Here is a 72,089-nt window from a genome sequence, read left to right on the forward strand (position 1 = left end):
CACTCTGTACACATACATACCATAATTATATTTGATAAACAATTTTTAAATCCTCTCCTACCATCATAAATGGCTTGTGATTCCCACATATTGAAAAATCTCTTTCCATCAATGAACCTACTATGTTGTGTGTTTTCTAGAGTGGACAACCCAAGGAGAAGCTCCTCAAGCATAATCTCTACACAAGGCTAGGATTTTAGGTTAACAACCATTGTTGCTATGCATAGGATCAATGTGTTATGTGTTGTACAAAGTGACTACCTTGACCAATAACTGCTTGCACATGGGCTAGGATTTCTAGCTTGACAAACATCATAAAGTATGCATAGGATCATTAGAAAAACTACTATGTTATGTGTTGTACAAAGTAACTACCCCAAGCATAACCTCTAGCACATTGACTAGGATTTTTAGCGTAACGACCATCATAAAGAATACATAGGATGTATCCTTTGGAAAGCTAAACAATATTTCCCTTCAAGATGGGGAAACTATTTAGGTGATTCCCTTCTGTGGTTGGCATCAAGTTCCAAATCTAGGTTCAAGCAAGAGTAGCTTTTTAGCACTACTTTTTTTCCATGGTAACACTCATTGGTTAAGCAAATTCCCTCATGTCAATTTGACTATCACTTGAGAGACCTACAACTTTGCACATTCCCTTTGTTGGGGACATTATTATGTCATATTTGAAACTTTGTGGAATCTTGCAACCTTGCACATTCCCATGCTTAAGAAATAGTCATTATGCATGTTGGGTATTCTATTATGTCATGTTTGAAACATTTGGGAACCTTGCAATCTTGCACATTCCATGACAAGATAGCACCCTTAGATGCTCTAAACTACTCAAAGGCATAACCTAGAACTTGAGGTATTATAAGTCCGGGTCTCAAGTGTTCCTCATCAAATGAGGTGTTCCACATCTTAGTATTTGTATTGTGATAGCCCTTCTACATGAGGGTGTCATTAACAACCATTAGGTACCTTTTTATCATGAGGACATTTTTGACTTGGCTTGCCCCTTGCTCAACAAATTCATCTTCTCCCACATAGTTGAAATCAAGCATCAGTCCTAAAGTGTCAATATGAATTCTCTTATTTCTTTTCAAATGCGATTCCAATCAATAAAATTCTCAACTTTCATATATGAATGAAAAGGAACAAAAAAAACACGTGCACATTCTAGGCTTGAGTACAAATCAAGTCAACATACTTTCATTATTGAATTGATAGGTTTGCATATACTATGGCCATAGCCTAGAGGAGGGCATGTGGCTCAAGTTGGGGGGAAAGTGACATATAGAGCTATAAGCTCATAAAGGATATTATAAGTGCTAAGTGTTTTGGAGATGAAAAATCCAAGCTTGCCAATGAAGAAACTCGATGAAATGGGAACCACTTGATAGATTACATAATCACATGTGATGGATGACTAAAGTAATCACCCAAGTAGATGCACCTACCATAACCACCATACTAAAGGTAATTGAGTCTTGAGGCAAAGTTCATCCCCTTGAACCTAATGTGAATGCCATGACATTCCAAAGAAGGACAACAAATCCACATGTGCTAGTTGAATCATGGACACTTACTTAGAGATATACAACAAGTGGTACCTTTTCTCAATAGTGAGAATGGCATGTATGACTGCCAAAACAAATGTGTATCATGACAAATATTCAACTTCTACAAAATGGGGTTCTCTCATCATGGGGACATGGTTCATGCATTATATGTTTCCTTATTATGTTCCTCTTAGTGGTGACATGTGTATCATGACACATATTCCACTTCTACAAAATGGGGTTTTCTCATCATGGGGACATGGTCCATGCATGATAGGTTTCCTTACTATGTTCCTCTTAATTGGTGACATGGTCCCTAATTGTGGAGAATTCAACTTGAGGAGAGGGATTTTCCCTGGAATTTTAGTGGCATTTTTTTCATCAAGAGAATTCATAGAAATTGCATAATGGATTCAAATTTTTGAATCTCTTCACTCCCTTTCTCTATTATGAAGAAGGACGTCTTTCTTCTTTCACATTAAATAGAGGATTTTTCTTATTTACATCCCTTGGAAATGATACTAGCTAATTATTTACTACCCTCGTGCATGCCATCTCCATTCTTGCATTGTGGAAGAGAAAAAAAATATTCTTCCTATGCCATTGTGGTCATGCATCTCCCTGCATCCATAACTCAACGAAAGAGCGTGATCCAATCATAGGTACAAGATCATTTGTGCTATGATTCCTTATGTTATGAGCTGGGGTTATAAATGCATGTAAATTCATCCCTATTTATGTTACAAGAACATTTGTAATTTGATTACTTATGTCACAAGCTAGGGTTGAACTGCATGTAAATTCATTGCCAGTTAGTAATCCTAAACTAAGACCATGCATTTATGTGAGGCTTCACATAATTATGTGAAATTACGTCATTCATGATCCTATCTTCTTCATATCCACAAAATCACATACATTGTTTATGTTATGCATGGCAGGTTCTCATAATGCAATTTTAAGCATGCCCCATTGCTTCTATTAATGAAACTTGAAGCACGAGCCCATCCATCATCATGAAAATTTTGGTATGATAAATACTTACTAATTCATAAGGAAAATCTCACACTTGAATTTATAATTTTCTAAAGGAGAATGGATCTCATAGAACATGAAACTATCTCAATTATACATGAAACTATCTCAATTAGACATCGCATAAGACATGGGGTCCAAATGGGGGGATATTTATTACCTTGCCAAGGGTACATTAGGGGTACATTCACTCAAACCCTTGATCAATAAATCACATCACAACTTGAAATCTTTAAACATGAATCCTAGCATGTCCATACTCCCAAGATCATCACATGATCTTGAGGATACAATCCTCCACATGTCATATCCATTATTCTTGCAACTAAAAGAGAACCAAAACAAGCTATCTCCACAATAGAATGTTCTAATATCATCTCATTCTCAATCCTACAAAGGAAAAGTTTCAACATGAAAACATAGAAAAATTAAATGAACATTCATCAAAACCCAATTTCTTGAGCTAGACCACTTCTAAGAGCTATTCTCCAACACCCAACCAAGCCATCACATGGAAATGATACAACTGCAGGCATCATGTGGGCAACTAAAATAGATAGGAAATCTATTTATGTAGCATCTAGGTACCTAGACAAAATAAGATATGGTGCTTAATCGGTGTCCACCGTTATATTGGAATCAAACACAACTAGGATGGAGCTAATTGAGCTAGTATTTTGATTGGGAGACTAAAATTTTGGAACATTTTTTTGTTCCAAATCTATGTGGGTGACATTGTTGCACATAGGGAGTTTCTAGGACATGGTTTTTGTGAAACCATGGTTTTAATGAACATGATTGGGAACCCAACTAGAGAGAAACTAAGAGTTATACGTGTTCAAATGAATGGTATATATCTAATCCATATACTTAATGGTCATCTTTCAATGAATCCTTTTTTAGTTCTCTTAGAAATTTGCATCAACAATTGTTTCCTAGGCTTATGATGCTCCTAGTCCTCTACTCTAGAATTTCTTTTCATGCTAGCTAGATGGAATTCTTGGCAATGACCCAATCCATCCATATGAGTTTTTGGTGATCACATAGGAACATAGAATATTTTCCCAATTTTGAGAAAATTTATCACCTATCATACAAAGTGTCCATCATTCAAGTAGCATGGTGTGGAGGTATTGTCCTTCTTGGGAATGTCATGACATACATATTATATTCATGGAGGATAAATGTCATGACACTTAATATTATGCTCATTATATCTTTTCAATTCCCTTTTTTGTGGTGGTTTATGATAGGTACAAATAATTGTGACATCACCTTATTCAACCATCACATGTGATTATGCCATTGATCAATTGGTTCATTTCTCGAAGTATGCCAATACACAAGCTTGGCTTTTTTGTCTCCCAAATCTTTATCACTCATCTGGTGCATCATTTTACAAAAGATTCTCCTATAACCCTTATGTTTTTGGTCAATATACTTTATGAGGCTATAGCTCTATATGTCAAATCTCTTCCCAAAATTGGGCCAGCCAGTCTGAGGCCATGACCATTACATGCCCTTCCCTAGTATCTAGCCCCTTCATGTCCCAACATGGATCATGCCTTATGAATTGTCATGAACTAAAGCTATATATCTCTATTCTCATTATCTAAATATATTTTAAATCAAATAGAATATTTGGAGGCCCAAGTGATGCATCTAGAAAGGCACCAGAGGCATGGAAGTTGCTAACCATCTAACGAGGGAGAATATCACGTCACCCTTTTTAATTTCAAGACACTATTGGCAAAACTAAAGATGTGGGATCGAGATTACATGATTAACCATTTCAATAAGATGAACGTCTTGAAAATTAGAAAGATGGAGAATGACTTGTATATGGAAGATGTGCAATATGTAGTTAAATGGCAAGAAACCTCAAAGACATTCAAAGCATGATGGTCCTTTGGATCAAGGACAATATCAATGCTATTAGCTTAATGCCAAGCAAAGAGCACCTTCCAAAATCAAGGTGAAATGTTGCATTGAGTAAGCTAAGCCACATTGTTAGGGAAGTGATGGGGCATAGCATGGGCAAGGTAATAAAAGGCAATAAAAAATATTATGAATGTAGTAAATGCAAAATAGCCTTTTTGAAGGGTCAAATGAAGGAGACATATCACACAGGATATATTGTTTCATGGCCAAAGAACCGATGGTTTGAGCAAGGCCATATGGAGACACAGGATGCATTAGTTCTAGTAGTAAGTAATGCTCGTTCTTACTTGTAGCCATTGAATTTGACAAAGACATTCGGATAGTGACTTTAGAGGATCACCATGTATAGAAGAATTGATTTGATAATCTTACTCTACTCAATTGGCCTCTAGAAAAGGGCAAAGAATCCATTCAAACTAGTGCAAAAATTAGGCCACAAGGGCAAAGAAGCCATTTGAATTGGTACATAGCAACCCAACAGGTTACAGGGTAGTAGCCATGCCATCACTTATGAATAGTAAGTGCTTTGTTAACTTAATAAATCATTGCACACCCAAGGTATTTTTTTACATTATGAAGAAGGGCCCAAAAACCATACTAGATCTTAAGTGATGCAAGCACCATGCTATTGTACCACTAGAATTACCATAGTCACCCATTGGGGAAGCATTAATCAAAAGACAGGTTGCAAGAAAAGCTCATTCCAAGGAACATGTAAGGAAGCAGAGTATGTACATGACTATGAGGGTACAAAATTATGAAGGATATGGGAGGGGGAGAGACTTACTACAACAAAAAGTAGGATTAAGAGTATTATACAAAGGAGATAGGGTGAAATTCAAAATTCCATGTAAGAAAAGAAGGTACAAATTTCACTTTTAAGCCCTTAGCTACTAACATCTATAAGTTTTAGTAATCCATATCCTTCTACTATGTTGTCTTTAATCAGTTATCAAGCTAAAATTATAGAAGAAATTACAAGTGAGCTTGTTGAGTCAATTTAAATTATTATCAATCCAAATTTGGCAACTAACGTCATTTTGTAGAACAATGCATGAACAAAAGAATTGGAGTGAATTAATTGAATAGTTGGAGTATGGAAAGGAGAATCATGCAATGGAGGGGATTGGTTGGAGTATGTACAAGAGAGTCGTGTAATGCAAGGCATTGATTATAGTATGTAAAGCAAAGTCCTTTGATGGAGGGTTTTGACTAGAAATTATTCTTGAATTTTATTGTCAGTTCTCTATAAAACATAAAGGAAACTTTTTAGGGGACTTAAAGGTTTTCCTTTTCAAAGCACCTTCTTTTATATCACTTAGTTTTTAGACTTAGGATAAGCCATCCTAGATTTTGCAAATGTTGCATCTATGTTTAATAATGTCTTTTTAATGGCCTTTTCTTTTCGTGAAAAGGCCATGGATGATTTTTTATACATGTTGATGCTACATCCTGTGATTCTTCATACATGTTAATGTTGCATTCATGAAACTTTTAGTCCAATGCATGACTTTATTTTTCCAATTAGGACTTTCTTGAAGTTCTATCCTCTTCTATGGAATCTCTTGGATCTGTACCTATAATCTTATTTTTAAGGGATGCACATTTGCAAAGATTTTATTATTTCCTCCATTTGTGACTCATTGACTGACCCAATATCCCTAAGAACCACCCTAGAAAATATGCACAAAATCCATATGGGTGATGGGAAATATTTTTTCAACCATGACACATAATAGTACAACTAGTTTTTTCTATGCCTTTATACAGAATAGCTCATACATATCTTTGATACTTCTCATAGAGTTTATCAAGCATAGTTGTGTGCACTGACTTATAAGGTGGCATTAAAACCCTAGTCCAACTTTCACAATTATAGAAAATGCTCTTGTCCAATGTGGGTTATTTACAATGCTTAAAGGAAATATTGTTTGGAATATTGCATCCACAACTTCCTCTTTTTCTTGCTTAATTAGTTGACCTTTCAATTATTTCTCAATCGATTGTTGTTGATACATAGGCCCTTGTGTTTCTTGTCCTTGTGATGCCAAATGTTCGATGGATTAGCATGTTTCATCTCGTGTAATTGTAGAGGAAAGGCCTTTCCCTAATAAGAGAAACAATGGCTGATTGGACATTAAGACCATCACATTTTCCAATATTTACACTCTTTTGACTAAGGAGGTGTGCTCACATCCTAGTCTCTAAGCCATGAAATATACCCTGGCAAAAGTTGCACTTCCATTTGATGATGATAACATCAGGACATATCTTTGACTATCATCACTTTTGTGACATTGTGTCTGAAGAGCCATGATATGTAATAATAGCAAAATATAACATACATTAAGAAAAACATATTTAGCCATTCATTCAATCATTGTAACTCTGAAATCACAAGAAGAACCATGTGAAAGAGCATTTCTTTGAGTTACTATGGATGATCCTAGGTTGAACATGATCCACAATTCATAGCTCATTGAAAATTGTAGCCTAGACTTGATGCTCACAACTTAAAACTTATGATATGAATCTCGTTCAAGCATTTGTAGCTTGTCCTTATGTCACAACTAATAGCTCATGATCCAGAAGTCGAGAATAAATGTCAAGCTATAATCCACATGGACAGACTATAGCAAGATGATGCCCCAAATCTCCTAGATCACTGATGAGCTAGAAGTCAATCTTAAAGGCCAAGCCATAATCCCTAAGAAAATTGCATTTATGTAAGACATAGATATGTTGACTTGCTTGAAGTGATTGTGACTTGGACTTGATGACGTGAACACATAGCTCATTCATAAACTAGAAGAATCCATAAAAACCAAACCATAATCCCCATGGAAAGATTGCATCATGTAAGAAAAAAATAATTTAAATACTTGAAGGGATTGCAACTTGGCCCTAATGCATCACAACTCGTGACTCACCACCACTGAGCTGAAAGTCAAGCATAAAGCCCATGCCATAAACTCCATGATTCCCCACAAACTCCTTGCTCATTGATGATAAGCTACAAGTCAAGAACAAATGCCAAGCCATAATCCCTAAGGAAGTTGAAATATGTAACAAAAAGATATTGTAACTTGCTTGAATTGTACCTTGGCCCTAATCCCTGTAACGCTTAGCTCATTTGCAAGCTAGAAGTCAAGCATAAAAACCAAGCCATAACCCCCATGGAAAGATTGCATTGTGTAGGACATATATATTTTAGCTACTTGAATCTTGCAAAACAAGCTTGATTCCCTACATTCCCTAGAGCTAGAAGTCAAGCATAGAATGCAAGCCATAACCCTGACGGAAAGATTGCTTCATGTACGTCATAACCCTACTATTTCTATTTCTATTTCTATTTCTTTTCCTTTTCATCTAATCCTCCATTCTAACTTCACTTCTCTTTTCTTTACGATACAATGCACCCAGCTCCCTCCTTTTTTGCATTTCTTGTCCCTATCATGCTTTTTGTATTACTCTACATACTCCAACCCTTGGTTCCCCTTCTAGTTTCATGCAGTGTGAGAGACTACCTTGACTATATTGACTTGGATGCTAAGGATGATGGCCACATCTCCTAACACAAAGTTCTTGAACATATCCCTACGTCGGAGTATTGTCATTATATGCTCGGCTTTTCCTCAGTTTTCTCCTTGTTACGAGATATCATTCAGTGCTACTGCATGTCACACTCTTTACATGTCGTGGTAATTATATTATTGTATCGTATACTATGTCATAGCTCCCATTACAGTCGTTTAAGTAGGCGTCTATTGCCCTACCATGTTAACGTAAGGATCATGAAGATAGGAGAACCTCCAAACATAGCCTAATCTGATCTTAGACAAGCTCTCTAGGAGGAAGGCTTGTTAGGGCCATGCTGTAGTGTCTTGCTTCACTACATCCTTCTGTGCTCTATCAGCAATCAGTGCAAGAGCTAAAGCTCTCAAAAATGGAAAGCTTCTAGTAAAATTTATCTTCTCCACGGTAATCTTTTCCAATGCGCACCAACCCAATGGGGTCTCATCATTGGTCTACTGCTATATAGTGTATACTTTTATTTTGTATTGGTCTCCCTCATTGCTAGGATGGGTACATATCCCTCAAGTGGGTTATGCCCCTTTGGGAAGCAAATGTGTGTGTGTGCGCGTGCGTGTGTAGCCCGCTAATCCTTAAGTCCATAGCACTGTCTAACCTTATGATGTAAGTGTGGGCAGCTGTTTGCCCATCATCATAGATCGGGTCAGATCGCTGCCCCACTAAAGGTCTATGAGTTAATAGAGGGATATAGAAAGTACCTAGTCATCGTATTATTCACCGTGCTGGCCGGGAAGTCTCTTTCCAAGTACTTCAAGATGATCCTGTAGCTACTTTTTGTATTGAAACCATTTTGCAAACCTCATTATTAATTTTTTGATTTGTAGAAAGGCATTCAAGTCCTGACTTTCTGTATAGATTATAGGCATCACCTGGGATAGGATGACCTTTTGTGCAAAAGAGCTTGGTCGATTCCTGTCCACCTAGATATATTGACATACCTCAGTCCAATTCCTCGAATTTTTCTTACTTATTTGTGACTGCTACTCCATTTTCTTGGTTTGCTACCATGATAGCCATGTTAAGAAATGTGGCTTTTGTTCCAACGGGTTGGTCCAAAGGTTCAAAGGCATACATCCTTGTGGTCTCCTTTACTTTTAGGAATTCCAAGGAGTAGACCCAATATGGGTTGAGGGGGTGCCTTGGTGATGAAGGGTCTAGGTACCATTTGGGGTGTGGCACATTTACTTTCAAGATGTCATCCATGTATCTCGATGAGTGTCTAAAGCTTTCCAAGGCATGTCGTTCCTTTAATTTCCATAGTCTAATGGTGAAGTTATGCTCAAATTAAAAGAGGTAAAGGTTGCACCATAATGGTGAGCAAGTAAATCTCATAGGGATGCCAGATACTTGTTTATGTATGCTCCCTCCCAAGGTTAGGTGCAATTAGTGAGCAACCAATTATTGATTCTCACCAAGTCCGCAACCAAGGGGTATTTAGATCCTTTTCAATTGTGCCAGTAGGCTTCATTGTTCTTTTTTACGCCAATAATTTTTTTACCAGTTTGTGAGAAGGATAAAGCAATCACCTGTCGAATGACTTTTATCAATCCATCCTCTCCTTTCAGGAGGATGTTTTCAACCTCGGGTATTTACATCCTTTTCAATTGTGCCAGTAGGCTTCATTGTTCTTTTTTAGGCCAATAAAATTTTTACTAGTTTGTGAGAAGGATAAAGCAATCACCTCTCGAATGACTTTTATCAGTCCATCCTCTCCTTTCAGGAGAATGTTTTCAAAGCACTTTCCTATGTCTGCTCGTAACATTGACCTTATTTTCTGTGGTAAATTTATCTTCGCATCACATACTGATCTAACAATTCAGAAAGCCTTGGAGGGTACCCCTCGGTCTTGGGTGATCTAATCCTATACCACGGCACTGGCCATCATCAATGGCTCCAAGTAAGCCTTGAGGGTTAAATCAATAAGAGATGCTATCTTTTAAGAGAGAGATAGAGAGAGAGAGAGAGAGAGAGAGAGAGAGAGAGAGAGAGAGAGAGAGGGAGAAGGGGAAGGGGCAAATCTTACACTACTATCCTCTCTCAAGACCTTGTGGCTTCTCATATAATCGTGTGGATCAAAGGCAAACGTCAAGTCTGATTTAAGGTATGAAAATCATGTGATAAGAAACTTCCATGACATAAATTAATTTATATATGAAAATCGCACATCGTATTTTCTAATCTTACTTGATGGAATTCTAATGCATCCAAGCAAGACATGACGGGGTTGGAGATCTTTTCAAAGGGCACATCACATAGATGCAAGCAAGACATCTGAGTGTATGTAGTGCCACAGCTTAATAAGGTTGTGTGGAGACTAGTATGTTTAGGTATTACTAGATGGATAAGTGACTTACAATAGAGGAACTATGTCTAGGAGGAATACTACCAGATGGATAAGTATTCTACAATAGATACATCATGCTTGAAGGAATATTGCCTGTCTAGAAGCAATATTGCTGAATGGATAAGGAATACCTAATGCCTTGCATTGATGGGAGCTCTTTAACTAGTTGCAAGGAGCAAAGTATTTTGGACACATCCTCTTAGCTACTCCTTGTTGCTTGTTTATGCCAAATATCTTGAATACTACATGCCTCAATGTAAAGGAAGCCAATGCAAGCACACTCCCATAAAGGTAAGGATGAGGATGTTAGAAAAGAAAAACCCACCTTGCTCACCACGCTCTCTCTCACTCACCCCTCCATGGTCTATTGAGAAGCATGTTGCCCTAATTGTAAAGTAGTCGGGCCGAGGTCCACAATGGGCGTCGAACTCATGCACAACCCAAACACACACACCCATTTGGACCACGAGTCTTTGGGCTCTCAACCTCGATTTGGCTTAATCGGGACACATTTTTCTTTGTCCCACGGTGTTGCCACCTTATTACTCACCTTGCTACCACGTGTCAACTCGCTAGTGTTCTCTCTCTTTGCCATATTGTTTCTATTTCGGTTTTGATGTCTTGCTCTTGTTCGTTCGTGTATTTGGATTTTATGTTGCTGTTCTTCACAACCTTCTTCGTTGTGATCTTTGTAGAATTTCAAAAATAGCAACTAGGGGGGTGTGCTGAGGTGCAGTTCACCAGGTGTGGTACATAGAGGAGGGTAAGAACGAAAAAACATGCATGGGGTGTCTTGGAGGGAGGAAATTCCCATTTTGGTCCTTCCGAGAGAGGGTATTACGATCGATGGTTCCAGATATGCATTCTTCCAACTTCGAGAGTCTGATTTCGGTTCGGTACATTCGTAGTGGTGATGATGGTTGCAAGGCATCTACCGTCTGCATTGTATTGTATCATTCAGGCCGGCATTCGCTCACATATAAGTGCCTCAAATTAACCGATTCTCATCTATCGATTCACGAATTGAAGAGCTTAGCTTAGGATTCGTTTCTTCTTTAATGATCCGAGGAGCGGTGAATTTCTTCGCTGACGGTGTTAGATCGAATTTGATTCGAAATGCTAATGGCACAATTCTGTTTCGGAGAAGAGGGGAGCACAGTCGTCGAATGACGCTTTCTCCTTCTACGAAATGGCTGTCTCCAAGTCAGAATAAGGCCTGCTTGTATTGCATTTCGAGTTGTTCGTGGTGCACGCATAATCTTCCTGCTGCTTACCTACTTCTGCCTCTTCCCCTGCCGTACCTGCTCATCCCTTACATGGTGTAAACGTGGAATTTTTCGCTTCTTTTCAAATGCATGTCGTTCCGTCCGGTGGAACGTGCCATTTGCAAGCGTGATTTCTGGTTAGTCTGCTCCCTTACGTAAATGGATACTTTCTGATTAGCGTGGCACAATGGCATGCGGACTCCGGTCCTCAACGTCGTTACACAACCTCTGTCTGGAAGTATCAGGTGACATAAGCCCAATACTATGGGAAATAAAATTTCAAGACGCCGTGCGGTTGTTGATGAGAGGTACACAAGGCCTCAAGGTCTCTACGAGCACAAGGATTTGGATCAGAAGAAGTTGCGGCGGTTGATATTGGATGCAAAGCTTGCACCTTGCTATCCAGGGACGGAGGAACAACCTTCAGATCTGGACGAATGTCCTATTTGCTTTCTGGTAAAGTCTTAGCTGCTGCTATATTTCCCCTCTGCGCCCCTTCCCCGGGCCTCTCTTGCGGAAATCTTTCCTTTTTCATCGCCAGCTTCACTTTCCCATCTCGTAATCCGATTCCAAAGTTTATTTTGTATCCGTTGAGAGTAGAAAACACAGTGTTTTCTAAAAGATAGATCCTTCTTTTAAAGTTAAAATTTATATAAGAATTATAAATCTTTCATTTAGTCGACTGGGATGCAAACTGGGATCTGTAGATGAACTGATGCACTGTCATAGCATAGAGGCAATCCCGAATTACAGTGAAAAAGCGTTAAGAGGGGAAAAACGAATTTTTAATCAAGTGGAAAGAAGAGAATTATACTTAGAAGGTTTGTAAGAGTTCTTTCTCATAAACTTTTATGTTATGTCCTTATTGGACATCATTGGGGCTGATGTTGTCTTCGTTTTTTATTAGACTTCTCCTTTAGTGCTGCCTTTGTCACGGCTGAGTTTCCCACCTTTGTATAAATGGATCCTCAAGTATGTGAGGGTGTGTGGCTATGTATGTGTAAGAGCATATGTTTACACTATACCCATCGTTGTTTGGTGATGACATAGGTGGGATGCCATAGCTAGTGACTCACCTATGGGTTAGGGGAGACCTTAGTGGATGGTATCAGGATAACTAGAGTATTGCATTTGAAAGGAGGTCAAGAGAGGAATGGAGCTTGTATGCTAATTATAGCTATGGCATAGGGGCTTCAACATTGATCAGTACTTGGATAATGGTTCTTGCTAGAGGCATGGTTGTGCTTGGCAAGCTAGGTTGATGCATCCCTTGTGGATGGGCTTTCATGGTATAAGACACAGAGGTCTATTGATCTGGAGTTGAGCCGTGTATCATCTATATGACGTCGAGAGTTCCATATTATGCACTTAGTGGTTCTGTTCCTAGTTTATGGTTCGGTGAAGATGATATTGGTAGCTGACTCAGGGTAGAGTCGTCTTAGTGGTATCTAAGCAAATCTTCACTTGGAGAATCGCAATGGAACGAAGATGCTGTCAATTCGTGAGTGGTTGACTCTTCTTGGTTGTCATTTTCTTTGAGAGTATTTGATCTTGGTTTTAGTCTATTCTTCAAGGACAATCCTCTAGATAGAACGAGAGGATCTTGTGGAGGGACAAAGAGAATAAGGCTCGACGAAAATTCATAGTTTGTCTTAAGTGTTAAGGAAAGCCATCTTCGAAATTCATAGTTTTACTTGAACCCTATGGGTTTGAAAAAGAGAATTGATCTTTCAAAGTTGGTCAAAGCAATGCTAAGAAGGCCTGCTCCTTGAAATTCAGCAAAACCGCCCAAATGATGGAAGTCATAAGTGAGTTAGTCATTTCCTCTGGTGCAAATTTTCATCTAGAATCTACATGGTGTTGTGAATGTAAACTTGGTTTCTTTTTCGATGTAATGATAAATGGTACAATCTTAGGTCATGAATTACACATCCTTTTAAACCTTGGATCCACTCATAATTTCATTGATTGTAAAGTAATGATCACTTGTATAGAGTTTAGTTGATGTTGGGTGGGCAAGTTAAGGTCAGAAGGGTTCAAATCTTCCTTTACAAATTTTAGATTATATGAAAGTCGCTATTCAAAAGACAATTTGAAGATTAAAAAGACAGGCTATTCATCTTCAAATATTCTAAACTTTTTGGAAGTATTTAATGGATCACATGATTTTGAAACCCTTCAATATATAGCCATTCCTTCTTCTTTTGAGAGTTATGTTACTTGTCATAGATAAAACGTTCTAGATGCTTTAGAGGAGATATGAATCAGAAGAACAAAGAATGATTACGTTGATATATTTGTAAAGGAATTGCTTTACGAGTTACGACTTGCTCGAGGTGACCATAAAATAGAGCTACTTTGTGGTATGCAACCCATGTTTACGAATCCTTATAGGTTAAGTCAGAAGGAAGAAGACAAGATTGTAAGGCCACTATGAATTTCTACTACCACTCTTTGGTCTCACGTATTTTCCGGCTACCTTTCAACAAATGAGGAATGATGTATTCCAGCCTTATTTGGGCTGGTGTTGTTTTTGGATGATATCCTAGTTTATAGTAAAACCTTATCGCAGCATTATATGCACCTTAGAATTGTCCTTAAGAAATTTCATGCAAAAGAGTAAATGTGTTTTTCCTAAAACGTGAGATCTTGTTTCTTGGCCGCAAGATCTTTGCTGATGGAATTGGTATTGATGGTGCCAAGGTAGAAAGGTATTGGAATGGCTATCTCTCAGATGATTATGCAGGTTCAATCTTTTCACTATTCATTCATATTTGAGGATAGCTCTCCCATTAACAAAACTTTCTAAGGGGGTGACAAAGAAGAGCAACGTTATAAGTTGGAATAAAGAATTGAATGATAGTTCCGAGACAATAAGTGACTAGTGCATCTATGCTAGCTATTGTGGATCTGAATAAACCCTTTGTGATTGAATCAGATGCTATTAACTTTGCTATAGGTGTTGCTTTATTGCAAGCTGAGAGACTAGTTGCCTTGGGAAGAAAAAAGTTAAATGATGCTCAACTAAAGCATTACACACAAGAAAGGGAATTTTATTGTAGTACATGCTTTTAGTTATATGGCTTGACTTCTGAGGTTTGAGTCGATCATGAACCTCTTAAGTACTTTTGTAATCAGCCTAACTTAAGGGAAAGAAAGACAAGATGGACATAGTTGATGCAAGAATTTGATTTTCAGATTAGATATCGTAAAGGCGGCTAGAATCAAGTAGTAGATGCTTCTTTAAGCAAGATTAGTGAAGTGAATTGAAAGTCTTGTTGAAACAGAGACTATTTCTATCATTTTCTAAAAGGCCAATGCAAGACTGATATGATTTCGGTCAAGTCTGAAGTCCAGAATAGTAGTTTTAGAATAGTCTAGAATGGTAACGTTAGAATAGATAGGGATTCTCAGGATATTGAGAATATTATATAAAGAATGAGGTTGGAAATCAATTTACAATCCGAACGGATTGTTATTCCGCAAGGAAAAAATGTGTATACCTATTAGGTATGACATAGAGAAATTGATTTTATATGAATGTCATGACAACCCTTGTGCGGGGAAGCGCGGAATAGTAGTTTTAGAGTAGTCCAAAATGGTGACGTTAGAATAGATAGGGATTCTCAGGATATTGAGAATATTATATAAAGAATGAGGTTGGAAATCAATTTACAATCCGAACGGATTGTTATTCCGCAAGGAAAAAGTGTGTATACCTATTAGGAATGACATAGAGAAAGTGATTTTATATGAATGTCATGACAGCTCTAGTTTGGGTTATCCTGTTATACAAAGAACCTATGATTTGTTCAAGTGAAAGTTTTGTTGGATGAACATAAAAGCATAGTCCAAGACTACAGGGTAAAATGTCTACAAGACAGAATTACTAAATGATTTAAGATTAAAGGCATGTTGCATCCTGTACAGATTCTCGATGCTAAGTGAGAAAGTATATCTATGGTTTTTGTCGCTGGGTTATCCTGGACATATATAGGACATTTGATACGTAAAGGCAACAAAGTTAGGGAAATAATTTATTGAACAACTTTTTAGACGCTATGGTTTGGCTACTGACATAGTCAATGACCGAGACGTGAAGTTTACTGGATACTTCTCGCAAGCAGTTTTTGAACACTACTTTAAGCTTGAGCTTAGCTGATCATCCTCAATGTGATGAAAAATAGAGAGGGTCAATTAGGTCATGCAGGATATGCTCAGAGCATACGTCTTCAAGAAATCATCAAATTAGGAGAGGTATCTTTCAATGCTGGAATTTGGGTACAATAGTGCTAAGCATTTGGTTACAGCCCATTCAGCTTATGTATGGATACAGCCTAAATCACTAATTGCCTTGGGACTTAAGAATATAAGGATATAGATAGTGAAAGATTTCTTAGACATGTAAGAAATGCTAGCTCAAGCGAAAGAGAGTGGTCAAGGTAGAGTAAAGTTTTATGCGGTTCATAAATTGTAACATGCAACGATTAATGATCATGTAATCGAAGCGAGACCTTCTTTAAACCGTTTTGCGAGGCGTTTGCGTATGCACCACAGAGAGGAAGATGGAGAGTTTTAGGGTTAAAGAAATGTAGATGACACCATATTGGGTCCTTGTACCCACTGAGGGCCCCCTTCCCCAAATACGGCTATACTTGGAGAATTGTGAAATGCAAATGATACTCCTTCAAAAAGCACGGAATGCAACACCGAGGATGACCCTTCGACACTGAGAGCTGACCCACGAGTGCCTGAGAAACAACCCAGTCTTGACCAAGGCCAATGCTGCCCACACTGTCGATGTAGACCACTGTGCAAGGCTGTAGAAGATGCCTGTGCTGTCCCCGGGCATAAAGCAGAGCTGTGCGAGTGAGGTGTGAAGGGAGGACAGAAAACTGAGAGATATGAAGCTTGAGAAACTGTGTGGAAGTTGAGAGACATGGAGCTAAAGAGAGCTGAGAATAGAGCTAAGAAAGAGCTGAAAACTGGAAAAGAAAGCTGCTGAAACAGAACCCCAAACCTCTACTCCGAGCCCGGGCTATGGTGCTGCGTAGGCACCCTCCTGGAATCATCAAGAGGACTGCTGGATATGCTGCTGTCCTGCAGGGAACTCTGGACGGGCTAGAGGCTGCTCTGGGGCTGGAGGAGGCAGCTAAATTGGCTGGGAACTGAATGAGGAATGAGGGCAGCAAGACCCCCTTCATGTAGGGGGGCTGGAGGGCTTGGTTAGCTGGCCCCAACCAGCAATAAACAGCTGACTAGCCAGCTGGCTGGTTGGCTGGCTGTTTGGGCCTTAAAGCCAGCCCTAAAGCTGCCTAGGGAGGGGAGAAGGGAAGTCTATAAAAGATGCCCTTCCCAGCTCTCTCTCCTTTTCTTGGAGCTGCCTCAAGGGCCCTTATGGGGCTCCTACCTTGGCTGCTCCTGTCAACCTTTACTTAGTCCAGCCCTTGAGGGCCTTTCTGGGGTTCTATCCTAGGCTGCAACCTAGACCTGGCTAAACTCTAAGATGGAAACACTATAGCCTATTGGATTCTCCAATGGGTACTAGTGAACAAGGACTAATCTAAAGCTTGAGAGACTGATCGATGTATCTCATGCCTGACTGTCCCTGGACTAGGACTCACAATGGGGTCACGGCATATGACAAAATCACCTATATTAGGGATATACTGGTACTTGCCGATGTAGCCAGTTGTCACCTTGCACCCAAGTGCAGGGGTACATGTGAGATTCCTCCTCCTTAACTTGGCGATAATTTTATGGCCTCCAAGTAGTCTGCCAATATCTGTGGGAACTGCTAGAAGAAACTTCTATCTAGCCAAACCGCTTCATGGGTCCCTTGATCTTGAAACTTTGTGGAGAATTTGTGGATGTGTCACCCTAACCCATGGAGAATGTGCTCTGGCTCTATAACTTTTGCATCATCGATCAATTCGGGTTGCTGCTCATCCGTGATATTACTCAGTGCTAGGCCATAATAAGGCTTCAACCACGCGACGTGAAAGACGTTATGCATTGTCCAATTGTCTGGTAACCGCAACTCATAAAGACATTGTTGATCTTCTTACTGATGGGGAATGGTCTAAAACTTCTGGAGGAGAGCTTCGGGCATCATTTGTCCATTTGCTTGAACCTTTGCTTAATAATCCTTAGATAAACCCAGTCACCCTCTTTATAGTTGACATCTTGACTGGACTTGCTGGCTTGGCAGGAGTATGCTGCTTGTGCTTTGGCGAGGCGGTCTTTAACTGACTCTGTAAGCTTTGCCATGGATTCGGTAGTTTTATTGGCTTTGAGAGACGGGGATATCATCCTAGTGAGGAGTGAAGAAAACCTCGTGCCAAAGCTGCTTTATATGGTGTACGACCAATGCTCGATGAATATGTATTGTTCAGTATGGCCTGTATGGGTGGAAGATACTGCTCCCACTTTATTGCGCATCATGACAATAAGATTTTAGTACATTAAATGCCAATTGATCATATACTTCTGATTGCCCGTTAGTTTGCGGATGAAATGCACTGGACATCCTACAGTTTTTGAACAGAGCCCTCTAGAGGTGCGAGGTAATTTGGGATCCCCGTCCATGGTAATGGTCCGTGGCAATCCTTCTATCCGATACCAATACTTGATAAATAAGCAAGCTATGTCGCCGTCTGCTTGTATGGAATAAGCATACAAATTTGGCTAAAATGATCAACAATGATTAGACGTGGAGTGTTTCGTGTACCCCTGCAGATGTTGGAAGGGGTCCCACAAAATCAATTGTGATGTCTTGAAAAGGACCTTCTGGGATCAGTAAGGGCTGAAGCAATCCTGCCGCCTTCTCATATGATACTTTTACCTTTTTGGCATATTTGACATTGCTTTATGTAAATATACACATCGTTTCGCATTTTTGGCAAGTAAAAATAGTGCTCTAGTTTCTCCAATGTGCTATTGATGCCTCTATGGCCACTTGTGAGGGCGTCATGGAGCAGAGCCTGCTGCTTATCTTTGAGTGCACAAAGTCTATGCTTGTGGAATAGATACTTGTCTTGGATGGAACAATGGCCGAGAGCGAGAGTCGTGGCTCCGGCTGTAAGTACCCTCCCATGATGGCCACTTTAGCTTTTCATCCGGAGTCATCTTGGGCTTAGATGACTCCTTCTGACCAGCTGACTGCCGATTGTCTTTCTTTTGGAAGCTATTGCCCTTTTGCTAAGGTCCTTTACCCATTGGGGTTGAAGACTGTTGTGGGGCTTTGGCTCTTGGTTGGTTCAACCTGCTTAGGCTTTTCCCCGTTCAGAATCATTTCCTGATTTGAGCCAGGGCAAGTACTGAGGTGGTAGACACCGAGCTTTGAGGTCGGACACAAACGTATCCCTTTGGAACTTGCGACATGCGTGGCCGGATCAATATAAGTACTGCACCAATGCTGCCACCAATCCGCCCCTCAGCGGTCAAATGAGGGGCGGATAGGTGGACTTTGTCTTGTTCATTTTGAATGCGTGCTAATGGAAAGTGAGCAACAAACTGGTGAACAAATTGCAAAATGGCTGAGTGGTCATCATATTTCGTTTCTAAGTGTCCGCCTGCTAGAAACATGTTTGTTGGTTGCAAACTGGTGAACAAATTGCAAAATGGCTGAGTGGTCATCATATTTTGTCGGACAGCCCTGAGAAACAATATGATGGCTGACCCACGAATGCCTGAGAAACAACCCAATCTCGACCAAGGACAACGCTGCCCACCCCGCCGATGTGGAAGGCTATTGAGAGATATGGATCTTGAGAAACTGTGTGGAAGTTGAGAATGTGGAGCTAAATAGAGCTAAGAAAGAGCTGAAAACTGGGAAAGAGAGCTGCTGAAACATAACCCCAAACCTCTACGCCGAGCCGGGCTATGGTGCTGCGTAGGCACCCTCTTGGAATCACCAAGGGGACTGATGAATATGCTGCTGTCCTGCAGGGAACTTTGGAGGGGCTAGAGGCTGCTCTGGGGCTGGGGAAGGAGGCTGAATTGGTTTGGAACTGAATGAGGAATGAGGGCAGCAAGCCCCTCTTCATATAGGGGGCTGGAGGGGTTGGTTGGCTGGCCCCAACCAGCAATAAACAGCCGACCAGCCAGTATCCTGCAGCGGAAGACTGATAGATGAGCCTAGGAATTACACGCGGTTTCACTATGGAATCAAGCTTCATCAACATGTGTGTACTTCACAACCATTCATGTGTGCGCAAGCCAGTAAATAGACCGTGCATCAAGAGAAATGTAGAAGCAACACATATATATGTCCGTCCCTCCACAAATTGGACACAATACAATGCCAAAATGATGTTCTACTGTATGCCTGGCACCTCTAGCTTTGAGCCTGTGTGCTCCTCTGAGCTTATGTAGACTCTCTGTCCAAAGATCCCTTCCACCTTGCTGTCTGGATACCAGCCTAGGTGGGCTGGCACTCTTGAGCTATGTCTGCAGAACTTATAGGTCTCCTTCACCTCCTAGATGTAGGCCCAAGGAAGCCCTCCTGCTGCTCCTTCCTGCTCTTGGATTGGCTGCTCCAAGTAATGAGTGTAGAGGCCCCAATTGCCCCCTTATATAGGGTTCCAAGCCCTACCAAAATAGCTGACTAGAACAGCCCCTGCCAGCCGACTTTTACTGACCCTCCAGCCGACCCAAACAGGCCCTGCAGCCGACTCAAACAGCAGCCTATAAAACCCTCCCTGGGGGCACACTTGCAGGTCTTTTGCTGGCTCTTCCTGGCCAGGTGGCATGCTGCCACTGGCCCAAGCAGGGCTGCCCATATCCAGCCTTATTCCTAGGCCCATAGGCCCTCCAAAACTTGCTGCATCTGCTCTGTCTCTGTTCAGCCTTGCTCCAAGCCCTGGAAAGCTTCCAACCAGTCCCTACTGAGGTTTCGCTGCACATGCTTGTCCTCTACATCCATGGACAGCCCTGTGGCACTCTTGTACCATTTCTGCCCACCATAGTGGCCCTAATCTGCAGACTGCCCGCTATCTCCTCTCTCTCTCTCTCTGCTGCCCACATGGCAGCCCCATGCGTACTCCTTTTCTATGGTCCACCCCCTCGATGCACTCCTCATATGGGGGCTCACAAGTGGGGAGGTGATCAACCCTATTCCAACACAAGGACTGATCTAAGGCTTGAGAGACTGACCTACATAGCTCGTGCTTGATTGTCCTTGGACTAGGCTCACAATGGGGTCACAGCATACTTCAATATCACCTAGAGTAGGGATCTTCTAGCACTTGTTGATGTAGCAATTTGTCACCTTGCACCCAAGTGCAGGGGTGCACGTGACATAAATGTATCCCTAGAATTCTTAAGGGAGGTATGTGCATGTACATTAGAATCCCAAGAGAGGACTAGGAAATATTTAAAGATTTTCCACAAGAATTGTGGTCCTTTTTCCATCATTTGAAAAATCATTATGCAGTTTGTAAGTTAGAACTCCCTTGTGATCTTAGGGTTCATCGAATTTTTCACGTGAGTAGACTCAAGGAGACGGAGTTACTCTAGTATCTCTTAGAATTGGAAGATTTGACCTATGGTTCACATGAACTTGAAAAGGTTCTGGACCAAAAAAAAAAACTCAGTAACAAGATTATTACTGACTATTATATCAGGTGGAAAGATAGGTCAGCTGAAGATTCAACTTCAGAGTGGGTTACCGACTTAAAGAAAGCTTCCCTAGCTTTATTTTTGAGGATGTAAATATTTGACAGGGGAAAGCACGTTACATCCTAGCTGACCTAGGGTTACCTATCGGTTAGGGGAGACCCTAGTGGGTGGAGTCAAGACGCCAAGGACGAGTAATCCTAATTAGATTGTTATATTTGGAAGGATATCTAGAAGGGAGTTGGAGCTTGCATGCTAATCATAGATGTAGACTTTGGGTGTTTATCAGTACCTAGATAGTGGTTCTTGCTAGAGGCATGGCTGTATCGGGCAAGCTATGTTGATGCATCTCTGTGGATGGGCTTTTGTGGTATGAGACGCAAAGGTCTCTTGACCTAGAGTCGGGCCATGTGTCTTTTGTATGGGTGATGAGTTTCAGATTATGCACTCAGTGGTTCGGTTCTTCGTTCATGGTACGGTGAAGATGATTTTTTGGTGGCAGACGAGGGGTAGGAGTCGTCTCAGTGTGATGGAGTTTATGGTTTTCAACCTTGTGATTGCCATGTGATTGAAACTGCACTATTTGTTGTGTAAAGGATGAATTTGCGCACGTTTTTGGATACATACATACGTATGCACGCATATATATATATATAGTGTGTGTGTGTGTGTGTGTGTGTGATGGGTCTATGCAAGGGGGGACATTAGCTCGAGGTTGAAACATGAGCTAGCATGGATGGCACCCAGGTATTTATGATAAGACTGTGTAGACACTCACGATTGCCTCAATTAGGACAATCATCGAGGACAATGTCTTAGTTGTTGGTGGTCAATTTATACAATGGAGGCCTCAATTGGAAAATTGCCTTGGGTAATGTATTTCCCTTGTGCACGAGGACTTCGATGCTAATGTGTTTAAGGAAAGCGCCCTTAGAGCAAGGACATTGGGACACAGATCGTTACCGCTAGTCTTTGCTCTAGGATGGTTTAGACCCCAAGCCCAGGGGAGACCTGGCATATTGAGTATATGGTTCGGAGGTGAGTCCCCTCTGTGCTTCATAGTAATCTATTGGCTGTTTTGCAAGTTATTTGTCATTGGTGTTTATCTCACCCAAAGATAATCCAAGCCTATCGTTATGGTCAGGCATGAACGAGACCCTTTAGTGTTTCTTCAGCTGGTAAAATGGTGCTGGGATTCCTCTTTGACCTTCATAATGAGGGTGTGATTTATTCCTGTGTGGAATTAGATGCACCAAAGGGTAGACCTATACGCTTACTAGGTAAAGGAAACTACCCTTTGCCAAGTTAAAACATCCATGTTCCAAACAAATTTTGAGTGACCTACCTAAAATGAAGAAATTAATAACAAAGATGCTCCAGAAAGATCCCAAAAAGCACTAGTGAGACTCCAGGATTAATCTGATAAGGAAGAAGAAGGGCTGACACTTGTTAGGACAGTTTTGGGCTGTAGGATGAACTGCCACTTGGCATGCATGCAGTCCCAAAACTGCAGGGATGCAATTCAGAGCAAGGAAGATGCTTGGTGGCAAGATCTCAAGGATGCTTATGAACTCATCCTTGGTGCAAAAACTGAAGGTATTAGTGGCATGCAAGAGCCATAGGCATTTGGTAAATATGGTTGAAGTTACATCAAATATCTGGGATACTTTGTTCCCACATTCAAAAATCAAGAGTAGATGCTTTCATTCCTATAATTCATTTGAATCTAGCAAAAGTAGATATTATTTCAGGGAAGGAATGATTCTGTTATAAGAACCATACCTTGGAACAATATTATTGTTGAGATATGGTGCCATGAGCACATAGATTAAAGGCTAAGGTATGGTATAGGAAATAATTAAAGTAGCCACCCTAGGATGTGGACTACATGATGTGGATGTGGATCAAGGATATCCACAAGGAGATACGTGGATCAGAGGATCCCACAAGTGGACATATCAAAGGGCACTCTCTATATAAGAGGGCTATCATGTATTGTTGATACAGAGAAATGCACGCTTACTCAAGATTCTTTTTATGCTAATCTATCTTGGAACCTAATTGACTTGAGGTACATGTCACGAGCACTCTCTTCATCATGTTTCCACACAGGTTCCATCCACCTTAGAGCGCTCCATAGATCCTGAGGCACACATGTTTTCTCATGGTATCAGAGCTTAGGTCTAGTCTCCTAGATTAGTTATAGGCTTGCCTTAGGAGCACATGTTTTCTCCTAGGTTAGTTTTAGTTTTAGACTGAGAGAAATTTTGTTCATTGAAGAATTTCCATTCAGTTCATTGTGAGCTTGAGTGTTCTCTTCCGTAGAGAGAACTTTATCCATTGCATGTCTGAGAATTCCGTTCATTCTTATTGTGAGAGAGAGATTTCTTCTTTCTAAGTGAGAGAGGATTTTAGTTAAGAGTTTCTTGAGGGACTTTGAATTCTGCTACGAGAGAGAGAAGCTCTTCATTCATTCCGAGTGTGAGAGACAAGTGTAATTTGCATTCGGAGAGACCTATTAGTTCTAGGGAGAGAGGCCGTATTTTTGTTTTTTGAGAGAAACGAGTGAAAGAGAGAGAGAAAGAGTTCTCTCTGAGAAAGAGAGAATTTTGGTTTTTGAAGAGCTAAGCTCAACCGACAAAGCAATCAACAAAGCAACGAGGGCTCTTCTCTAGCAATCACGACACCTGTGAGCAGCCGTCTGCAGGCTGCCATAGCTTCACACTCAGGCTGGCCAAGCTCTATCGACCAACCGAGCAGAGCAACCCACACAACATCTACCTACCAATTAAGCAACCGCGTCACAAGAATCTCCGTCCCTAGCAACGAGTCTACAGCTCTGATGGCAAACTACTCTGCCGCTCCCAGTGGCTGTTGAAGGCACCCAGCAAGCGGCTGAGCGATGATGACAGCGTCTTCCTATATAAGATGAGGGGTAGAGCATGGCCACAGCGACCTATGGAGAAGTGTTGAGCGACCTGAGTCACCTGAAGGCATCGAGGGTGACGAGCGGCTGTGTCTACAAGTAACCACTCAGCTGCAAAAGAGAGACGATGATGAGAAAGAGCTCGCAGAATGGCAAACCAATCCTCCCTCCGGTTTCAAGCTCAAGAGACGAGGATTGCTGCGTTGTTGGAGCGGGACAAAGCTGAGAGTGAGAAGGTTGCCATCCTTCGCAAGTTGAAGAAAGAGCAGATGATCGAGAGAGTGACGAGCCTACGCTCAGCTGCCATAGCCTGAACGACATGCAACAATCACGCTCCATCCTCCACGAGAACGCCAGTAGCGTCTACGCTCTAGTGCCAACCACGACCAGAGATCTCTGTCATATCCGTCCTCACCGCGTCGCCGTTTGTAGAGAAGCTTTAAAGCTTCCATTTCCTTCTTTTCTAAGGTGGTAACCTTAGTATACGTGGCTGCCAATGATAAAGACACGTGGCAGATAAGCCACTCATCTTGGGTGATTCAATTGATGAAATTAATTTTATGGCTCAATTATCATGGGACTTTTTAATCTAAATGCACACACGCACACGCACACACACACACATGCATGCATGGATGCATGATTTCTAAGATTTATCCATTTTTAAAAAAAATATTGGTATGCTTAATGGGTATTTAAAAAGTCTTCCTTTCTTGCATCCTGATTTCACTTTCAATTTTCTATGTTACAGATGGTATTGAGGAGTGCTTAGGGTTCTCAATATCCATTGCGACTGTAGTATTACGTCATGTAGATGTCCCAGTGAATTCAGCATATGAATCCTTGTGCCACATCATCAAAGGTCTCTTCTTCATAGAAACTTCGACGAGCCGTAACTTCCAATCCAGGAAGAATTTGCACGCGCTCCAAAAAGGAAAAGTGATCACTTTTTCAAGCTCTATGCACCTGTCAAGTCAGAATCATTGTACGCAATTAGACAATGCCAATATTGAAAGAAATCCATTGGTAAGACCTTTGTGACAAATGGAAAAGCAACGTATGGATGCAGAAAGCATGCCGGAAACACAAGTGCATGAGATGACCATAGCATAGAACATGGCATCCACACATAAAGCATTAAGGCACATGGAAGAACAAAGCATCATGCATCAAGCTACATCAAGCAAAGAAGCGAATGCCATCAACATCAAGCATTGAGAAGCAAAAAACCTTGCCACCTTTAGCCCACACGTTTGTAAATCAAGCCTGACCACTTGAGAGTAGCTATGAAAGTACTTAGGGGAGATATTGACATGTTAAAGCCACACTTGACCACCTTAAGTAGCAATGCATGCACTAAGGGGAGGTGATGGAATGTACCTTGTAGTAGCCAATGGATCATGGCACCAAGGGAAGGTGTTGAGATATGGTGCCATGAGCACATAGATTAAAGGCTAAGGTATGGTATAGGAAAGAATTAAAGTAGCCACCCTAGGATGTGGACTACATGATGTTGAGATGTGGATCAAGGATATCCACAAGGAGAGATGTGGATCAGAGGATCCCACAAGTGTTGACTATTCAAAGGGCACTCTCTATATAAGAGGCCTATCATGTATTGTTGAAATAAAGAAATGCACACTCACTCAAGATTTTGTTTATGAGTCCAAGCTAATCTATCTTGGAACCTAATTGATTTGAGGTACATGTCATGAGCACTCTCTTCATCATGTTTCCACACAGGTTTCATCCACCTTAGAGCGGTCCATAGATTTTGAGGCACACATGTTTTCTCAATTAAATACATTATAAGGTATCGTTTTCTCATTTGGTAATGAGGTTTTTGTGCTCGCGCATTTTGATGAAGCCCCTAGTAGATTTTGTACTCCTTTGGAAGTGAAAGAACCATTCAAAGATTCATTTCTTTATTTTTTTGTATTAATTATGTGGATTATTAAGACTCTCTTGACGATATTTTGAGTTAAAATTTTTAGATGTGTGCACATCTGAAATTGAAAGCAAATAGTGTTAGACCTTGAGCAGTCAACCTTTTTCTCTGTCCAATTGATGCAACTAGGTTGAGAGATCCTTGTTTAATGATGAGTCGGTGAACAAACACACTATGTTAAAGGGTTCAATGGCTGAATTTGAAGATGTATGTCCAATAGAGGTAGCTTATGGATCACCCCTGCATATGGTAGTTGATCATGCTGTATAAATTTTGCCTAGAGGAAAGCTTTTAAATTCAGGGGTGAGCTAGGCTAAAGAGGATGCAATCTGTAGAAAAAAAGGATATCTAAGAATGGGACATCTAAGACCTAATCCTCCATGGAGATTACTGGTTTGACTGGTTAAAGAGAAAAAAGACGGTAGGCTCTGTTGATTATTGGGCTTAAAACAGTTAGCTATTAAAAACAAGTAACCCTTTCAGAGTTCATTTGGTGCAAAAACTTTTGCCAAGATAGATCTAAGGTCAGGATGTGATCAAATCTGAATCAAGGGATTGATTTGCTTTAAACTTTAGAACCAGCCGTGGGCACTATGAACTTTAGTCATGCCCTTTGGATTGACTAATGCTCAAGAAACTTTCCAATAGATGATGAATGGTTTATTTGTAGAAAAACAGAGAGAAAGATGTGCCCAGGATAGAGAGTTCACATTACAAGCACTTCACATATTCAACTTCTGCAAATACTCAGAGTCACACAGTGAAGGGAACTGTGATTTATTACAACAGACCAAAATAGTGATCCAATTACAAAATGTAACCGTAGGGTTCCCATATGGTGAGGAATTTCTGCTGCATCAGAACTCCAGCTCCACATGCTGCAGGGAGAGGCTTAGGTAGGCTAGGGTAGGCATGAGATAGAGTAGAGACACATTGGAATTGAGGATCAGGTGAGAGGGGAGGGATTTATATAGGGGCAGATGTGACTCCTACTGCTGGCTCACCAGATAGGCGACTAGTCTAGTTGGCCGGCCGACCTGCTGTCGTCTGACTGGCCCCGCTGCCTATAAAAGCCCATATGCAGGGTTCTTTCCCAGACAAAGGGTGCTACTCCTGCGCAGCACTGCATCTTTCTGCTCCACCAAATAAAGGGCAAACAGCCCTCTAAAAACAAGCTTTGAAAAGAGAACAAAGTGGATCTATCTTCCCCAGGTGCCTGCCGAATAATTTAGGGCATAATAACACCTCAAAAATAATCCCTGGGCAGGCCTAATGCCCCTTGATAAGGCTCACATGCAGGTGCTTCCTTAATATTTCAACACCCCCTCAGTGTGCCTGGCTGTGGGCTTTTACTCAAAGATCCTGCGTCAGAAGGTTAATTACATTCTCCTTTGTCGAGCAATGAACTTGCTCCAACCTGTGAATGTAATTACGGGACAACAAAAAGGAGCAGCCTTCTAGAATATCCTAGAGCAAAGATAATTTATCAGCAAGAATTTGTCCACCATACCATGGGCCCTCGCACTAGGGACAGAACTATTTCAATGGGTGCCAAAGTTCTCATTCTATATGGTGTTTAGAAGCATATAATGTTAAAACAGGAGGATTAGTTGGGATTGTACGAACACAAGGTCTGGCTGTTTTTTTTTGGGGAATGAGATATAACATTATGCAGTTTGAGTGCTTTATGATTATAAGGGATCAATATTGTGGCTTATTGTACATATTTCTCTATTGTGCTGCAGTTCTACCCAACTCTAAACAGATCAAAATGCTGTTGGAAATGCATTTGCACAGGTATGAGTGCCAGCTTGTCTTTTTCTCAAAAAATCTTCGTTTAAGTTTCTCTGGTAATTTGGCAGTGCCAGCTGAAGGTAATCGAGCCTCAGGATCTCATAGTTTGGCAGAGCCAGCTTAAAGCAATCTAACCTGAAGGACGTTAATTCAATTTCTTGTTCATTTGCAGAGTGCTTCCTGCAAATTAAGGCTCCACATTCGGTGCAGCCAACTCAGTATCTTTAAAAGTCTCTGTATGATGCTCATCCTCGAGGGAGGTTGAATCTAGTGTTTAATTCTGTTGGTTTAGGAGCTACACTAGCTACACACGTCTTACAGGCTGTTGGCATGCTACAGCAAGTGACGGTCGTGTATACCTTTTAAGCATTCCACATGATTTCACAGTTCTTGTTGAAGATGTTTAGTTTGGAGAAAGCAAGTTCATGACAATTTATAGGGGGTGTGGCATTCTCCATAGATCCATTGTGACTAGGTTTTAGCTCCTTCCGATGTTCCTTCTTTTGGATATGATAAAATGAATCCTCCATTCTTGTTTTTTTCTTTGACCTGTTAGATGCCCCTTCTGCAAAACACCCAATTATGCAGTTGAATATCGTGGAGCAAAAACATTGGAGGAGAAAGGAGTTGAGCAAGCAGTAAGTGGATCTTCTTGTGTGTGTGCGTGTGCTGCTATTATATGTCCTCTCTGTTTGGTTTTATGGATTAACAAAAGATTGCCAATTCTACATATATATGTTTTATGGACGTATTTACTTTCTTTGCTTGTGATTCCGCATACATATTGTTGATAGATGGATTTTGGCCTTTACAATACAGGAAGAACAAAAAGTAATTGAAGCCAAAATAAGGATACGCCAAAAAGAGTTGAAAGATGAACATGAGCAACTCCAAAGAAGAGAGGGAGGCCAACATCATTGTCGGCTCAACCTTCATTCAGAGGTTGTAAGACACAATTTTTCAAACTCACACGGATGCAGTGTTTCCACAGCAGCTGCAGATGATGGTGTCATACCAAGGGGAGAAAATGTTTCTGTTGGGAGGTTGCATGACAGGAGTCTTTCAGTAGCTACCAGAACTATGTTGGAAGAGAGGGATCTGCCTTCAACTACCGAAGCGGGCCACTTCAATGGGTCTGTTCAAGTATCAGCTGAATCACTTCTAGTGGAGAATTCAGGCAGAGGTCAGACATTGCTTGGGGATACTGGTGGCGGAACTCCATTGCATAGACTATTGGCAGACATGTCTGGATCATCAATTACAGGAACAAACTGGTATGGTATTATAAAAGGAGCAAGCTTGATTTTTAAAGGCACTGAAAATGGGAACCTTCACACCTACCTTCTACTATGGCTATACTTAGGCCCTCTCCTTGTAGAGCCTTTTCCTTGTTGGAACCATTCAGTCTATGAAACACCCTGCACCTTCTCATTCTTCTCACGCAATAGTTTCCCCTGCATAATTTAGTTTGCACAATGTTGAATAGACATTAAGAGTAAGTTTGATTCAAAATGGCAGTGATAAATGTGAATCTAGGCAAGTCATATTAATCTACCATGCATGATGCTGGCAGCATCACTGGTGCAATCGTACCAAATGTTCGTCATGTCCTAACTATCCCATGGTTACGTAAGATGATCCTAGGTCAACTTGACCTCCATAATACCAGCAATCTTGTGTCCAAACATGGACATGACACATAGGTTTGTGTGTGGGTTGAGTTATGAGAACCTAGCCCGACGATGCCACTTGTATATAATGCAAGCATTTCAACAAAGATAGTTGCACAATGTAGGTCTGTGTAGTGTGCACTCTTCTTATGTTGTGGGATGTTCAATCTCTCTCTCTCTCTCTCTCTCTCTCTCTCTCTCTCTCTCTCTTGGGATGCATTCAAATACTTGGGAATAGATGTGCCAGCAAATCATAGATGGAATGATTGTGTCCATAGAAGGATAGATGCTGGGTGGGGAAAGTATTATCATTTTGAAAATGACTGCAGAAATAGTGACACTAAGAGATGGAGCATCAAACGGATTCTATTTGATGCATATGTGGTGCAAACAGTGCTATATGCAGTAGAAGTATGGGGAGGAAGCATCTCAGCATCAAAATGGAATGATATTGAAAAAATACAGAAATCATTTCTAAGACGGCATCTAGGAGTCAAAATTACTACACCGTACTCAATCATGCTTATTGAGACTGGTACAAGGCCCATTGAACTGAGAGCACTACGAAGGGTTTTCAAATATGTGAAGAAGGTCAAGAACATGGGGTGGCAGAGATTACCAATGAAAGCATGGGAAGCAAGTAAAAGGCCTCAAAAGACAAACAAAAGCAAGATGTTATCATCTGGTTGGTGGCAAGACATTCAAAGATGGTTCCAAAGATGGAGAGTAACATCCTACCTTGAGATGTCATCCGGGGAAATGGATGAGAAGGCATTTCATAAAGCTTTGTTGGGAATATTGCAACAAAAATGGCAATCAGCTGAGAAAAGGGCTAAGTATGAGTACTATTGTACACATATCAATCCCATCTATTGGGACACCTACTCCAAGGAGGAAGATAATGCACAAAAGTACATAACTATACCCATACCTGCAAATGCAAGAAGAAGTATTGCACTCATCCGCACCCGATCACACACTTTGGAGGTAGAGAAAGGTGCTTGGGGAGATGTCTCAAGGGAACAAAGATTTTGCAAGTTATGTGACCAAGAACAAGTAGAGACAGAGGCACATGTCCTCCTTACATGCCCACGATATGCATGCATAAGGAGGGACTTTAACAACATTACAAAGGAACACGACACCCTCGCAAGCTTGCTTTCACATACCCATATAGCCACTCTGGGCAATTTTATTGCCAAGATTCTTCAATATCGGGAATGTTGTATTACTCAATGTATTTCAGAATAGTTGTTTTCCTACCCCTTCCATAAAAGAAGGGAGACACTTGTATTGTGATTTTCATGGGTCCCATGGGTCGGTTTCTCGGCCCCCAGAGGACGGTAATACATTCTTCTTCTTCTCTCTCTCCCTAGGACATAGTGGAGTAGAGGAACTCTCTCTCTCTCCCCCCATCCCCAGGACATAGTGGAGTAGAGGAGGAGATAGCCGACATGAGGACAGCATGGATCAGCGGAAAGAGACGGCACATAGTGGTGGAGCTAGGGACACAGAGACGACACATGGTGCAGAGGTTGACTAGAGCACGCATGATGGAGGCCTAGCCCATCCCAGCTCTACTAGAGGGGACCATCTGAGCTGATGCGGCTCTCTTAACATGGCCCACTTGATATAGAGATCATGGAGACCACGACTCCCACCCACAGTAAGAGACGATCTGATAGACACAAATTCATAACATCTTTGCAGCCCACAGGATGTGGGAAAGGTCACCTCCCCATATGTAAGCCCCCATATGAGGAGAGCATGGGGGAGGTGGACCTAGGTTTTGAGAGAAGGCCACATGGGCAGCACTATGGCTGCCATGGGGGCAAAGATCAGAGAAAGAAAAGAGAAATACCTGGAGCTCTCGAGGCTGCCTCAGATGGTGAGACTGTGCAGGATGGATGGTGAGGGCAACAGCCCCTGGATCTAGGCTTGGCAAGAGGTGCCACATGGCTGAGAGGCTCTGGGCAACAGGTGACAGCATGGTGAGGTATCGCGGACAGATGGTGCAGCATGGCGGGAGTTTGGAGGCAGGTACACGGAACACATGGCGCAAGGTGGCAGGAGAGCCTGCAAGGGGAGCCAGCAACCAGGTCGGCCTGTTTGGAGGCTGGTAGGGCTGGTCACAGCCAGCTTACCAGGCCTGGAACAGGGCCAGACTATGGGGGCTGGACCCCACAAGGTTAAAGGACATATGGCGCTGGTTTTAGGGGCCAGAACAGGTTGGCCAAGAGGGGAGAAATTGACCGACCAGGTCGGCTAGTTTGTGGCACCTGGTCCATGGACTGCCCCAGGGTTTCATGTTCAGATGGATGCTGTAATTTAGAAGGGGGCAGTACAGGATTGCACATGATTTTGGTATGTGCCTCGATGAGGTGCATGGTTTGCTTTTAGAGCAAGCGCGTAGGTAGTACGACGATCTGGTATGTACTTGATGTTCTTCAGTTAAGCCTTTATAGCTTGCTGTGGAGAGAATCTTCTCTTCATGTAACCGGCCTTTGATCGACAAAAGGCAATGTAACAGACTCTACTATCTCACAAATCTGAAATACAGCCAACTTGAAACATTGCCATTGTCCACAAACAAAACTCAGAGCATATAACTTCACTGAATAGCATCATTGAGTCAAGGGAGGCTAGAATGCCCCTACTCAAAAGCATGAAGAGTGACACCTGTTGGCCCCAACACTTGGCGTCCCTTGTGGTATTTATTTAATTACTGGTTATCTCAAATACAAAGGGACTCCCTTCAAGAGCTCACCCCCAGGTGCAACCCAGTACAATGCCAACCCATGGCTGTGCTAGTGACCTACTCCCAGTGCTATTCTCTTGGTTCCTTTTAGTAGTGATGCATAACACAAGTAGAACAACCTGACAACATGCCAAGCAATGCATTCACATATATCCAAGCCATTACTGGGCCCAAGGCTAGCCATTGCACCCCCAGGAAGAGAGTATCACAACTAGTGCCCCAATCCTCTTCCGGGCCAATGGCAAGGCATCCAACCTTGCAGAAACTCAGTGAAAATGGCAGTAGCATAGAGTAGAAAGAGAAGATGAGAATCCAGCCAACAGAAAAAGGCTGTTTCAGCCCAGAACAGCTCCAGAAGTAGGTTGAATAGCAGACATCAAACTCTGGTAGGAGGGAGCTGCCTATGAGTGACTTCCAGCAGCAGAAAAGATAAAAAAAGAGAGGGTACAACAAACTGAAACAGATCTTCCATGATTTCGACCACCAGAATGGTGATTCCAGCCCACCAGCAACTCCGTTTTCAGTGCGCCTTGCACCAAGTAGGAGCAGGAAGAGAGGCGTCCAAGAATATGGCTTCAGAATCAAGAAATGAAGATTTTTGTCGCGAAGAAATTCGAGAAAAGCTCCAAAAGTGGCCCAGAATGGAGGCATCTAGGTCCAGGAAGCATGCCAGCAGCAGAGAGCACCAAGGGGAGGAGAACTCTCGCGAAGAAAGTTCAAAAATCGACTTCAGCCAGCAAGAGGGAGGCTGCAAAAATCCGCCATCTTTAGAATGAGGCTGCTCTGGTAGGGGAGAAGAACAAAACAGCAAGGAAGGGCTCCAGGGGCTTCCAATGGTGACACCTAGGTGCCACAAGGCAAGCAAAGAGGCCACACACAGAGACATGTACAAAATGAGGCGTGTGATTTTAATGTCCCTAGGGGAGTCAGATGGCACACCATAACCCCAATGCTTGGGAACCAATCACCCTAGTTTGTAGGATCTCTAGGGGGTTAATTTTTAAAGAATGACCCCACTGAACCAAACCAATGACCTTAGAAATTGAAACCATTCTAATAGCACTAGGAGTTGCACTTATTGCACTTGTACCTTTTGGGCATTAACTAAGGCCCCTAGCCTGGTTCCCTAGGCTAAATTCAGTGACAGTTAGTTTAGACAATTCACCATCACCACCACGTCCCCGCGACACTTCATATGTCTCAGGTAATCTGAGATTGGAAGGAATGGGCCTTCTTCGAAGGCAAAAGGGGAAGTGTGGGTGCTTCTTCAAATCTCGGACACAGATTGCTAGAAGGTGATGGGCAAGGTGTACTGAAGCCAGAAGAGTATCTGCTTGAGAGCTCAGTGAGAGTTAGTGGTCTAGGTTATCTGGATTTCTCGAGATGGTTCTTTTGTTGTAGACTTTGCCAAAGGAAGGATGGTTTGAAACAGACCCTTAGAGCATGGTGCCTAGAAGACTCCAGGTGGTTCACTCATTATGACGGTGACAATTGGAAGATCGTGGCGTTTGGGTTGCTCGAGTTTGAAGGCGGGAACATGACTGAAGGTGGTGGTGCCAAGGTGCTACCAGAGATGAACCTGTGTACCAGGATGGTGTGAAGAAGTGGTACACCGGATGGTGTGCAGAAGCGGAACTGGACCTGGTGGAGCAAGAGCCACTGGATGAAGAGTCAGTAAAAGATTTCGACATCAAAATGTTCCAGAGGACTACGACCAGGGAGTTACTGGAGCATCGTCATCGACGTGTTGGCATTGGGCCGAGATGTGTCGGTGAGGGGGGGTGTTGAAAAGGTCACCTTCCCATCTGTAAGCCCCCATATGAGGAGAGCATGGGGGAGGTGGACCTAGGTTCTGAGAGAAGGCCACATGGGAACCACTATGGCTGCCATGGGGGCAAAGATCAGTGAAAGAAAAGAGAAATACCTGGAGCTCTAGAGGCTGCCTTAGATGGTGAGACTGTGCAGGATGGATGGCGAGGGCAAGAGCCCCTGGATCTAGGCCTGGCAAGAGGTGCCACATGGCTGAGAGGCTCTGGGCAACAGGTGACAGCATGGTGAGGTATCCCGGACAGATGGCGCAGCATGGTGGGAGTTTGGAGGCAGGTACATGGCCTGTAACACATGGCACAAGGTTGTGGGAGAGCCTGCAAGGGGAGCCAGCAGCCAGGTCGGCCTGTTTGGAGGCTGGTAGGGCTGGTCACAGCCAGCCTACCAGTTCTGGAACAGGGCCAGACTATGGGGGCTGGACCCCACAAGGTTAGAGGGCATATGGCCCTGGTTTTAGACCCCAGGAGGGGCCGGAACAGGTCAGCCAGGATTGACTGACCAGGTCGGCCAGTCTGTGGCACCTGGGTCGGTAGTATTCCCAGCCCTCTGGGTCTATAAAAGGAGGGCCTTTGTGCCCTATATCCACTATCTAGCCACAAACAGAGTTGTAGAATTTAAAACCCCCCGTAAAATAAGAGTGGATGCGAGTACTGTATGTAATCCCTTTATTTCAACAGACCTTATCAAGAAAGACAGTATCACAAGCAGTGCCGGTCAATGGGTATGGTTTGGATGCATTTTAGCGTGCAACTCCTTAAATATTAAATGTTTTACATTAGGATGGGATTACATTAGAAGTCGAGTTCAGAAAGTGAAGTTAGCTAAGTACTTGTTAAACTTGACCCGAGACCCCCTTTTAAGTCTGACTGGAAACTCAGATTGGAGATGTCTGGATGGATCTGGAGACACCCGTCCATCCTCAGTTTGGCAGGGATACTGGTCAGCAGAGGTATTATGAAAAACTTGGCTGGAGACCTGCAGACTTAGCTCACTCATTTACAGCACACCTAGGCTGGTTTGCAGACAGCAAGGTGGAAGGGATCTAGTTGGAGAGTCTACATACGCTTGAGGTGGAGCACTCGGGCTGAAGTCTAGATATATCCGACATATAGTAGAAGTACCTTGTGGTAAGATCAAAGGAGCACGCTCTAGTGGGACTTTGGATCTATCTCTCTTTTGTTGTGTCTATAGTTTTGGACGGAAATATATTGTTTTGGTAGCTTCTATATCTGGTTGGATTATTGTCTATTGATGAGTCTGCACATCTATGTGATGCACATAAGTTTAAGAAGTTTGTGATTCCACTCCCACACACACACAGTGTGAGCTCCTAGGCTATTCTATTAGTCTTCCACTGTGCGTACCTTGTGTTGGTTGATTTCTAACATAGGAGAGCCACCGTGGCATCTAGTTATATCTTTTGAGTATAGGAGGCACACCATAGGAGAGCATACCACTGTTGGGCGCTGATGATGTCAGTGGGGATGTCATAGTAGGAGGCACACCATAGGAGAGCATACCACTGTTGGGCGCTGATGATGTCAGTGGGGATGTCATAGTAGCTAGTCCTTGCTATGCGTGATGGAGTCTATGGTTTTCAATCTTATGAGTGACTATCGTGACATTGAAACTGCACTATGTTGTGTTTTTAGAGGATGAGTTTGGAAATGTTCCTGGATTCATCTAGGTGTATGCTTCTGCCGTATTAGCAGACATGCAAATTTCAGCTTGTGAAGTTTCTGTCCAAGTTGCGGCTTGCTGGTATTGTGATAATTCTTTCTATCTTAAATGGTGCGTTGTCCTATCAGCTAGATTTAGATGCTTGTTTGGGAGAGACTAAAACGAAATCGTTTAGACTTCACAAGCAGTTGTAGCTTGAATGAAGAGATTTTGGACTACTTTTTGATTAGTCTTCTTTAGTGCTAGCCTTCGTCATGGCTGAGTTTGCCCTTCACCTCCGGAGTGCTGATAAAAACTCAGTACAAAGACTTTGTATAAAAGGATGCTCAAGGATGTGTGGGTGTGTGGATTTGTATGTGTGAGAGCATATTTTTATACTATGGTCTACACCCACTGCTGGGCGCTGATGACGTCAGTGGGGATGTAATAGTAGCTAGTCCCTGCTATGCGTGATGGAGTTTATGGTTTTCAATCTTATGAGTGACTATCGTGAGATTGAAACTACACTATGTTGTGTTTTTAGAGGATGATTTTGGGAATGTTCATGGATTCATCTAGGTATATATCTTTTGAGTACTAGGTTTTGAGTACTAGTATCTAAGTGCTAGCTTTGAGTACTAGTTTTTGAGCTGGAGTTCTTGTAGCATAGCACTTAGCAAGAACCTTAGCAAGCCCTTTGCTTCAGCCCACCAGTGGCTTGTATGATTTACTCTTGGATTATACTTTTGTCTCATAGACCCGCGAGGCCTCCCGAAGACGATAATACATCTCTCTCTCTCTCTCTCTCACACACACACACACACACACGCGCGCGCGTGCGCCAGGGATACAACAGACTAGCCAGCGGACCGAGGCACAGTATGAGATTAGGGGCCTTCCCTCCATACTCACCAGACTGGAGGCAGGGCCCACATGAGTGACAGTGGCACTTGTTTGTCGCAGGGTCATAGCCAAGAGACCAAAGCTGGCCACACATGTTGACAACTGCCAACGTGCCATCACAGGTTTTATGCCACCACAACTGTCAGTAGCCTCGTACAATGGCATCCCCTTCTCAGGGTTGATGCCCCGTTAACTCCCATTCTTTGAGCTTGGAGAGAGTTTTATCTCTATGTATTGATGCCGTTATGATCATGATTATGGTTTTTTATTTGTGTGTTCATGATGGGTGCTGATGCTCGCTTTGTGGCTCCACCCCTCAGCTCATTTTATCAGGTTTCTTTAGTCTCATAGACTCTTTGGTCTTTTGAAGATACTCTCTCTCTCTCTCTCTCTCTCTCTCTCTCTCTCTCCAATGCCCCAGATATACACATATCAGGGATGACTACTGGCAGACACCACTCAGCTCTCATTAGTTCTCACCATTGCCCCCTCCGGCAACGTTGGGATCTTTTGTGATTCGTCTTTTTTCGTACTTGAAAATACTTGACCCCTCCACATCGGAGGAGATTTTTTTACTGATGATTAGGTCCCATGGGTCATTTTTGGCTGCTCGAGGACGATAATAAATTCTACTTCTACTTCTACTTCTCTCTCTCTCTCCGCGTTCCTCATTTTAGTGAGCGTATAAGAGAGTTGAGTAGAGGTAGCGTTGAAAGATGCAAAGCTAGACTTCCAATAACAATATGGATAAGTGTGTGAAGAAACATATGCTCCGCCAACCAAAATGGATTCCATTAGTTTTTTTGTCTCATGATCGGCCAATAACAAATGGAATATGTATTAATTGGATGTAAAGATTGCATTCTTAAATGAATACTTAGATGAAAATGTCTACATGCATCAACCACAAGGATTTCTTAAGAATGGAAAAGAGAATCAAGTATGCCGATGACTGAAGAAAAGTCCCTATGGCTTAAACCAAGCACCTAGAAGTTGCTAAAGTAGAATTGCCAAGTACTTTGCTAATCTAGGTGGGATACAAAAAATCCAATTGAGATTGTATACCCTTCTACAAAGTTTATTGAGAAGACATTCCTATTGTAGTTTTATGTGTAGATAATTTAATAGTAGTAAGAAGTACTGAAATCTTAATAACAAAGCTCAAATAAGACTTATTTATAGAGTTTGACAAAGATCTTGGACTTATGCATTATTGTCTTGGTATTGAATTTTAGAGAGATGCAGATAGCACATTCATGAGTCAAGATAAGTTTGTTGACCACTTACGAAAGAAGTCTTACATGTAAGATTGCTAATTAACGAAAGATGAACAAAAGGCAACTATGAATGAATTGGTTTGTACATAACTCATGTGTTCTTTAATAAATTTAACAATCACTAGCATTATGTTATGCCGTTAGTTCATTGACACAATCTATGTCACATTTAAAGAAATTTCATTGGAATGCTATCAAAAGTGTCTCAAGGTATGGTTACTGAGATTGTGACTATGCTGGTGATCAGAATACAAGAAGTTCAACCCAAGGTTATGCTTTTTGCAACAACTAACAGTTTCTTTTGTCTTTGACAAAATAAAAATATGGATCCCTTACCATGAAGTAGTATGGCTTAGAGGACTAACGGACTAGCAAAGCATCCAATACATCATTTCAAGGCAAATCATATTGATGTATGAGAGCATTTCATGAGGGAGGGCTACTTGGTGACACATGCTATAACAGTGTGACAAACAGATTATATTACATGCATATTCACCAAGCTACTTAGAAAAGAGCTTTCCAAGAAACACCACCAAGCTCTTGGTTTGACGTAGAGGAAGGTCATTCTCATCAAAGGAGAGTGATGGAATGTTATGCTTAGTCGTTCTTCAAACCCTAGAATCAACATCTTGAGAGATCGACCTACTTCATGAATCTCAACATCATGTGCAAGTGTGAATATGTAGTTGGAGCACGTGGTCAAACACGACAATGCTGAAGTAATTTTTTGGGATTTTGCTTTTGTTGGTATGAAAAGATTCAATTTTTATTGTATGAAATTGGTCAGGTTTTTTCTAAGGATGTTCCTGAGGGTTTACCTCCAAAGAATGTGGTAGACCATAGAATAGTAGTGGTGCCAGGAGCTGTTCCTATTTCTAAAGTGCCTTACTGTGTAAGCAAAATGAAAAAGGAAGAGAATCAATTACCTGAGGATCTTAGAACAGGGTAGATTCATCCCAGTAGTTCCCCTTGGGCTGCACTAGTTCTTTCAGTTAAAAGTTTTGCAGAGATTATCAAGTATCCAATGCCATGTACTGATGACCTCTTTGATCAGTTACAAGGAGCATAGTATTGTAGTTAAAAAGTGCTGTTGGACCCTTTATTTGCTTTTCAAAGTCATCCATGGGTGACACAGCATGGAGGCTTTTGCCTCCCCCCTGAGGAGATGCTCTAGTTTGGGGGCCAGAATTCTGTTTCAGCTTCTTGACTTTCTCCATTTCAAGCAGCTTGTGATGTTTACTGGCTATTCTATATTTGTACTTTCAGGAGACATGATTGTAATAATTCAGGTCATGGCCTTCAAGATTAGCGGTTAGTCTATTTTTTCTCGAATGATTGTAATAATTCAGTGTCTTGGTCATGCTGTTCCTGTGTATATCCTATTGCTTGTCAAAGGAAGGTTTCATCCTAGTTTGCTAGTTTGTTCTTCACATAGTTGATATGGCCATTCCATGTGCTAGTGATAAAAGCCATCGTTTGCTTCGAGAGAGCTTGGAGAGGGTAGATACCCTGGTTGTCCTGCTCCACTCCCAACACTCTAGTCCAGTCGTCTCAATCACCGTGGAAGGACAAGTGAAGTACCCTCTGATATGACTGTAACATGCATGCAAGCTACCTTCTAAAGTCTCAAATGCATGCATGGGTAGACTGATTGAGTGCGGAAGCTGCCCCCCCCAAACCCCCCACCCCCACCCCTTCTCCTTCCTTCCATCTGACTCCATAGAAGGTATTTCTTTAAAGTCTTCCTGTGCTGGAGATGGAGGGAGGCAGGTTGTTCCTCCTCCCTGCTGCTGCTGCTGCTGTATAGGTTGAGAAGCAGCTGTTACTAAGGGGCTTTGTTGCTGGACTTGCTGCCTGTCTTCTTGATGGCGCACGAGGGGCTTGGGGACTGTTTGTATGGTTATTCCCTTCCCAAAGTTTGCAAGGTCAGTGGCTGTCAGTGATCAACAATTTGACAGGTCAGATGGCCAACGTGTCGGGTTTTAGACCAAAAGTCTGTCTTTTTCTGCATACCTCGACATCTGGTTCCCTGCTTTTTTTCTTATATGCTGGTTATGAAGAACTGTGCTCCTGTCTGTGGCTTGAATGGGAGGATGTCTAACCTTTTGTCATTGGTGCTTGTGTGATTGTAAAACCATGTATATTATGGAATTGAAAAGTGAAACATGGTACTTTTGTGCAGGGATGATGAGTTTGCTCTGGATCGAGAGGATGTAATGGTTATGGAGGCCATCTGGTTGTCAATTCAGGTAATGAGTAGCACATAGCTGAAAGAAGGTATTTGTTGTGCTTCTTGAATCTAGCTTATTCACTTGAAGAAGCTCCGGATCGAACACATGGATTAATAGAGGTGGATTCAGCATGTAAGCGCGGCTCTTATGACAGTTTTTATTCACCTCAGAAGACGTTTTGTAGGAACAAAAGTATTTCCTTAATGCTGTGCAGGAGCGGAGTCCCCGGTGGCAGTGTTAATTATGGCTTTTGAAGTTTCTACCGCAACATATAGTTTTGTTGACAATTATACTGACACTGAATCAAATAGTCATGAGAGTTTGGGGGACATGCCCCGTCCAGGAGCTCACAGGTGTACTTGCTGGTGCTCTTGCAACCTCAGTAGAACGACAAGTTCTGAGTATTGATGGTGCAAGTACACTGTCCAACAAAGCAATGAAGTCTTTCCTGGTGCTTGTGATGAAATTTCAGAAATCAGTATTTTTAAGAAACAATTGCAGACGAAACACAGGGCGGTTTGTCGCAGAGGTTATGCGGTTTCTGAAAGTGCCAGTTACTGACCAAGTCACATCCACATATGCTACTCCAACAAGATCCTGTAGTCATTCAGGTGAGGATGATAAATTGGGATCTCTGCTGCCAAACATTATTTAGATTGGGAGGGGGAGAAGGGATTCACTTGGCTGGAATCAGATGAGAAGTTGAAAGCAGGACCTTAAGGTTGGATAGAAGTCCATGGAAGGGTGGTAGAGTACTCCCTATTGACAGGAATGAAGACTGACTATGCCTGCAAAAAAAAAGTCAGGAACTTTCACCAGAAGCGTCAGAGAGGAAGTTGCCCTTTGCAAAAGCTTCCATTCGCCCTCCTATAGTACCTGAGGGCATTAAAGGGCAAATGATGCTAGCTTTGACTTTGTCAAGGTAGAATTTGTGGAATCAATCAAGGCAAGCTCATGATAAACTTTTTGAGAAGGAACTAATGCTTACAGATCCCACATGCTAATGATGATCACCATACAGAACGTGCCAACTTGTTTGAGCCATATGCGTAGGGCTCCTTGGCCAAACATCCAAGATGTCATCTGGCCAAAATTTTCAAGAGTCAATTTTAAAGTGTTCCAAAGTCTAAATGAAAGAGGTGCTTTTTGTGATTGAGAGGTTCTGGTAAATATTATATGCTTGGATATGCACATTCTCTCAGTATTTAGGGATACAGGAAGTCATAGGGGATCAACCATTTCCCACGACATGGCTTTTTCTAAGCATTCACCTTGCACTACATCTTGTCTACTCTGTACTAACTTAATTTGATGTTTGTTATATCATTAAATTTTCAGGGATTCTAGTAATTAGGAGCTTCTCTTTGTAAGTCAATTGCATGGGAGAAATTCTTCACGAGGATGGTGTAGAAAAGGGGGTAGGGGCAGATTTGGAGAAAAGGGGATAGAAGAGAAGGGAGAGAGAGATAGGGGGAGAAGGGAGGAGAAGGGGCAAGAGAGAGAGAGAGGGAGAGAATGAGGTAAGGAAGAGAGAGAGAGAATAGGGAGGAGAGAGGGTGATAGAGCATAGGCAGCAGGTAGCAGGAAGGAGGGAGAGTAGATAGGATTACATGTCACATCCAAAAGTGTACAATGAGTGGTGGATGGAGACTCACATAGTCCCTCCACATTTCCCACCTAAAAGGCCTCTAAAGTAACCCTTTCCCCCCCTTCATTACTGCCATCCCTTCCCATAGAGTTTTGCCCTTAAAAATTTTCATCCTGGCTTTCCAAAAAGGTGCAGCAAACACCAACTACTAATCAGCCGGGTAGGAGATAGGGGTAGTCTTGGACAATGCTTTGTGGCTGCCATGAATTCTCATCCTCAGGGAGTCCTTGCCACTTCATAAGATACTCTATGTAGATCTTGTTTTGGAGCACATGGTCTCTAAAACCGATGATGTGCTTCGGGACATAGAGGATGTGACTCCCCTCACTCATAGGTGGTAGCTCAAGAAGAACTTGGACACATAGAGGATGTGACTCCCCTCATTCATAGGTGGTAGCTCAAGAAGAAATTGGACATGCTGTCCTACATTCGGCTTCAAGAAGGGGACATGGAAAACATTATGAATCTTGTAGGTATTGGGTAGCTCCAACTCATATGCCTCCTCTACAACTTTGCAGATGATCTTGTAAGGAGCACAATACTTGTGAACAAGCTTCGTGGTGGTGGTATCTTTCAACGAGGCATAACGGTTCTTACGGAGGCAAAGATGCACATAATCTCCTTCAAAAGAAAGATACCTCTTGCGTTCATCCGCATACTTTTGCTTGGCTTGGGCATCTTGCATATTCTTCTTAGCCAATTGCAAAAGGGCATCCATTCTTTCCAAATCAACTCTTGCTTGCTGATTTTTCACATTCATGTTTGCAATTCAGAGCGGCATTCCAATCCTGCATCCATACATTGCTTCAAAAGGCCTCAAGCCAATAGAAAGGTGCTTGGTACTGTTGTAACAAAATTCAGCAAGAGCCAACCATTTATCCCATGGCTTCTGTGTATCATGATAAAAGTGCCTCAGGTATTGCTCCACCCATTTGTTCACTGATTGTCCATCCGTCTTACGGTGGTAAGTAGTGCTAGGTTTGAGGTGTACCTATTGCTGTGAATAACTCTTGCCAAAAGTGACCCATAAATTTTGCATCTGTCACTGACAATTTCGTGAGAGAAGCTATGATGTGTAAAAACATGCTCAATAAATTGCCAAGCAACCTGTGATGCTGAATAACATGTCTTAAGTGATACCCACATGTCTTGCCATAAGAGGTGAGTGCATTTCGTGCTCCTATAACTCTCGAAATGTGGGAGCTGCCTTTGAATTATGCATATATTCTTCTCAAATCAAATGAATCCACTCCTAAATGGTGGAAACGGCAGATAAACTACAAGTCCACATTTTATACAAGGCATCGACAATCACATTTTCTTTCCCCTTCTTGGATTGAACTGCAACCAACAACCTCCTGTGCTTCATGGACAAATTGAGTTGCGTAAGAAAGCACTAGGGAGTCCAATGATTCGTATTAACCTTAATCTTGCTACCATTCAGGTAGTGGTGCCATTTCTCAAAAGCATCTAGGATAGCCAACATTTCTTGATCATAAACATGATACTTCAATTCTTGGCCTTAAATTTCTTACTTCCGAAAGCTATAACTCCATGCTTTCGTCTCAGAACAGCCCCCAGGCCTTTGCCACAATGAAGGGCCGTGATAAATCAGGGCATACAAGTACAGATGCAATACTCAAAGGCATCTTTGAGGTCCTCAAAACTGAGTTGTGCTTTCGGACAAAAAGGAAAATCAGTTCCCTTCGTGGTCCCAGTGTCAGGAGCCTCATTCGCATCATGTGTTCTCGCCGTCTCATCATGAGAGGCGTTCGAGGAATTTGTGACATCAACCAAATCCTCATCATCAGAGTTCAATGATTATGCTAAGCTTGGCTGAACCAGTGTTCCTCATTTTACATACATCTCGATGCTAAAGGGGCCATTTCTACCACACTTCAAGCACAAGTTTTCTTTCTTCCTACCATCCATTATGGCCCTAGTATACTGTTTAATTTTTTATTTTTCATTTACAGTAGTAGGCTTGGCTCCTAGCTTGGCATTTGATGGCCTATATGGCTTAGCATAGGGCATCTTACTCCCTGAAATAGTAAGAAACTGTGAAAGAGTGCTCCTGCAGATTTCTTATCCTTCCAATCACCCAACTCAGGCTTCTTCTCAGCCTCATACGCAATACCATGCATGCTATCTATTACATTCTTATACTTGCTGGCATACTTTGGCTCAAATACTTTTGCAAGCTGTGCTGTCTTATCAACAATGTGAGGGTTATGTCCATTCGCATCTGCATCCAGGGAAGGACTCAATCCATGGATGAAACGCAACAGCTTCCTTTTTCGGATACGTCTTGTAAAAACAAGGAAAGCTGAAAGAATATCATCTGTGGTCACTCGCTACCCATTTCTAGTATTCTATTGCAAAGTAACACCACCTGCTTGATGCACAGGTTGCGTCTGGCTCAAAGTGTTCTCACTGTCAAAGCAAATAGAAGCATGTATTCCTGGCTGAGCCTACCTCCCAAAGGCATCCCTCTAAAAAGACGACACAATAAATGCCTGAGAAGAGGACTGACCTCTCTCCCAGTTGCTGCCACACAACCCAAAACCAGATCTAAACATACTCGTGGGTGCAGTACTGAAACGATGCGTACCCGAAGGTTGATCCAACATAGACAGCTCAGCGTGTATAGAAGCAGAAAACTGTGAGTCAAAAGGTGGCTTGGTATCCGTTAAGAAAGTGATCTGTGGCACAGAAAAGACATCACCCATGTTGTATAATCCCCATCCTGGGGTACATGCAATGGTCCAGAAAATGGCTGCTCAAAGGCATGGCTTGCATCAGCCACCATAAACCCTATGCATTGGCCCAAAAACTAATCATGGCTATTGGGACTGATCCCCATGCTGGGGTGCAGGCTACTTACCCTTATCTTGGATAGCAATGGAAGATGTGATATGCTTACCAATCAGCTATCCCATATGGGCAAGGGCAGTATCCTGCATAGGCATGGCCATGGTAAGCTACTGGTTGAACTGTTGTCCCATCTAGTGAAAAGAACCCTGGAGCATAGAAGCAAGGGCATCCAAAAACTGTGCTTGCACTTCTTGGGCTTCTCTAGATCCAGGACAGAGGGCATGAATGGTAGGAACTTATGTACCGCTAGTGGATGTACCCGTTAGGCACTTGCTCATATTGAGCAGCCTCATCACTGTAATGCAAATATATCATGAGGGGCATGCTTGGGTGCCATGGTGACTGTCACGAGAGAGAGAGGAAGATCGAATGTGTGGCTTTCCCTGATATAGTGTGTAGAACCACGAAAAGGCCGATGGAGAAGTTCGGGAGGAAGGTCGTTGGTGAAGAGGCTTCAAAACAGGGCCTAAATGAGCCCAAATGGGGCTGTGGAAGGCCTTCAAAAGAGGCTTCCCCTTTCTTATTTGGGGGGGGGGGTTCCCTAAGTCAACTAGGACCGTTAGTACACTAACCTAGGACTCCTAAGGTAGTTAGGACTGTTAGTTAGTCTAACCTAACCAAACCATACTTAATCCAACCTTAATTAGATAGAGCTAACCTAACCCCACTAACTCAATCTCAGCCCCAGCATGGTTAACTTAATCAACTAATTTAATTCAACTAACTACTCCTAACCTAACCTAGCTAACCTTGATTAATAATAGAACCTTGTAGGCTACGGTTTGCAAGGTCGGGGACTACGGTGCGGGCAAGCAGATGAGAAATACGACGGGTGACAAAATATCTCATGGAAAACCTCTCATTCGATGCCAAAAGTTTGGTGATGGGACTGCAGTGACATGATTTTGGCAACGTCGAAAGTATGGCGACAGAATAACAGTGAGAGGAGATTTTGGCGCTGGGTTTGTCATGTAAGAGAAAGTGGTGTTATCCCCTTGACAATTGCATGCCAAGTTACACGGCCACATCTTGTTGCACTCAATCTTGTCCAAGCCCATGAAGCTTTTGATCACTCTAGGCTATAGGCTGTGCTTGAATCCAATTTCTTTTGTGGCTGGCTGTGGCCTCCAATTTGTTGAATTGCTTGGCAAGCTATGGAGCAATCTCCTACTATCATACCTTGTTACGTTGATTTTGATGCTACGTTCTTACAAATGAACCAGGCCAAGGAAAGGGAAAACAAAGGTGCTAGAGTTGGACCTTTGATATCAATGTAGAAAAGGGGGTAGGGGAAGATTTGGAGAAAGGGGGATAGAAGAGCAGAAGGGAGAGAGAGATAGGGGGAGAAGGGAGGAGAAGGGGTGGAGAGAGAGAGAGAGAGATGTTAGGAATTGGAGTCAAGTTGAATCAGTTTAGTGTGTCCCAGGGAGTTCTAGTGTGTCCTATGGATGCCACGTGTCACATTAGGAGTTACCCATATGCATTGGTACTCATATGTGTGTCCTATAAATGCCACATGTCACATTGGGAGTTGTCCCATATGCATTGGTACTCATATGTGTGTCCTATGGATGCCACATGTCACATTGGGCGTTATCCCATATGCATTCATATTTATATGTGTGTGTGCGCTCTATATAAGAGCTATACGTGTCACTTATCACTTGTCACATCAATTGAGTATCAAGCCTACAAGCTCTGTGGTCTACATGTGAGTACTTTCATTTTGGTTCACTGCTCTTGTCATTTCATTTCCATTTCATTATGTCTCTCTTTGGGTATCACTATCTCTCTCCCTAGCCTACCCTTTCTCTCTCCCTCTCCCTCTTCATCATGTGCCTTCATATGATATCAGAGCCTCCCTTCCTACCTTCGCCTTCTTCTTGCTCTACCTAGAGGATGAGATAAGCCTACAAATGGAAGCTACCCTCTCCTCCAAGGTAGAGCTCCCTTGCCTTAGCCTCACCATCACCTATGGGAGCTGTTGGAGCTGATCTACATCAATTGTCACTCCATTTTTTGCCGCTCATTCCCTTGGAGTGCCTCACCATTAGCTACCCCTTCAGCTCGGACCTATGTCTCACCATCAGTTGCCCCATTAGCTACCCATTAGGCCGATGGAGTTAGACAATAGAGTTTTTTCGTGAAAGGTTTTGACTACTTTCTAAAAGCACTTTCAAATTATCATCAAATTATCATGTGGTAGATTTGATGCTCATAAAGATTTAGAGAAGTATACGATGGTCAAGTGATATGATATGAGCATATAAAAGAGGGAATCCCAAGCCATGGTGGTATAATTTGTTAGGACTTGAAAAACTTAGCTAGAATTTTGAATTTGCTACCAAATCTACCAATGGTTAATTTATGTTCTTTATGATGTATAAAAGTCTTGTGGAAGGATTGTTAAAAATAAGGGGAGACTAATAAGTACATGCATGACAAGTGAAAGAGCAACGTTCTTTTGACAAAAGTGTGTCTTCATTACGAAGGGACAAATTCTTACATCTCTTTTAATAGGCCTCATGGGGGATTCTATTTTTCACAAACTATGGGCCTTTTCATAGAGTAGACCATAAATGTCCCCTTTGTCTTTATTCGGGCTTTATCCATATATCATACCTTTTTCAAATATTTATTTGTTGTCTTTTTTATCAGAATACGATAAATGGTGGTCTTGATGAATTTCTATTTGTTTTCATGTCACATTCTTTAAACTATTTTGAATTTATGTTTGAACCAAATAAGTCCATATTGATATAGTTTAGAAATCACTAAGGAAAACACTTTATCTTTTCTGTTGTTGACCTCAAACTACTTTCGTTAAAACAAAAAATATGTCATTTGTCAACAGTGTTAAATTGAGATTGACCAACATCTATTTGGAGGACATTTAAAGATTTACATATAGAAGTTCTCTTGACTATACTGCCACCACGTGTGAGCATAGTCCTGCATATGCATACTGGCCCGAATGAGCCCAAATCGGGTTGCGGAAGGCCTTCAAAAGAGGCTGTCAAAAGGCTACCCCTTTTTTGGGGGGGGGAGGGGGGCTCCCTAAGTCACCTACGATAGTTAATACACTAACCTAGGACTCCTAAGGTAGGTAGGAATGTTGGTTTATCTAACCTAACCCAACCATACTTAACCCAATCCTAGTTAGATTGACTTAGCCTAACCCCACTAACTCAGTCTAAGCCCCACCATGGTTAACTTAATCAACTAACTTAAATAACTACTCCTAACATAACCTAGCTAATGATGGGACTGCAGCTATAGGACTTTGGTGACGTCGGAAGTATGGAGATGGAACTAGTGCAAGACAAGATTTTGGCGTAGACCTAGGGCCACGTCGAGTGTAGCCTATCGGAGGACGAGAGACTGAGGGAGTAGATGCTATATGGCTTCCTTAGTTCTTTGGTTCGTGGAGGGATTCAGGCCTGTCACGTAAGAGAAAGTGGTGTTGTCCCCTTGTCAAACGCATGCCAAGTTACACGTCCACATCTTGTTGCACTCAATTTTGTCTAAGCCCATGAAGCTTTGAATCCCTCCAGCTACTGCTACCGATTGTACTTGAATTGCTTGCGTGGTTGACTGTGGGCTCCAATTTGTTGTACTTCTTGTGTGTCCCTTGGCAAGCTATCATTACAAAAATTTTGGACTCAAAAAGGGGCCCTTTGGAGAATTACTAAAATATTAGAAGCTTGGACAAGGGAATATGGTATCCATGAAGGAGATTATGCCATGTGGACTTTTCTCTAACAGAGGCTCCCCAAATCTAGTGGAAATTTCAAATTTTTTTCAAAATACTATAAAAACCGTCATTGGTGGTTCACAATAAAATATTATCTTTGGCAGGCCTGCTCTGACCATGTCAGGCCTCCTTGTTTTCCTCCCATGGAAAACTATCCCCTAGCTAGAACTATGCTCACGTTTTACATTTGGTTCAACCATTTGGCCCAAACTTTGACTTCCTAACCAGCTCTCCCTAACTCAAAGTAATAGGTGCAAGTTCGAATCCATAATAGTTTCCAATTTTTTTCAGCATATAAGCTATTATGGAAAATAATCAAAACCCCAAAATACCTTATCGATGCTTTTGAATAATTCTAGGAAGTGGCTAATTTAATAGGACATAAAAGTTAATTTAATAGGCTAATTTAATTTAATAATTCTAGGACATTTTTATGTCCTTCTACCAAACTAGTGTTAAATGTTTTAAGTAGCCCGATGGTTGAAATCTGGTAGTTAACTATAACTAGTCTAAAGGGCACTAGCAATGTGCAACAAATTTTAGGATAGCGTGGCAGTAATATAGGGATAGCATGGTAGTAGTGCAGGATAAGTTATCGTCAGCGCGGTGGTTGGTTGCACTAGGATATGAACAGCCACCAATGCGGTGGTTTCCTTCTATTATTACAAGATGAATGGATTCGTTATGGGAAACCAGCGCGGTGGTTGTTGGGATATACTAAAAGCAAGCATGGGATGAAATCTGATGGTTAACAAAATGATAAACAGTTTAAAGGGCACTATTTTAGTATAGCACTGTGCAACAAATTTTAAGATAGCATGGCAGTAGTGTAGGGATAGCACGGTTGCAAGATAAGTTATCGCCAGCGCGGTGGTTGGTTTGCACTAGGATATTAACAGCCACCAGCGTGGTGGTTTGCTTCTATTATTACAAGATGAATGGACTTGTAGGATGCATGGATTTGTTATGGGAAACCCACGTGGTGGTTGTTGGGATATACTAAAAACAAGCATGGGCTTTACCATTTAGGATTTAGAAAAACAATTTAATAAAACCAGCATGGTGGCTGTTTGGGATATATACTAAAAAGAAGCAATAATACAAATTCCATTTTGTAGGACAAGTGGAAATATTGTTTTCCTGCAATGAGACATTTTCTTAGTACTATCTCAATCATCCTCATCCACCACTCCAAGACACCCCATGATGTTTTCATGCGTGTCTAAATCCAATTTGAAGACATTATTGCCCTTCTTTCGTTGTGGCACAAGTTGCATCTGGAACTTAATAGCTCTTACTAGATGAGAGTGTACACATGTTTGTGGACTCTTATGTAGCAGTTCGTAATTGCGGACTCTCTTGGATGTTTTTTTGTACCAAAAAGCTCTGACTACTACATCCCACTTCTCATAGGTTATTCCCCAATTATCCTTAAATGTTTCCTCAACCTCATACTTAGGTTTTGTGCATTGCAACAGAAAGTATGGGTCATCTTCCTCATTCTCCCCAAAATTTGTGACAACTGTAAAGTTATTCCCCTCTTCCAAACAGTTAGTGAGGTCATCAAAAGCCTCCCCAAACTGTGGCGAGTCGTTTGTCTCTCCATTATTTGTCACTCCATCTGGACGTAGAGGGAAAACTTAAACTCACTCCCATGTCTTCATAGTTGCAATTTTCTCACAATCGTCATGATCCCCTATGATGCACGCACTGCAGAAATAAGAAACTTTTCACGTTTTAATCCATATGCTATGCAGACCATGAACTCCTTTAATTTTCTCACAATCATGTCGGCTTCTCCTTTGCACTTCATCTAATTTCACTTCATGGAACACTCTACATACTACAGTATTCTTAAGGATTTGTTTACTGTATGTTGAATGTGCGCCTCTGGAGAGGTTGGCTGTAAGCCATGTTATAGCATCATGGGCATCATTGAGTTTTTCTTAAGGGCATGCTAATTGGTGTTTAAACAAAGCTTGCTTAATAACAACACCACATCCATCATGTTCACCCTTGCCATGGCTAGACCCAAAGAAATTCGACATCATGTCTAGACCGGTCAGGGATTTGAACCTTGAGACGAAGTAGAATCCACGTGCTAATTTAAGAGGCCGCACCATTTGACCACACCCAATGTTGTTTTATATTTTTTGCATAGTTTTCAACCATTCCCAGCGTAGTAGAAAAGCATGCTACATAAACAGGGTGTCATGTTCCCTATCATCTGAAATGTTGAAATGGTAAGTGCGTTGCACTGACCTGGACTCCAGTGAGTCAACAAGCAGATTGGCATCAGGCATGAAAGAATCAAGCAAATGACTGTACATGATATGCACAAGAATTGTTATCTACTTGTTGTACCAGTGAGCACTTTGTATCTCATCTTGTTCTTGAAAAGAATAATTTTCTACAAAATCTATGACAGATACAATAGTGTCACCGGGGAAAATTGGCAAGGCACGTCTTGAACTGCTTATCCTACCAGTTGGCCATGAAATTGTAAAGCACATATTTTGGGATGGATTGAACCATGTGACATACAAGCTCCCTTGGCTGTGTCCTCTTATATGAAAGTAGCCATCTTTTTTATCGGATCCTTCAACATTGACATTTTCAAATCTCCTCCATTTTAGAGCAATGTGGTTGTCTTCCCTCATTTCATTTGGACATACAGTGAATGCCTTCTTCTTCAGATTCAAACTACAATGCTTGCATATGCCGCGAATGCATTCAATCCTGTGCCACTCACGGTCTCCCTTTGGACAAACCACTGGCTCTCACAGAGACCTTAGGCTACAAAATCTGCCCTCCCTTGCAACACATGATGAGGATCTAGGTGGCCTATAGACTACACATTTATTGGGTAGGCATGGGCATCGATCCCCATGGAACAATGCTCCAACACGATCAAATCTCAAGTCATTCATAGCTTGCTAGGCCAGGTCAAAGTCTATGTGTGTTTTGCAACAACAAACATTCTTGTCTTTGAGTTTCCTGATGTACTAGGGCTTACATTGCTCCAAGCTCCTCTACCCAATTGAAATGTCTAGATTCTGATCCAAAAACTTGAGATACAGCTCCGTCTGCTGACCCAACATGCGGGAACAACAGAACAATGAGCCCCCTTTTTGCTACTACTTAAAGAATACAAAACACAGTCTAATTAAAGTATATAATAAAGCAAAAAAATTTTCAACCATCGTGTTGGTTTAGGACAGTCACAATTTTAATCACCAGGCTGGTTTAGGACACGTTTAGGACGGTCAACCACCGGGCTGGTTTAGGACATATTTAGGATAGTCACAATTTCAACCACTGGGATGGTTTAGGAGATTGTCGTAGTTTGAACCACTGGGATGGTTTAGCTTGACGGTCTCAACTTCACATACTAGACAATAACAAGTACATTGCTTTTCATTTCTGAATTTCACCATTAGAAAATAATAGTATACTGCTTTTTATTTTTGAATTCCACAATTTAATAGTGGTATATGACCCGAATAGCAGGAAATTAAATTTAACAAATTTAAGTACTAAGAAACATAATAATTTCAACCACCAGGCTAGTCAATAACTAATGTTGTCTGTTCACAACCACGCTGGTTCAGGACAATCACATAACTGGTGATTGAGCTGAAGCAACCACGATTGCATGATGTTCCAACCATTGGGCTGGTTTAGTAAAATAATAATATATTGCTGTTAATTTTTGCTCAACCATGCCACTAGTCTGGACAACAACTAATGTCTATTCAACCACGCTGGTTTAGGACAATAACATAACTGGGGATTGAGCTGAACCAGGCTATGGTTGCATGATGTTCCAACCACCGGGCTGGTTTAGGACAATCATGTTTAGTCCAAGCCTAGTTTAAGAAATGAAACAAGTAAAGTATCCCAAAGCTCAATCACAAACAACCACCGAGCTGGTTTAGGCACCATTGACCTGCATTGTATCTAGCATGTGTATGATGTGCTCCTCAAACCGCTTACATCCCATCCGATTCTTACAGATGTCCTTTCTATTTGGAGAAACTCTTGCTTTTTTATACCAAAGTGTCATCAATGACTTCCGCACTTAGGCTATCTCTCCTTTTCTTGCATTCTGTTGAAGCCCACAAACTTCTCGGATTGGGACGATCGTGTATTGCTTCTGCTCTACGTTTAACCACTGGAGCCACGTTGGTCCTTTTGATTGACAACATCTTTGACATTGTGCGCCCAAGCCATTTTTCCTTTGTTTTAGGGGACACCAACATAGCTAGTGTTGCCCTCTTTGCAACTAGTTGATCTAAGCTGTGCACCCCTTTTACTTTTTGTAGGCTCTTTCTCAAGTTAGAGATCATTGCCTCTTGGGCATGCATCTCCCGAGGTGTTGGTAGGGTTATTACTCTATGAACTTTAGGGTACAGACTAAAGCTTGGAAGTCTCAAGATTGGTAATCACTTGAGTGGCCTGATGTTACTGCCTCAAATCTCCACCAATCGTGACACCACAGCTCGTGTTCTTCGCTCTGATGGCAATGATCAAATGGGTGCATCTACAACCACTTCTTACTGCTGCTCTGCAAGGAGTCTTCTTTCTTCTTATTGTTTCTCCCTTCGTAGATGTTGCAAAAGTGTCTTCCATTGCTGATTCGATATCGTGCCAGCGCTTTCCTCGACCTGCACTCTGTTCCTTGTGCCTTGACCTAGCTTTTCGACTTTCCTTTCTTGTAGCCTCTATCTGCTTCTCTTGCAAGCCATAGTGAGCTGCATGTTGCCATTGACGCCATGGCCATGATCAGCAGTCCAGAATAGACCCAGAGAAGCTAGCTAGTGAGGCAAGCAAAGAATAGAAGACAACTTACTTGAAAGAAGACAATGGCAAACCAAAGTCTACGCAAGGTCACGTCGAGGTGCGTGTGGGTTGCAGGGCGTTTACAAGATGCGAGCAGGTTGCAAGTACTTAATCCCAAGATTTGATAGGCGGGAGGTGTGCAAATTCAAAATTCGCGAGAGTAGCAAAATTTCAACCGTCATTTTTTCCCCCTTCGATGATACACGTCAACAAACTTGGATATCCCAAACAAGTACAATGTGGCCTAAAATGCTTCAAAACACAAATAGGACAAAGGTAACGCTATCGAGTTTGATGTTGTGTATTATTAAATGCAATGACCTTTGGCATGCTTATGAGTCATATAGCAAGCAAGTGCATGGAAAAAGAAACAATTCAAAATTGTAAATAGTTGGCTTTCAATAAATAAAAAAAAAGTTATGGAGCATGCCCTCAAATGGATATGCATCACTTTAGCACATTCATTCCCGCAACTTTCTAGCAGCTGGTTTCAAAATATCTTCTTTCCACTCTTGCTTAGTCATTCTCTCTCCTCTGTGCTCACGCTTTTCTTCCAGATTCGAAAATCTCTCAGAGAAACTTCTGTCCAAGCTCTGTTCATCCCTCTCCTCTTCCATTCATTCTCTACTTATTTCACTCTCTCTTAGAAACCAAAGTTGCTTTTGTTTGTTTTTGTGAGAGGTTTAGTTAAAGGAGAGAGAGAGAGAGAGAGAGAGAGAGAGAGAGAAAGAGAGAGAGTTGCAAAGAAAGAGAAAGAGAGGGATAGAGAAAGAGAGAATAGAAGACATAAATCTGGAGGGTCTTTGGAAGTAGAAAGAGCTAATTTTAATCATATGGTACAGGGGCAGAAACTATGGAAGTAGAAAATGATAGATATAGAAGTAGTTTACAGTCTGTTGTATTGAAGAATGTTAAGGATAAGCATGGGGAATGGATTCCTCAGCTCTACAGGAATATTCTTGGATCACAATGCAACCACTAATCGTGGGTGCTACAAAGTGGGTTGAAAGGATGCAATGGACATCTCCAAACATTGGAAGGGAAGGATCTTAGATTTTGAAATTTCTCTTGGTAGTAACACAGTGACACAAGTATATATTTAGCATGTCTTTATCCATGCAAACATATACGTGCATCCGAATGCAAGACTTCCATATCATAGGCCTAATTGTAAGTTTTTCAAAGTGTGCCAGAATTAAAAAAGGACGGGATCTTCTTCTATGACTCAATGTTCATTGTGCCAAATGAAGGACAATATGGTAGATTAGAATCTCTTCCCTTGCCCTCTTTTGATAGTCCAGAATGGCCGCTTCCAAGCATGGAGATAAGTGAATCATATAGAAATAGAATGTTTAATGATGTGAGAAATGCTATGAAGCCAACTACTGGTGGAAGAAATGCTAGGTTGAGCTAGTTTCTTCCATTTCCATGCTTTGTTGATTTCTTTGCAAGTTGTAGGCAATTAAGGAAAACAAAGATTACTTACACTTGCAAGAGCTTAGAAATGGACTGGCTGTTTGAGCTATTTGACAATGGATGGACAACAAGAACATGTCATGCTGAAGATTTAGTACAATGTCAATTGAACACTCCAGATGTGACATTTCGGTGAGCAAATGTTACAATTCTTGTTTGTATAAAAATGATCAGGGTACTATGTATTAACAAATCCCAAATTTTGAAGGTATTTCATTGGAATGCAAAATCTCTACATGACTTTCACATATAGAAGGTTTAGATGGAAGAACCTTCAATGGGAAGCAATGGATGATGATCTATGCAATGGGATTCACAGTCCTGTTTTTGAGGTATCAATTTATCGGCGGCAAGGACATGTTGATCTAATGTTGGAATTGGAAGAGGAGTGGACCATGTTAGAGTTAGCTCAAATGTCCACCTCTCATGTAACCCACCAATATTCTGTGTACCCAATGTTGTAAGGCCCCCATATGAGGAGAAGCCATGATGGGTATCGGATATTGGGAGGGATCCCCAGTTTAGACACTGGAAGGGGTCTTAGAGTAGACCAGATGGTTATGAGACGGCTTAGGAGCCAAGAGTAGATACCCGTCTGCACAAAGGGGGGGTTCGGGGGGGCGATAGCCCCCCCGATAGCAGGGGGTCCGGGGGGCGCAGGCCCCCGGTGGGGGTCTGGGGGCAAAGCCGGTAGCCCCAGGCCCGACGGTATGACCTATGTGCGATCCTTCATCTGCCCGACGGCATGTTTTCTGAAGGGTCGGTGGTCTTCCAGGCCGACTGTCTATTAGGCCGACTGCCTATTACAGGGCCGACCATCAACCACTTACACTATATAAGTGGCCACCCCCTATCATCAGATCACCAGTTCTTCACGCTCATAGTCCTCCGTCCAGCATCTGTCTAGATCACCATCGAAGCTCTGTCTATAGAGCGCACGGGTGGACAGCCAACCATCAGTTGTATCAGCAGTTTGGTATATCAGAATTTTTTGTATTCTCTCCAGCTTTCCATCGTGTACTTGCGTTTTGTTGTTATCTTCCGCTGCGTACTATTTTCTTACACCATGTGATTTATCAGGGAAGAATTACAGTTGGCAACACAAGCCCTCCCCAAGACTATTGTTTTAGACTTGATAATTCACAAAGTTAGATATAGGGATGAGACAAGTATCCTTTGTAAGAATTGTTGCCCCCCCCATACTCTATAGACAGTAGAGACATGATGGCAGGTATTTCATAATATCCAATTTCTTGGATCCTTAGTGCTTCAACAATGCACTTGGCAATGAGGCATTGTTACATATATGAATAGAAATCATAAATAATACAAAGTGATGTTTAATTTATTGTTAAGATTTTATTTATAAAGTTTGCACCTCTAGATTGATGGCTCTCTATGGTCTATGACTGATAAAGTGGTAAATATTTATAATTTTAAATTTGTGTGGATATTTGTATATCTGTATTGTGCAAGAGAGAGTGTGTGTGAGAGAGATAGATAGCAATTAGAATGTGTAAGAGAGAGAGAGAGAGAGAGAGAGAGAGAGAGAGAGAGAGAGAGAGAGAGAGAGAGAGAGAGAGAGAGAGAGAGAGAGCAATCAGGGACACACATAATGCACCTGGCCATGAGACATTGTTAGATGCATGAATAGAGAGAGAGAGAGAGAGAGAGAGAGAGATCAGTCAGGGACACAAAGGGAGGGAAAGAGACAGAGGGAGGGGGAGGGACACAAAGGGAGATAGAGAGAGTTAAGATTGCATTTATTCATTTGCACCTCTAAGTTGAGAAAGAGAAAAATATGGAAGTTAATTGAGGTCTTTGAGAGACTATGAGATTGAAAAAAACCCCATATATACCTGATCCAAAGGGTGGAGCCGCTAACAAAATACAAAAAGTGTATATGTTAAATCAATATCCATGACAATGGAGACGGGGACATAAAGAGGGAGATGAAGAGTGGGATAAAGAGAGAGGTAGAGAATGGGAAGAGAGAGAGAGTTAAGATTGCATTTATTCATTTGCACCTCTAAGTTAAGAAAAAGAAAAATATGGAAGTTAATTGAGGTCTTTGAGAGACTATGAGATTGAAAAAAACCCCAGATACAAGTGATCCAAAGGGTGGAGCCACTAACAAAATACAAAAAGTGTATATGTTAAATTGATGTCCATGACAATGGAGACAGGGACATAAAGAGGGAGATGGAGAGTGGGATAGAGAGAGAGAGAGGTAGAGAATGGGAAGAGAGAGAGAGATAAGATTGCATTTATTCATTTGCACCTCTAAGTTGAGAAAGAGAAAAAGAAGAAAGTTAATTAAGGTCTTTTAGAGACTATGAGATTGAAAGAAAACCCAGATACAACTGATCCAAAGGCTGGAGCCACTAATAAAATACAAAAAGTGTATATGTAAAATCAATGTCCATGACATAGATAGCTAAGGGCAACAAGGCAACAAGATGATCATCGTGTGTGTGTGTGTGTGTGTGTGTGAGAGAGAGAGAGAGAGAGATAGAGAGATTGAGAGAGAGAGAGAGAGAGAGAGAGAGAGAGAGAGAGAGAGAGAGAGAGAGAGAGAGAGAGAGTGAGGGGGAGAGAGAGAGAGAGAGAGAGAGAGAGAGAGAGAGAGAGAGCAATGAGGGACACAAAGGGAGGGAAAAAAAAGAAAGATATATTAACATTCTCGGAAGACCTTGTGGGTCTATGAGAGACAGAGAGAGAGAGAGAGGGAGATAGCTAAGGGCAATGAGAGAGAGAGATAAAGAGAGAGAGAGAGAGAGAGAGAGAGAGAGGGAGAGAGGAAGAGAGAGGAAAGGGAGATAGCTAAGGAGAGAGAGAGAGAGAGAGAGAGAGAGAGAGAGACCTATGAGAAGTGGGATGTAGTAGTCGGAGCTTTTTGGTACAAAAAAACATCCAAGAGAGGCCGCAATTACAAACTGCTACATAAGAGTCCACAAACATGTGTGTACTCTCATCTAGCAAGAGCTATTAAGTTCCAGATGCAACCTGTGCCACAAAATGAAAGAAGGGCAAGATTGTCTTCAAATTGGATTTAGACATGCATGAGCAAATCTTGGGATGTCTTGGAGCGGTGGACGAGGAAGACTCAGATAGTACTAAGAAAATGTATGTAGTTTCATTGCAAGGAAACAATATGTCCACTTGTCCTACAAAAATGGAATTTGTATTTGAGAGTGCTTCTTTTTAGTATATCCCAAACAACCACCGTGTTGGTTTTATTAAATTATTTTTGTAAATCCCATGCTTTTTTTTAGTATATCCCAACAACCACCGTGCTGGTTTCCCATAACGAATCCACGCATCCTACAAATCCATTCATCATAATAGAAGCAAACCACTGCACTGGTGGCTATCAATATCCTAGTGCAAACCAACCACCGTGCTGGTGATAACTTATCCTGCACTAATCATGCACTACAACCGTGCTATCCCTACACTACTGCCATGCTATTCTAAAATTTGTTGAATAGTGCTATACTAAAAGAGTGCCCTTTAGACTGTTTATCGTTTTGTTAAGTGTCAAATTTCATCCCATGCTTGCTTTTAGTATATCCCAACAACCACCATGCTTGTTTCCCATAATAAATCCTCACATCCTCCAAATCCATTCATCTTGTAATAATAGAAGCAAAGTGACCACGCTGGTGGTTGTTCATATCGTAGTGCAAACCAATCACTGCACTGGTGATAACTTATCATGTACTAATCCTGCACCACTACCGTGCTATCCCTACACTACTGTCGTGCTATCCTAGAATTTGTTGCATGGTGTTATACTAAAACAATTCCCTTTAGATTGTTTATCATTTCCTTAACCATCAAATTTCATCCCATGCTTGCTTTGAGTATATCCCAACAACCACCACGCTAATTTCCCATAAATAATCCACACATCCTACAAATCCATTCATCTTGTAATAATAGAAGCAAACCACCATGTTGGTCGTCACATAAACCTCCTCCTATACTATGTAAAAATAGGTAACGGAGCTATAACTCCAAGAACCAGCATGGTGCTCTCTCCAAGGCAACCTTGAATTCTGGGTGATGACAGGTCGTTAGGCCAGAGACTGCGATAAGGCGATGCTTAGAATGATAGATTACATCTCATTATTACGCTAATTTAACAATGCATCGACTTCAACAGAATTACTACCATCCATATTAGAAAAACAATGTGAAATTATATGAATTAGAAACACCAATGAGACAAAAAGATATGTCCTTCCTACACATACTAAATAGAATATGAACAGGGTCACACATGACAAAAGACATCAAAGCACTCAACAACGAGTACTGTTGACAACCACCTTCCAAACACAATGTGCCTCACTTCTACTATACAAGAATAGATACATACAAACATAATGAATACGTATATAGTGTACTCAACACAAAACCACATTTGCTACAAGCAAAGGACAATTGCCATAAGTCATGCAACAATTTATTACTATACCAAAGGATCCCAGAATCACAGGAGGCCTACATAGTAAACTTCATTTAAAGGAAGAAATGTTAGTCACTTTCATTTGGACAGACATTGTAATTAAGAGCATTTTTAAGGGCAATGGCCATTTTATAAAGTATACTTCTAAGGCCATTTTCACATTTTTAATTTCCCACTCTTGAGTAACCTTGCATTCCACAACCTCCTCTTTTGTCTTCCTGAGCATCCTCCTACACTCATGGCTTCCCCTAGAGAGGCTTTTGACAAGTGGATTTCATCCACTGATTCCCATGCCTCTACAGATTAGGTTTATCCTATCTTCTGTGAGGCATCCCATCTTAAGTCACACTTGAGAGCTCTCCTTCCTGCTGATAATCCCTCTTTTCAATTTTTAATAGACTTACCCATGGGCAATCTGTAACATTTTGGTGTTCCATTGACAATTATCGCCAGATGGAAAGATGAATATCATGAAGTTCAAGGTCCTCAGTCGAATGGTGAAGATGAGGCCCATCCATCCTACTACAGATCGTGTTGTTCTAGTTAGGCATAGTGTAGCTTTATTTTTATTCTCAGACACACGATCCGGTCCTCTCCATAGTATCATAGCTATTGCAGGGCTAGCTGGCATTACATATCCTCGGGCTATAGAGAATGAAATTGTGTAACCCTCTTTGCTTCAGCAAGAAAAAAATGAATCTGAGCTAAGCAGGAAGAAGCGTAGACTAGAGTAGCTTGTGCATTCAAGTGGGTGATCTTTGTAATACTACTCTATGTCAATAAAGAATACCATTTTAAAATTATTTTCTCTTCCCCCTGCCACAGAACATTATTTCCTTTTCCATGTTAAGTAAAATTGAGTATTATTTCGTTTTGCATGTTCTATTGAGATTTGATGTTTATTATTTCATTTTGTTGTTGTATACGTCATCAAAAAGTCTTTCATAAGTAAATTGAGATTGCATGTAACTAAATTAATAGATTGCAAAAACACTAAAAATAAATTTGAGATTGCACATACAAAGACAATTCAACAAAAGACATTTTATTATATTGAAAAGAGGCTGATATAAGATAAATGCCCATAGGCAGAGTACATGGACTCTAACTATCGCCCAAGGCAGTGGAGCATACAAAATCCCTAAGTGCCCTTGGGCTTCCTAAGACGAACAATAAACTACATATCCGTGGCGATCACTGTGACACTTTTCATATGGATGGCAGCCAGTTGGGTGTCATCCATGAGGTCTACTAGGTAGGCCTCAGCTACATGCTACATGTCAAGCAAGGCATCTCTAGAAATACGCCAGGGAGCCTCCACAACTCTGTAAAACTGAGATGTTGAGCTAAGGTTGAGGTCTTGCATAACCTCGTGTACCACCCTTGCGAAGCTTGCCATTGGGATGAGCAAATTATCACTCTCTCTCTAAGTTTGGAGCTGGGTCTAGCTATGCTAGTCTCCGTGGTGCCTTGATCTTGGGCCTACTGGCCATGGGGGATGGAGAGAAAGTGCGAGAGAAAGGGTGAGGGTGCGAGAGATAGGGTGGAAATGTCAGGAGCAAGTGGGAGGTGGTGTGGGAGTGGAGAGCTCTTTAAACAATGAAATGAAAATGAGGGCCTGTTCTTTTATATAGGGCCCAAAACCCTAATTTTAAAAAAAACTTGTTTTAATAAAAACTCTAAATAAAGTAAAATTAGCGCAGCATTGAGCTAAATACTTATAATTAACATCCAATAACACAAATTTCTCATTAATACTCCAACTCATGGCCATTATATGTTGGCTTTTATGCAACAAATCACATAACTAAAATCACAAAGAAATTCTGAAACTTATGCATGGGCATCCACGTTTGAAGCGTCTACACCATCATTTTCATCTATCTCCACCCATATGTGCCCTTGTCTATGATGGGTTGCATGCCACCTTGCATGATTCTATCTTGCATTTGATGAGTTGTATATTCTTCTTCAATGCTCCATGTTAACATCTTATACTGCATGGGACACTAAGGACTCTTTGAATGCTAGTGTTGTAGCTGCTCTTATTTTGATACGCTTGTACCACCATTGAACCAATTGAACCATTGAGCTTGACTTGGTTCTACCACCCCCGTGTTGGGTCGCTCTATTATATGCACAACATGCTTGCCAATGCGATCTTTCCATGCCCTGAATGGACCAGACTTCGATGCTTCCATAATTCCATGCCATGTATGGTGCATGAGCATATAAAATGTGCTACCAAATATATTTTTTTTGGGTAAATATAGGACCATTGAATATGCAAATCTCAATGTCCAAGTTAGAACCATGTACTATGTGAAATGATTCTTTCTCCAAGCTATCTCCACATTCTGGCTAAACTCATTCATAGCATTGATGAAACACTTGACATCATCATCTTTGAATCTTTTCTTTTGTAGTAAAGGTACCAAGCTATCAAGAGCTAACCATACTCGCACCTTTTCTAGTCTTTTTTATCCCTTTCCCCCTCGTTCATAACAGGCATTGTGTAACTTTCTCCATACATCAAACTCATTAGCATGTTTGAGCTTGTCATTCTTCTTCTTTGCAAAAAGGAATTTTAAAGCCTTGACACCACCAAAGTTTGGCTTACAAGGAACATTGCCTGTTTTTCTAGATCTTTTCTCATCTTTTGTAATCTTTACTTGCCTAGAGTGTAGTCCCATATCTGAAAGAACCTTTTTAATTCTTGCAATCATCCTCTCACTCTCTTGTTGGGGCTTCAAGTTATATGCATCATGATGTATAGATGCACCAACTTTTCAATTATTCTCACAGTAGCATGAAGCACACAAATGTGTACTCGCTCAAGAGGAATTTCAAGTATTGGGATCCATGATGGATCTTTCCCTGGAGCATCCCTATCTGGTGCCTTAGTTTGATCTATCTCTACAAGTTTAGAGGTCCATTACTTTTGATTCTTTTTACCACCCTTTGCAGGTACTCTCGTTTGCATGCACACGTTTGCATGCACAGTGGACAAGTATGGCTTGTATTTGCTCCATGTGCCACATTAAACATATATTTAATAGTCTTGAGGTTAGCAGCTAGATGCCATTCTACACGGTACAATCCATAGCCCTCAACTTCAAGTAGCTCACCATTGTTATGACCTTTGATCACACTTGGGATATCGGTTTGGTCAGAATACCACTTCAAAATTGAATGTGACTCTTTTGGCACCTGCAAAAAAAACTCATGTTATTTTAAAATATTCTAAGCCTATTGCATTATTGCATTAAAATGTAAATTTCCATCATACCTCAAAGGCAGCCAACCACCAAATCTCCTATTCTGATTGCACACTAAACTGTCTTGCATCATCAAGCTCAACTTCAAGGTCCAATATTCTATTCATCATTGTCAAACTAACTCTTTCTAATTTTTGACCCTTGACCACCTCAATTTCATCAAGCTTTAGTACAATCTTGAGAGTACCATTCCATAGGCATATCATTAAACTTCACCATGGCTTGCAAAACTCTTCGAACATCCATCACAAAGTTATTGCTGACTATCACTTCCAATTCTTTAGACTCTCTAGCCTTTGTTTTCAAAGTTAGTGTACTACATACATGCTGGGCTCACTGAGTAAATGAAGTACGTTTAAATTGAGTGCATGTCTAGCCTTATCAACATCAATCAGTTTAGGAAGCGGGTTTTCACTTTTGCTCCCATAGAAAGACATGTTTTTAAGCTCTTAAATATGAGCTGATATGCCCTTGTACTTATCCCTACAGTATCGCACACTCCATGTGCACTAGTTGCATTGAAATGCTCCACAACTTTGTTCATTGACTTAGATGTTATCTCTGATTTTAGATTTTTGAATTTTGGATGTTGTATAACAGACTCCAACATTTTTTTTGTAAACACTTCACCCATAGCACCATAGTGTTCATCATGGATAGACATGAGTTCTGAAACACTCCTACAAGCTCTCACTCGACGCTTCCAGTGACCACTTTTCTTGGATATTTCATCCATTGGATGCAATTTCCTCTTACGTAGTCTTGGACCCATTGGAGTATCCTTCATGAATGATAATGTTTTCTCTAACTTCTTGATCTTATCCTTCAAAGCTGTATTTTGCATTTGTAAGTGAATTGCATTTATATGCTCTCTCCCAATTGAACATCTAATGTTTGAACCTTTACCTAGAATTTCTGATTTTTCTTCTCTATGCCATCATATGCAGACATTTGAACACTTGTAGCTTGCATAGATGATACTAAATGTTGATTGCAGGCCTCCAACATTGTGATCCTTTTATCTCTTTCATTAAGCAAAAGTTGATATTGGTTGTGAAGGCTACTTGCTCCATATTACCAATCAACCTTCGACAATATCCTAACAAACCATTCTCACCCTTACATAGGAACTTTATTACGTTGGTCAATCCATGGAATTGAGGAGTCTGACAAGTTTCTCGATCTACTAGATATATTTTTCCTTCTAACCACAAATCCATATGTGCTTTTCCTTGATTTTGAAGAGCTACTAAATCACTTTCACTTGCTAAGGAGGATTCATTCCTATTTAAAAATGGTGCATTCTCTGCATCTATTTGAAAATGGATATTCACATTTTTTAAATTCCGAGTGGCTTGCATGATTTCATGCACTTTCCACCTAATATAATATAACATTGACATCAACAAATAATATACAAACATGACATGTTTCAAAAAAGTATCAAACCAAGCAAAAATGAAAACCCTAATTGCATGCAAAATCTAACGATTGAAATCTACAAATTTAAAAAAACATTTACTTATCATCAAAAACTGTTAAACTATGTGAATGAACAATACCTCACAAGTATCACATGTCCTCCTCAATGGTCTCTCTTGTAATCGAGGATGTTGAAATTGATGGATTTTTCTCCAATACTAAATATATGCTTCCAAACAACTCAAAATCTATTTCAAACCATCTTCTGTAAGAAACTTCAATAGTAAGAGTGTATCTAAAGGATACAAACAAATCTTTCTTCCTCTTCAAATCATGTATTAAAAGAAAACAACACAATTACCAAAACAAACTACAAATTAAATGCTTCTTCAAAGTTGCATCATAAAATCTTGTTATTTTCATTGTCTTGCATTGTTCTAAAGGTTTTCTTACTTGAATCTCTATGCAAGTTGCTTTGATAGACCTTGCCTTGAGTTGAAAACTAAAAACATTCTAAAACTACATGAATAAACAGTACCTGATTCTTGGAGCAAGGTTTTTTAAAAGAAAAATGTGATCAAACTTGTCCCTCCCAGTGGTCCCAAATGTGTTTTAGAATTGATGAAGTTGATGTTTCTTGCTTCAAAACAAATTATATGCTTCCAAACATCTCGAAATCTATTTCAAGCAATATTGTGTAGAAAACCATTGATAGTAAGAGTGGAAAAGACTCATTTCTCATGGAATTTCTTACAAAACAAACAAAATTTTCAACGTTTTCAAACCATGAAATAAAACAAAACAAAACAACTACACAAAATGAACTACGAACTTACTGTTTCTTCAAAGTTACATCATTAACAAACAAATCTCGTCATAATCAATGTGTTGCATTGTTCCAAAGGTTATCTCACCTAAACCTCCATACAAGCTATCTGGATGGACCCCAAATCTTCACAAATAATTTGAAATCATGCACCCTTAGAAATTGCATCAAGGAAAGTAACTAGTATTGAGAGAAGGGCAAAAGAAAGATTGGTTTTCATGCATCAGCAAGTGCAATGCCTGAAAGTCAATCTTCTTTGATCCTTTCTCAAAGAATCTCATCCAGTAGCTCCTTCTAAGCTCCAAACATCTTGCATCATTCATGGCTTACTCAGAACATTGATTGCCTTGTCTTCCTGAATGAAATGATTTTAGATCATGGGATAATCTCAGATGAGAGAAGAAGTGGCAACATTTGAAGAAGAAGCACCCAAAATATAGAAAGAAGACGGTTGGTTGAATCTCATTCAAAAATCTTGAACGTTTTGAAAGAATGAGAGTGAAATGGGAGGAAAATGCAAGTAGAGAAGAGAAGTGATGAGATTTTGGCATGAAAGTCCATCCCATGAGAGGGAGAATAGAGAAAGAAGCTTGCCATTGATAGTTGTGTGTTGAATTGGATAGTATCCAATGTTTTTAGGAGCACAACTCCAATGGGATTCATCTTTCTTACTCAGTAGGGTCCTTGACCTAGATACTTGAGTTTTTCCTTGTGTACTTTGGCATTGTATAACAAGACCAGGTCACCTTTCTTGATGTCTTTGGCTTTAAGATTTTTGCCAAACCATGCCTTTCTTCTACATTTTTCTATTGTCATGGCATGGTAGGTGACTAATTTGGTCTCTGTATTCTCTAATTGATAGAGTATTTCCTTCGAGGATGCATGACCTCCCATGCATTCCTGTACTGCTATGCGTAGGCTTGGTATTACAAATTCTAGTGGAACCACAGCTTCAAGGCCGTACACTTGAAAAGGTATGTTCCCTATACCAACCTTGAGTGAGCCAATAGGAAATTTGAAAAGACGGCTGGAGCAAAGAAAAATTCGAAATGGTGCTCAGAAATGAGGGGGAAGTAAGAGGAATGAGAGAGAATGCAAGGAGTGTGGTAGTTGGATGGGAGGATGTGGTTTCAGGTCAAATGGTACAAGTTTGGTTAAGAAACTAGGTTTCTCAATTTGGTGATAGTTAAAAGACGTGATGGGAGAGTTGAGGTAGCAAGTGGTTGCTCCACCTCAATGCTTGGGCCATTGAATAAAGAAATAGAGAAGTCAAGCCACTTCCAATATTCTATTACCCTCCACCAGCCAATATTCTATTGGGTTTTATTCACCTTATTCTTCGATGTCACCAGCCCAAGGTCTCCCTTACAGGGCCCTTTTGCTACTACCACCCTCTTAACCTTCCCCGAGCTCTATCCTAACATCTATTCCCTCCATTGTCTCTTTGCTCATGCCTCTCACCATTTTCAACTAACCCAACAGTCACAAACTTATGAGCCCCTCACACATATCTTCTTCCCCTCCCTTGCTAATCCTACCCTTGAGGATTACCAAGCTGCTCAAGCCATTTGCCCAATTCTTCCCCCCCTCCCCTCTGCTCCCCCTTCCACAACTAACATTCTTTCATATTTCTCCCCATGTCCCCAGATCCTCTCCCTGCCCCATCACCTCTGACACTACTTGTGCTTCTATCAGTCGAAAATGACACAGTATTTGATTTTGAATATTAGCATCTGGATAATCCAATTCGTACTCCCATGCCAAGTTCCAATGATGGATATGATTTTGATGAGATACCACTTCCCAGTAACCCCATCGAGGAATTTTAGATAAAATATCTTGATATGAAAACTAGAGGTGGATGGGCCTTGGGCCGTGGACAACTTTCCTACCAACCTTCATCAGTGTCAAATTAGTGAAGGTTGGATAAGCAAGTTAGATCCACAACTTGATTGGCACCGTCCCAAGCTCTTTGACATAATATTCTTGAAAGAGTACCTATGTGCACCTCCATGTCTTAGAACCCATCCCAAGTTCTATGCAGTTCCACGACATAAAAAATGGGAAGCCAACATACACACTTTGGATGAAGATCACACCATTAATTGGCCAATGATCGAACCATACTCTGGTGTATAATGGAATATCCAAGGCACAATGATCCGTGCACTTCAACAGCATGAGCAAATAATGCATGGCAACATTGATCGCTTCCTTCGCCTAAGTGCTAGCTTCTGCAAAACATTGGAATTCATTCTAGAGGTCCCATGTTACCTCGACGCCCATTTGCCTCCACTGAGTTTCAATCCCAATGAATGGGTCGATGCTCAGATTTACAAGCCGACTCTATCAAAGAGTGATCTTCTTACAAGCACACCACATATCTCTATTCAAACAAATGGTGGATACAGGCTACCTGGAAATTGAGCAAAAATTGTATGGTGCCAAGGCTTTATAGCAGGACCGACTGGCATGACACAAGTTCCATAGCCACTTGACTAAAGGCATGGCAATCCAGGTACGTGCTCGCAATAAGCCATAACCCGAGGACGGGTAATAAAATGGATCCGGGAGTATGTTGTCTCTGTGCCAACATAGACTTAGGTAGAACAGAATGTGTGTGTAGAGTAGCCGCAAAGGTCCGCTTGTACTTGCACAAGGCTAGAAATAAATCCCTCCTAGAAATCCAACTTGCATGTTCTACATGCAAGTTCTACATATGATTCCTACATGCCACTCCTACATGCGAGTTCTACATGCAAGTTCTACATACGATTCCTACATGCAACTCCTACATGCGAGTTCTACATGCAACTCCTACATGCAACTGCTACATGCGAGTTCTACATGCAACTCCTACATGCGAGTTCTACATGCGAGTTCTACATGCAACTCCTACATGCAACTTCTATATGCAAGTTCTACATGTAGAGAGAGAATGTCTTACAATTCCTACATGCAGAGAGAAAAGTTCTCCAACTTGTATAAATACCCTATAATGGAATGAAGCCCACACTCTTTGGGGCATTGTGTTGAGTTCTACTTTGGTATTCCAAGCAATTGTCTCGTGTCCATTCCTTGCACTCCACGTCCAAAAGCATGTCCTAACCTTGCAACTCCTCCTCCCCTCTCCTCCAACCTTGCAATCCATCCTCTCCCTCTCCTCCTCCCTCCTCCTCCTTCCTCCTCCTCCTCCCTCCTCCTCCTCCTCCTCCTCCTCCCTTCTCCTCCTCCCTCTTCCTCTTCCTCCTCCTCCTCCCTCCTCCTCCTCTCTCTTCCTCCTCCCTCCTCTCTCTTCTTTCCCTCATGCTGTTACACCTTCTTCCTCTTCCTGTCCTATGCTCCCCCTAAACCCTTAGTTCCTCAACCCTTAAGCTCCATGATCTACAAGGGAGACGAGTTCTCCACCATGTACTCTACCTGGACCTTGGAACCTCTTCTAAACTCTGGAACCTCCTTCTAAACTCTTGAACCTCTCTCTAAACCTTGGACCTCCTTCTAACCGTGGAACCTCTTTCTAAACCCTCAAACCTCTTTCTAAACCCTGGAACCTCTTTTTAAACTTTGGAACCTCCTTCTAACCCTTAAACTCCTCCTAAATCCTACAACCCCCAATGAAGACGAAAGCCTTCATTATCTCAACCATGATGATACGTGTTCCTTTTACACATGCATGCACTATGTTTGCTTACCACACTTAAGCCTACGTCTCTCATCGAAATATGACTCGAGGTCCTAAGCTACACGTATACTACAAACGACAACCCTGATATATATGTAGGTGACAAAAAGCCTCGGAACCCTGCATACTGAGAATACCCTGCTCTTCCTACGAAAGCCATGGGAAAGAGCCAACAAGAGTGCATGCCAATTGCTCCATAGAGTCAGTGTTGAGATATCGAGCTCTACTCGTGATATGCCAAGGTGATTGTTGTGCATTTATGTCATCGACTTGTTAGCTGCAGATGCGGTTGGTACACCGCCCATGAATAATAGCTGGATGACAGCTATCTTTATGTACTCTAGTTAGTGGCTCAGTTAGTATGCCACCTAGGTTAGCTGAGTTTGGTATGAGACCCACATATAGGGTTCACCTATTCCTTTTGTACTTAGAGAGAGTTCTTTTGGCTTTCACAACTAAGAAGAGGAAAATTGTTTTTAGCCTCCACCTTTGTGTATATTGCCCCATTGTGTATCTGAGAAAGCTGCAAGTGAGACTCCTTACTTCTCTCCCACTCTCTTCAGAGCTCAAGGAAGCAAACCAAGTTCATGGTGTCTTGGTAAGAGGATCAGTGTTGCTTTCCTTTTTCGAGTTTGGGAGCAAATCTCTACAGGTACCACAGTCGGAAAGTGCAAGAGTGCACTGTCTCAGATTGGGATGCCCTTCACGGTGCGATGAGAGGACAGTGAAGAGTTTTAGCAGCGAGAGCGGTGCAGTGATTCGAGGCCATTTCGGGGCCCATTTTAGTGGCGGAAGTTTTCCACAGGCACTTAAAAAAGTGCCCTATTTTTGTTATGCGACCAGTGTTCTGCAGGTTGGTGAAAAGTTGCCACAGAAATTGCATCGTATGCCTATGTGCAGAGATATTGGGAGTGATAGAATCATTCTTATTGCCAGTTGATGGAGAATCGTCACTAGGAAGTGACTGTGGTCAAATACCACTTTCGTCAGTTTTGCAGATTTGCCCTTATGAGGGAGAAGTTGTGTTTTTTGCAGTGACAAAATATTTTTGCAGTGTTTTGTAATGGCGTCTCATGCTCTTTCACAGATAGTCACTGAAAAGCTTGACAAGAACAACTTCCAAGCATGGAAGTTTAGAATGACAAATTTTCTTAAGGGTAAAGGCTATTGGGAGTTCATTACCGGAGCTGAACAAGAACCAGTTATTCCTAATGTTCATAATCAATAAGAGTTGTAGGCATTTAAAGGCTGGCATGGGAGAGCCAGAAAAGTTATGTACTGGCTGTCTATCAGTATTTTAGATTCTATGATTGTGCATATTCAGGATGCAAGCATGCCGAAGGAGGCATGGGATACCTTGACAAAAATGTATAGCACAAATACGCAAGCCAAGAAAATGTAGCTCAAGTAGGAGTTGCATAATGTGCAGAGAGAAAATATGAGCATCAATGACTACCACATGAAGGTGAAGAAGATTGCAGATGCACTTGCTTCCATTGGGTCGCCAATGGAAGATGATGATTTAGTTTCTGTGACCTTGAATGGTCTAGGAAAGGATTATGCATAATTTCGGACATCCATTGCCGTGCGTGAGAATTTTCCTAATTTTGAGGAGTTGATTGCTCTTCTAATTTCTGAAGAGCAAAGAAATGGTGGTGCATCATCTTCAGGAGGAACTTTAAAAGAAACTGTGTTCTACTCAAATGCTGGAAGAGGTAGAGGCAGAGGTAGAGCAGGCCGATTTGGAGGCCATTGCAGAAATCAAAATATGCAGCAAATTCAAGAAAACCAGTCTTATGGAGGAGGACGTGGTAACTCTAGAGGCAGGGGGAGCCAAAGAGATCATGGTGGATGGCAGAGAGGCCAAAATGCAAACATCAATGTTGAATGCTACTATTGTGGTAATATGGTTAAGACTACTATAAAAAGCAGAATGACATCATGAATGGAAAATTACAGCAAGGTAATTATGCATCCTATAGTAGACAGGGCGATGATAGAAATGAGCATTTGTTTATAGTGCAGCACATGACCAATTCTGTGACAAGTGCATAAGAAAGCAATGATGTGTGGTATGTTGACTCAAGTGCATCAAACCACATGACAAGTCATGCAGAATGGATGCAAGATGCAAGGAAAATGAAAAGACTAAGATTTGTGGAGACTGGTGATGATACTGCACTTCGTATTGTGCAGATTGGTAAAATTTCTTTATCTATGTAGGATGGGAAAAAGAAATACATGTCTGATGTATTTCATGTCTCGAATATCACCCAGAACCTGCTTTCTGTTGGTCAAATGGTTGAGCAGGGCTTGCAGGTCAGATTTAATCCTCATGGATGCTTTGTTGAGGATATGAAAAATAAAAGTCGCTTGATAGCAAAAGGGAAGAAGAAGGGCAGGATGTTTACGTTGGATGCGGACATGCCTGAATTGAGTGCAGCAATGTTTGCACATGGGACCAGTGTAGTTGCAGATATTGATATCTGGCATAAACGCATTGGTCATGTTAATGTACAGTGACTTAAATTAATGCAGACCCAAAATATTGTTGCAGGATTGACTAAGTTCAAGGTTGCAGAAATGCATAAGGTATGTGAAGCCTGTCGATTTGGAAAATAGGCAAGGAAACCATTTCCTATACATGTTCAAGAGAGTAAGAGGCCATTGGAATTAATCCACTCTAATGTATGGATTACTAAAGGTGCATCTATTGGAGGCTGTCATTATTTTGTAACTTTTATTGATGACTACAGCAGAAAGGTTTGGGTGTATTTTATGAAAAAGAAAAGTGAAGTGTTTAGGCATTTCAAAGCTTTTAAAGCTATGGTTAAAAAAGAAACACGCTTGCAAATAAAATGCCTAAGGTCAGATGGAGGGGAAGAGTACCTCTCAAATGAGTTTGCAAGGTTCCTGTAGGAGCATGGCATAAAGTAGCAATATTCATGCAATCATACCCCACAGCAAAATGGACTTGCAGAAAGGAAAAATAGGTATATTGGAGAGGTATCTCGTGCCATGCTCAACGAAAAAGACCTGCAAGATTATTATTGGGCTGAAGCTGTTGCTACAGCAGTCTACATAATGAACAAGACTCAATACATGGCATGATACTAGAGGAGAGGTATACTGATAGGAAACCAGATATTTCTCATTTGAATGTTTTTGGTTGCATTGCCTATGTTCATGTGCCGGATGTGTTGAGATCTAAGTTGGATCAAAAAGTTGAGAAGTGTATCTTTATTGGTTATTCTCTATAGCAGAAAGGGTATAGATGCTATAACCCTTCTATTCGTAAGTTTACAGTGAGCAGAGATGTTTTTGATGAGATGAGCAGCTGGTATAAACCAGTAAATGTGATTAATGATGTAGATGCACAAAATGGTAATGTTGCACATAATTCACAGTAGCAATCACAATATATTAGTGGACCTGTAGTGTCCTCTAGTAGTGGT

General features: G+C 41.4%; 1 protein-coding gene across 4 annotated transcripts; it reads left to right on the forward strand.

Moving 5' to 3' along the window:
• The first annotated feature begins 11,242 nt into the window (after positions 1-11,242).
• On the forward strand, positions 11,243-41,509 carry LOC147896423 (E3 ubiquitin-protein ligase DA2-like). Of its 4 annotated transcripts, none has more exons than XM_087382584.1 (8): positions 11,243-11,881; positions 11,984-12,200; positions 27,982-28,033; positions 28,203-28,248; positions 28,587-28,668; positions 28,850-29,304; positions 40,310-40,376; positions 40,543-41,509. In XM_087382584.1, exons 2-8 carry the CDS (start codon positions 12,009-12,011, stop codon positions 40,597-40,599), a joined length of 951 nt encoding a protein of 316 aa, XP_087238710.1. In that variant the 5' UTR covers positions 11,243-11,881; positions 11,984-12,008; the 3' UTR covers positions 40,600-41,509. The 4 variants fall into 4 exon arrangements, with proteins under 4 accessions (XP_087238710.1, XP_087238711.1, XP_087238713.1 ...); XM_087382585.1 differs by having other exon boundaries at positions 11,990-12,200; XM_087382587.1 differs by having other exon boundaries at positions 11,243-12,200.
• Positions 41,510-72,089: the final 30,580 nt, after the last annotated feature.

Source organism: Dipteris shenzhenensis, chromosome 12 (assembly GCF_047967505.1).
Source record: "Dipteris shenzhenensis isolate YYH24624 ecotype China chromosome 12, Dip_SZ_1.0, whole genome shotgun sequence".
Classification (NCBI taxonomy): Eukaryota; Viridiplantae; Streptophyta; class Polypodiopsida; order Gleicheniales; family Dipteridaceae; genus Dipteris; species Dipteris shenzhenensis.

What these genes read in the sequence shown, in the direction of transcription:
- LOC147896423 (XM_087382587.1), top strand. Translation starts at nt 12,009, where the DNA reads ATGGGAAATAAAATTTCAAGACGCCGTGCGGTTGTTGATGAGAGGTAC. An exon ending in TTGGAAATGCATTTGCACAG is followed by an intron (nt 28,034 to 28,202) that starts GTATGAGTGCCA and finishes GTTCATTTGCAG; the next exon opens with AGTGCTTCCTGCAAATTAAG. An exon ending in CCATCTGGTTGTCAATTCAG is followed by an intron (nt 40,377 to 40,542) that starts GTAATGAGTAGC and finishes GACGTTTTGTAG; the next exon opens with GAACAAAAGTATTTCCTTAA.